The sequence below is a fragment of the Schistocerca gregaria genome, chromosome 3 (genome assembly GCF_023897955.1).
Source record: "Schistocerca gregaria isolate iqSchGreg1 chromosome 3, iqSchGreg1.2, whole genome shotgun sequence".
NCBI classification, from domain to species: Eukaryota; Metazoa; Arthropoda; class Insecta; order Orthoptera; family Acrididae; genus Schistocerca; species Schistocerca gregaria.
Genome location: NC_064922.1, coordinates 72,009,675 through 72,081,763, shown reverse-complemented (window position 1 = coordinate 72,081,763; position 72,089 = coordinate 72,009,675).

Here is a 72,089-nt window from a genome sequence, read left to right as displayed (position 1 = left end):
CCGATGCAATTTTTGTGTTTCAACAACACTCTGATAGTAAACACATTACAGAATGCCTCCAGATGTGCATCGGAAACTACTACTGGTATTCCAGGGAACGATCAAACCGTAGACTGTTTGAGACATTACTCCCATGGCGGAAAGTGGTCATGGTGACTGTTGTATTCAATCCCGCTGCAACTTCTGTGTTTCATTAGCACTCGGATAGTCAACAGATTAAAGAATGCCTCCAGATGTGCATCGGAAACTACTACTGGTCTTCCAGTGAACGATCAAAGCGATGACAGTTTGAGACATTAATCCAATCCAGAAATGTACGCATGGTGCCTGTTGTATTCGATCCCGATGAAATTTCAGTGTCTCAAAAACACTCTGATAGTCCACAGATTACAGAATGCTTCCAGATGTGCATCGGAAACTACTACTGGTCTTCGAGGAAACGATCAAAGCATAGACTGTTTGAGACATTACTCCCGTGGAAGAAAGTGCGCATGGTGATTTTTGTATTCAATCCCGATGCAATTGCTGTGTTCCTTTAACACTCAGTTAGTCCACAGATTACAGAATGCCTCCAGATGTGCATCGGAATCTACTACTGGCCTTCCAGCGAACGATCAAAGCGTAGACTCTTTAAGACATTACTCCCAAAGAGGAAAGTGCGCATGGTGACTGTTGTATTCAATCCCGATGCAATTTCTGTGTTTCATCAACACTTTGAAGGTCCACAGATTACAGAATGCCTCCATATGTGAATCGAAACTACTAATGGTCTTCCAGGGAACGATCAAATCGTAGACTGTTTAAGACATTACTCCCATGGAGGAAAGTGCGCATTATGACTGTTGAATTCAATTCCGATGCAATTTCGGTGTTTCATCAATACTCTGATAGTCCACATATTACAGAATGCTTCCAGTTGTGCATATGAAACTGCTACTGGTCTTCCAGGAAGCGATCAAAGCGTAGACTGTTTGAGACATTACTCCTACGTAGGAAAGTGCGGTGGTGACTGTTGTATTCAATCCCGATGCAATTTCTGTGTTTCATCAACACTCTGATTGTCCACAAATTACAGAATGCCTCCAGACGGGCATCGGAAACTACTACTGGTCTTCCAGGGAACGATTAAAGCGTAGACTTTTTGAGACATTACTCCCATGGATGAAAGTGAGCATGGTGACTGATGTATTCAATCCCGATGCAATTTCTGTGTTTCAACAACACTCTGATAGTAAACAGATAACAGAATGCCTCCAGATGTGCATCGAAAACTACTACTGGTCTTCCAGGGAACGATCAAAGCGTAGACTTTTGAGACATTACTCCCACGGAGGAAAGTGCGCATGGTGACTGTTGTATTTAATCCCGATGCAATTTCTGTGTTTCATGAACACTCTGAAGGTCCACAGATTACAGTCTGCCTCCAGATGTGTATCGGAATCATATACTGGTCTTCCAGGGAAAGATCAAAGCGTAGACTCTTTGAGACATTACTCCCATGGAGGAAAGTGCGCATGGTGACTGTTGTATTCAATCCCGTTGCAATTTCTGTGTTTCAACAACACTCTGATAGTGAACAGATTACAGAATGCCTCCAGATGTGCATCGGAATCTACTACTGGCCTTCCAGCGAACGATCAAAGCGTAGACTCTTTGAGACATTACTCCCAGGGAGGAAAGTGCGCATGGTGACTGTTGTATTCAATCCCGATGCAATTTCTGTGTTTCATCAACACTTTGAAGGTCCACAGATTACAGAATGCCTCCATATGTGAATCGAAACTACTACTGGTCTTCCAAGGAACGATCAGAGCGTAGACTGTTTAAGACATTACTCCCATGGAGTAAAGTGCGGATGGTGACTGTTGTATTCAATCCCGATGCAATTTCTGTGTTTCAACAACACTCTGATAGTCCACAGATTACAGAATGCCTCCAGATGTGCATCGGAATCTACTACTGGCCTTCCAGCGAACGATCAAAGCGTAGACTCTTTGAGACATTACTCCCAAGGAGGAAAGTGCGCATGGTGACTGTTGTATTCAATCCCGATGCAATATCTGTGTTTCATCAACACTCTGATAGTCCACTGGTTACAGAATGCCTCCAGATGTGCATCGGAAACTACTACTGGTCTCCCACGGAACAATCAAAGCGTAGACTGTTTGAGACGTTACCTCCATGGAGGAAAGTCCGCATGATGACTCTTGTATTCAATCCCGATGCAATTTCAGTGTTTCAACAACCCTCTGATAGTGAACAGATTACAGAATGCCTCCAGATGTGCATCGGAAACTACTACTGGTCTTCCAAGGAACGATCAAAGCTTAGACTGTTTGAGACATTACTCCCATGGAGGAAAGTGGTCATGGTGATGTTGTATTCAATCCCGATGCAATTTCTGTGTTTCATTAGCACTCGGATAGTCCACAGATTACAGAATGCCTCCAGATGTGCATCGGAAACCACTACTGGTCTTGAGGGAGCGATCAAGGCGATGACAGTTTGAGACATTACTCCAATATAGAAATGTACGCATGGTGCCTGTTGTATTCAATCCCGATGCAATTTCTGCGTTTCATCAATACTTTGAAGGTCCACTGATTACAGAATGCCTCCTGATGTGCATCGGAACCTACTACTGGTCTTCCAGGGAACGATCAAAGCGTAAACTGTTTGAGACATTACTCCCATGGAAGAAAGTGCACATGGTGACTGTTGTATTCAATCCCGATGCAATTAAAGTGTTTCAACAACACTCTGATAGTCCACAGATTACAGAATGCCCCCAGATGTGCATCGGAATCTACTACTGGCCTTCCAGCGAAAGATCAAAGCGTAGACTCTTCGAGACATTACTCCTAAGGAGGAAAGTGCGCATGGTGACTGTTGTATTCAATCCCGATGCAATTTCTGTGTTTCATCAACACTTTGAATGTCCACAGATTACAGAATGCCTCCATATGTGAATCGAAACTATTACAGGTCTTCCAGCGAACGATCAAAGCGTAGACGGTTTGAGACATTACTCCCATGGAGTAAAGTGCGGATGGTGACTGTTATATTCAATCCCGATGCAATGTCTGTGTTTCAACAACACTCTGATAGTCCACAGATTACAGAATGCCACCAGATGTGTATCGGAAACTACTACTGGTCTTCCAGGCAACGATCAAAGCGTAGCCTGTTTGAGACGTTACTCCCATGGAGGAAAGTCCGCATGATGACTGTTGTATTCAATCCCGATGCAATTTCTGTGTTTCATCAACACTCTGATAGTCCACAGATTACAGAATGCCTCCAGACGTGCATCGGAAACTACTACTGGTCTTCCAGGGAACGATAAAGGCGTAGACTGTTTGAGACATTACTCTCATGGAGGAAAGTGCCATTGTGACTGTTGTATTCAATCACGATGCAATTTCTGTGTTTCATCAACACTCTGATAGTCCACAGATTACAGATTGAATCCAGATGTGCATCGGAAACTACTACTGGTCTTCCTGGGAACGACCAAGCGTAGACTGTTTGAGGCATTACTCCCATGGAGGAAAATGCGCATGGTGACTGTTGTATTCAATCACGATGCAATTTCTGTTTTTCATCAACCCTTTGAAAGTCCACAGATTACAGAATGCCTCCAGATGTGCATCGGAAACTACTACTGGTCTTCGAGGAAACGATCAAAGTATAGACTGTTTGAGACATTACTCGCATGGAAGAAAGTGCGCATGGTGACTGTTGTATTCAATCCCGATGCAATTTCTGCGTTTCACCTACACTCAGATAGTCCACATATTACAGAATGCCTCCAGATGTGCATCGGAAACTACTACTTGCCTTCCAGGGAACGATAAAGGAGTAGACTGTTTGAGACATTACTCCCATGGAGGAAAGTGCCCATGGTGACTGTTGTATTCAATTACGACGTAATTTCTGTGTGTCATCAACACTTTGAAGAATCACAGTTTACCGAATGCCTCCAGATGTGAATCGAAACTACTACTGGTCTTCCTGGGAACGATCAAAGCGTAGACTGTTTGCGAGATTTCCCGCATGGAGGAAAGTGCGCATGGTGACTGTTGCATTCAATCCCGATGCAATTTCTATCTTTTATCAACACCCGGATAGACCACAGATTACAGTATACCTCCAGATGTGCATCGGAAACTACTTCTGGTCTTCCAGGGAACGATCAAAGCGTAGACTGTTTGAGACATTACTCCAATGGCGGAATGTGCGCATGGTGACTGTTGTATTCAAACCCGATGCAATTTCTGTGTTTCATCAACACTCTGATAGTCCACAGATTACAGAATTCCTCCAGATGTGCATCGGAAACTACTACTGGTCTTCCGGGGAACAATCAAAGCGTAGACTCTTTGAGACATTACTCCCATGGAGGAAAGTCCGCATGGTGACTGTTGTATTCAATCCCGATGCAATTTCTGTGTTTCATCAACACTTTGAAGGTCCACAGATTACAGAATGTCTCGCGATGTGCATCGGAAACTACTACTGGTTTTCCAGGGAACGATAAAAGCGTAGACTGTTTGAGATATTACTCCCATGTAGGAAAGTGCGCATGGTAACTGTTGTATCCAATCCCGATGCAATTTCTGTGTTTCAACACTACTCTGATAGTCCACAGCTTACAGAATGCCTCCGGATGTGAATCGAAACTACCACTGGTCATCTAAGGAACGATCAAAGCGTAGACTGTTTGAGACATTACTCCCATGGTTGAAAGTGGTCATGGTGACTGTTGTATTCAATCCCGCTGCAATTTCTGTGTTTCATTAGCACTCGGATAGTCCACAGATTAAAGAATGCCTCCAGATGTGCATCGGAAACTACTACTGGTCTTGAGGGAACGATCAAAGCGATGATAGTTTGACACATTACTCCCATGGAGGAAAGTCCGCATGGTGACTTTTGTATTTAATCCCGATGCAATTTTTGTGTTTCAACAACACTCTGATAGTAAACACATTACAGAATGCCTCCAGATGTGCATCGGAAACTACTACTGGTATTCCAGCGACCGATCAAACCGTAGACTGTTTGAGACATTACTCCCATGGCGGAAAGTGGTCATGGTGACTGTTGTATTCAATCCCGCTGCAATTTCTGTGTTTCACTAGCACTCTGATAGTCAACAGATAAAGGATGCCTCCAGATGTGCATCGGAAACTACTACTGGTCTTGAGGGAACGATCAAAGCGATGACAGTTTGAGACATTAATCCAAAGCAGAAATGTACGCATGGTGCGTGTTGTATTAAATCCAAATGAAATTTCAGTGTTTCAAAAACACTCTGGTAGTCCACAGATTACAGAATGCTTCCAGATGTGCATCGGAAACTACTACTGGTCTTCGAGGAAACGATCAAAGCATAGACTGTTTGAGACATTATTCCCGTGGAAGAAATTGCGGATGGTGACTGTTATATTCAATCCCAATGCAATTTCTGTGTTTCAACAACACTCTGATAGTGCACACATTACAGAATGCCACCAGATGTGCATAGGAAGCTACTACTGGTCTTCCAGGGAACGATCAAAGCGTAGACTGTTTGAGACGTTACTCCCATGGAGGAATGTCCGCATGATGACTGTTGTATTCAATCCCGATGCAATTTCTGTGTATCAACAACACTCTGATAGTGAACAGATTGCAGAATGCCTCCAGATGTGCATCGGAAACTACTGCTGGTCTTCCAAGGAACGATCAAAGCTTAGACCGTTTGAGACATTACTCCCATGGAGGAAAGTGGTCATGGTGATGTTGTATTCAATCCCGATGCAATTTCTGTGTTTCATTAGCACTCGGATAGTCCACAGATTGCAGAATGCCTCCAGATGTACATCGGAAACCACTACTGGTCTTGAGGGAGCGATCAATGCAATGACAGTTTGAGACATTACTCCAATGTAGACATGTACGCATGGTGCCTGTTGTATTGAATCCCGATGCAATTTCTGCGTTTCATCAATACTTTGAAGATCCACAGATTACAGAATGCCTCCAGATGTGCATCGGAATCAACAACTGGTCTTCCAGGGAACGATCAAAGCGTAGACTGTTTGAGACATTACTCCCATGGAGGAAAGTGCTCATGGTGTCTGTTGTATTCAATCCCGATGCAATTAAAGTGTTTCAACGACACTCTGATAGTCCACAGATTACAGTATGTCTCCAGATGGGCTTCGGAAACTACTACTGGTCTTCCAGGGAACGATCAAAGCGTAGACTGTTTGAGACATTACTCCCATGGAGGAAAGTGCCCATGGTGACTGTTGTATTCAGCCCCGGAGCAATTTCTGAGTTCATCAACACTCTGATAGTCCACAGATTACAGAATGCAACCAGATGTGCATCGGATTCTACTACTGGTCTTCCAGGGAGAGATCAAAGCGTAAACTGTTTCAGACATTACTCCCATGGAGTAAAGTGCGCATGGTAACTGTTGTATTCAATCCCGATGCAATTTCTGTGTTTCATCAACACTTTGAAGGTCCACAGATTACAGATTGCCTCCATATGTGAATCGAAAGTACTACTGGTCTTCCAGGGAACGATCAAAGCGTAGACTGTTTAAGACATTACTCCCATGGAGTAAAGTGCGGATGGTGACTGTTGTATTCAATCCCGATGCAATTTCTGTGTTTCAACAACACTCTGATAGTCCACAGATTACAGAATGCCTCCAGATGTGCATCGGAATCTACTACTGGCCTTCCAGCGAACGATCAAAGTGTAGACTGTTTGAGACGTTACTCCCATGGAGGAAATTCCGCATGATGACTGTTGTATTCAATCCCGATGCAATTTCTGTGTTTCAACAATACTCTGATAGTGAACAGATTACAGAATGCCTCCAGATGTGCATCGGAAACTACTACTGGTCTTCCAAGGGACGATCAAAGCTTAGACTGTTTGAGACATTACTCCCATGGAGGAAAGTGGTCATGGTGATGTTGTATTCAATCCCGATGCAATTTCTGCGTTTCATCAATACTTTGAAGGTCCACAGATTACAGAAGGCCTCCAGATGTGCATCGGAATCTACAACTGGTCTTCCAGGGAACGATCAAAGCGTAGACTGTTTGAGACATTACTCCCATTGAGGAAAGTGCGCATGGTGTCTGTTGTATTCAATCCCGATGCAATTAAAGTGTTTCAACGACACTCTGATAGTCCACAGATTACAGAATGCAGAATGGCTCCAGATGTGCATCGGAGACTACTACTGGTCTTCCAGGGAACGATGAAAGCGTAGACTGTTTGAAACTTTACTCCCATGGACAAAAGTCCGAATGGTGAGTGTTGTATTCAATCCCGAGGCAATTTCTGTGATTCAAAAACACTCTGATAGTAAACAGATAACAGAATGCCTCCAGATGTGCATCGGAAAGTACTACTGGTCTTCCAGGGAACGATCAAAGCGTAGACTGTTGAGACATTACTCCCACAGAGGAAAGTGCGCATGGTGACTGTTGTATTCAATCCCGATGCAATTTCTGTGTTTCATCAACACTCTGATAGTCCTCAGATTACAGAATGCCTCCAGATGTGCATAGGAAACTACTACTGGTCTTCCAGGGAGCGCTCAAAGCGTAGACTGTTTGAGGCATTACTCCCATTGGGGAAAGAGCGCAAGGTAACTGTTGTATTCAATCACAATGCAACTTCTGTGTTCATCAACACTCTCATAGTCCACAGTTTACAGAATGCCTCCTGATGTGCATCGGAAACTACTACTGGTATTCCAGGGAACGATCAAAGCGTAAACTGTTTGAGACATTACTCCCATGGAGGAATGTCCGCATGATATCTGTTGTATTCAATCCCGATGCAATTTCTGTGTTTCAACAACACTCTGATACTGAACAGATTACAGAATGCCTCCAGATGTGCATCGGAAACTACTACTGGTCTTCCAAGGAACGATCAAAGCTTAGACTGTTTGAGACATTACTCCCATTTAGGAAAGTGGTCATGGTGATGTTGTATTCAATCCCGATGCAATTTCTGTGTTTCATTAGCACTCGGATAGTCCACAGATTACAGAATGCCTCCAGATGTGCATCGGAAACCACTACAGGTCTTGAGGGAGCGATCAATGCGATGACAGTTTGAGACATTACTCCAATGAAGAAATGTACGAATGGTGCCTGTTGTATTGAATCCCGATGCAATTTCTGCGTTTCATCAATACTTTGAAGGTCCACAGATCACAGAATGCCTCCTGATGTGCATCGAAAACTACTACTGGTCTTCCAGGGAACGATCAAAGCGTAAACTGTTTGAGACATTACTCCAATGGAAGAAAGTGCACATGGTGACTGTTGTATTCAATCCCGATGCAATTAAAGTGTTTCAACAACACTCTGATAGTCCACAGATTACAGAATGCCTCCAGATGTGCATCGGAATCTACTACTGGCCTTCCAGCGAACGATCAAAGTGTAGACTCTTCGAGACATTACTCCCAAGGAGGAAAGTGCGCATGGTGACTGTTGTATTCAATCCCGATGCAATTTCTGTGTTTCATCAACACTTTGAATGTCCACAGATTACAGAATGCCTCCATATGTGAATCGAAACTACTACAGGTCTTCCAGCGAACGATCAAAACGTAGACGGTTTGAGACATTACTCCCATGGAGTAAAGTGCGGATGGTGACTGTTATATTCAATCCCGATGCAATTTCTGTGTTTCAACAACACTCTGATAGTCCACAGATTACAGAATGCCTCCAGATGTGCATCGGAAACTACTACTGGTCTTGAGGGAACGATCAATGCGATGACACTTTGAGACATTACTGAAATGGAGAAATGTACGCATTGTGCCTGTTGTATTTAATCCCGATGCAATTTCTGTGTTTCATCAACACTTTGAAGGTTCAAAGATTACAGAATGCCTTCAGATGTGCATCGGAAACTACTACTGGTCTTCCAGGGAACGATCAAAGCGTAGACTGTTTGAGACATTACTCCCATGGAGGAAAGTGCGCATGGTGACTGTTGTATTCAATCCCGATACAATTTCTGTGTTTCAAAAACACTCTGATAGTAAACAGATTACAGAATGCCTCCAGATGTGCATCGGAAACTACTACTGGTCTTCCAGGGAACGATCAAAGCGTAGACTGTTTGAGACATTACTCCCATGGCGAAAAGTGCGCATGGTGACTGTTGTATTCAATCCCGATGCAATTTCTGTGTGTCATCAACACTTTGAAGAACCACAGTTTACCGAATGCCTCCAGATATGAATCGAAATTACTACTGGTCTTCCAGGGAACGATCAAAGCGTAGACTGTTTGAGACATTACTCCCATGGAGGAAAGTGCGCATGGTGACTGTTGTATTCAATCCCGATGCAATTTCTGTCTTTTATCAACAACCGGATAGACCACAGGTTACAGTATACCTCCAGATGTGCATCGAAAACTACTACTGGTCTTCCAGGGAACGATCAAAGCGTAGACTGTTTGAGACATTACTCCCATGGCGAAAAGTGCGGATGGTGACTGTTGTATTCAATCCCGATGCAATTTTTGTGTTTCATCAACACTCTGATAGTCCACAGATTACAGAACTCCTCCACATGTCGCATCGGAAACTACTACTGGTCTTCCAGGGAACGATCAAAGCGTAGACTGTTGAGACATTACTCCCATGGGGGAATGTGCGCATGGTGACTGTTGTATTCAATCCCGATGCAATTTCTGTGTTTCATCAACACTCTGATAGTCCACAGATTACAGAATGCCTCCAGATGTGCATCGGAAACTACTACTGGTCTTCCAGGGAGCGATCAAAGCGTAGACTGTTTAAGGCATTACTCCCATTGGTGAAAGTGCGCATGGTAACTGTCGTATTCAATCCCGATGCAACTTCTGTGTTCATCAACACTCTCATAGTATACAGATTACAAAATGCCTCAAGATGTACATCGGAAACTACTACTGGTCTTCCAGTGAACGATCAAAGCGTAAACTGTTTGAGACATTACTCCCATGGAGGAAAGTGCGCATGGTGACTGTTGTATTCAATCACGATGCAATTTTTGTGTTTCATCAACACTCTGATAGTCCACACATTACAGAATGCTTCCAGATGTGCATCGGAAACTACTACTGGTCTTCCAGGGAACGATCAAAGCGTGAACTGTTTGAGACATTACGGCCATTGAGGAAAGTGCGCATGGTGACTGTTGTATTCAATCCCGATGCAATTTCAGTGTTTCAAAAACACTCTGATAGACCACAGATTACAGAATGCCTCCAGATGTGCATCGGAAACTACTACTGGTCTTCCAGGGAACGATCAAAGCGTAGACTGTTTGAGAAATTACTCCCATGGAGGAAAGTGCGCATGGTGACTCTTGTATTCAATCCCGATGCAATTTCTGTGTTTCAACAACACTCCGATAGTAAACAGATTACAGAATGCCTCCAGATGTCCATCGGAAACTACTATTGGCAGTCCAGGAAACGATCAAAGCGTAGACTGTTTAAGACATTACTCCCATGGGGGAAAGTGGTCATGGTGACTGTTGTATTCAATCCCGTTGCAATTTCTGTGTTTCATTAGGACTCGGATAGTCCACAGATTAAAGAATGCCTCCAGATGTGCATCGGAAACTACTACTGGTCTTGAGGGAACGATCAAAGCGATGACAGTTTGAGACATTACTCCCATGGAGGAAAGTCCGCATGGTGACTGTTGTATTGAATCCCTATGCAATTTCTGCGTTTCATCAACACTTTGAAGGTCCACAGACTACAGAGTGCCTCCAGATGTGCATCGGAATCTACTACTTGTCTTCCAGGGAACGATCAAAGCGTTGACTCTGTGAGACATTACTAGCATGGAGGAAAGTTCGCATGGTGACTGTTGTATTCAATCCCGATGCAATTAAAGTGTTTCAACAACACTCTGATAGTCCACAGATTACAGAATGCCTCCAGATGTGCATCGGAAACTACTACTGGTCCTCCAGGGAACGATGAAGCGTAGACTGTTTGAGGCATAACTCCCATTGGGGAAAGTGCGCATGGTAACTGTTGTATTCAATCCCGATGCAATTTCTGTGTTCATCAACACTCTCATAGTCCACAGATTACAGAATGCCTCCAGATGTGCATCGGAAACTACTACTGGTATTCCAGGGAACGATCAAAGCGTAAACTGTTTGAGATATTACTCCCATGGAGGAAAGTGCGCATGGTGACTGTTGTATTCAATCACGATGCAATTTCTGTGTTTCATCAACACTCTGATAGTCCACAGATTACAGAATGCATACCAGATGTTCATCGGAAACTACTACAGGTCTTCCAGGGAACGATCAAAGCGTAGACTGTTTGAGACATTACTCCAGTGAAGGAAAGTGCGCATGGTGATTGTTGTATTCAATCCCGATGTAATTTCTGTGTTTCATCAACACACTGATAGTCCACATATTACAGAATGCCTCCAGATGTGCATCGGAAACGACTACTGGTCTTCCAGGGAACGATCAAAGCGTATAGACTGTTTGAGACATTACTCCCATGGACGAAAGTGCGCATTGTGACTGTTGTATTCAATACCGATGCAATTTCTTTGTTTCATCAACACTCTGATAGTCCACAGATCACCGAATGCCTCCAGATGTGCATCGTAAACTACTACTGGTCTTCCAGGGATCGATCAAAGCGTAAACTGTTTGAGACATTACTCCCATGGAGGAAAGTGCGCATGGTGACTGTTGTATTCAATCCCGATGAGATTTCTGTGTTTCATTAATACTCTGATAGTCCACAGATTACAGAATGCCTCCAGATGTGCATCGGAAACCACTAGCGGTCTTCCAGGGAACGATCAAAGGGTAGACTGTTTAAGACATTACTCCAATGGAGAAAAGTGCGCAAGGTGACCGTTGTATTCAATCCCGAAGCAATTTCTGTGTTTCATCAACACTCCGATAGTCCACAGATTACAGATTGCCTCCAGATGTGCATCGGAAACTACTACTGGTCTTCCTGGGAACGATCAAAGCGTAGACTGTTTGAGACATTACTCCCATGGAGGAAAATGCGAATGATGACTGTTGTATTCAATCACGATGCAATTTCTGTATTTCATCAACACTTTGAAGGTCCACAGATTACAGAATGCCTCCAGATGTGCATCGGAAACTACTACTGGTCTTCGAGGTAACGATCAAAGCATAGACTGTTTGAGACATTACTCCCGTGGATAAAGTGCGCATGGTGACTGTTGTATTCAATCCCGATGCAATTTCTGTGTTTCATCAACACTCAGCTAGTCCACAGATTACAGAATGCCTCCAGATGTGCATCGGAAACTATTACTGGTCTTCCAGGGAACGATCAAAGCGTAGACTGTTTGAGACATTACTCCCATGGAGGAAAATGCGAATGATGACTGTTGTATTCAATCCCGATGCAATTTCTGTGTTTCATCAACACTCTGATAGTCCACAAATTGCAGAATGCCACCAGATGTGCATCGGAAACTACTACTGGTCTTACAGGAAACGATCAAAGCGTAGTGTGTTTGAGACATTACTCCAGTGGAGGAAAGTGCGCATGGTGACTGTTGTATTCAATCCCGATGCAATTTCTGTGTTTCATCAACACTCTGATAGTGCACAGATAACAGAATGATACCAGATGTGCATCGGAAATAACTACTGGTCTTCCAGGGAACGATCAAACACAGACTGTTTGAGACATTACTCCCGTGGAGGAAAGTCCGCATGGTGACTGTTGTATTCAATATCGATACAATTTCTGTGTTCATCAACACTCTGATAGTCCACAGATTACAGAATGCCTCCAGATGTGCATCGGAAACTACTACTGGTCTTCCAGGGAACGATCAAAGCGTGGAATGTTTCAGACATTACTCCCATGGAGGAAAGTGCGGATGGTGACTGTTGTATTCAATCCCGATGCAATTCCTTTGCTTCAACACTACTCTGAAAGTCCACAGCTTACAGAATGCCACCAGATGTGCATCGGAAACAACTACTGGTCTTCCAGGGAACGATCAAGACGTACACTGTTTGAGACATTACTCCCATTCACGAAAGTGCGCATGGTGACTGTTGTATTCAATCCCGATGCAATTTCTGTGTTTCAAAAACACTCTGATAGTCCACAGATTACAGAATGCCCCCAGATGTGCATCGGAAACTACTACTGGTCTTCCAGGGACAGATCAAAGCGTAGACTGTTTGAGACATTACTCCCATGGGGGAATGTGCGCATGGTGACTGTTGTATTCAATCCCGATGAAATTTCTGTGTTTCATCAACACTCCGATAGTCCACAGATTACAGATTGCCTCCAGATGTGCATCGGAAACTACTACTGGTCTTCCTGGTACCGATCAAAGCATAGACTGTTTGAGGCATTACTCCCATGGAGGAAAATGCGCATGGTGACTGTTGTATTCAATCACGATGCAATTTCTGTGTTTGATCAACACTTTGAAGGTCCACAGATTACAGAATGCCTCCAGATGTGCATCGGAAACTACTACTGGTCTTCGAGGAAACGATCAAATCATAGACTGTTTGAGACATTACTCCAGTGAAGGAAAGTGCGCATGGTGACTGTTGTATTCAATCACGATGCAATTTCTGTGTTTCATCAACACTCTGATAGTCCACAGATTACAGATTGCCTCCAGATGTGCATCGGAAACTACTACTGGTCTTCCAGGGAACGATCAAAGCATAGACTGTTTGAGGCATTACTCCCATGGAGGAAAATGCGCATGGTTACTGTTGTATTCAATCACGATGCAATTTCTGTGTTTCATCAACACTTTGAAGGTCCACAGATTACAGAATGCCTCCAGATGTGCATCGGAAACTACTACTGGTCTTCGAGGAAACGATCAAAGCATTGACTGTTTGAGACATTACTCCCGTGGAAGAAAGTGCGCATGGTGACTGTTGTATTCAATCCCGATGCAATTTATGTGTTTCATCAACACTCTGATAGTCCACAGATTACATAATGCCTCCAGATGTGCATCGGAAACTACTACTGGTCTTCCAGGGAACGATCAAAGCGTAGACTGTTTGAGACATTACTCCCATGGAGGAGAGTGCGCATTGTGACTCTTGTATTCAATACCGATGCAATTTCTTTGTTTCATCAACACTCTGATAGTCCACAGATCACAGAATGCCTCCAGATGTGCATCGGAAGCTGCTACTGGTCTTCCAGGGAACGATCAAAGCGTAAACAGTTTGAGACATTACTCCCATGGAGGAAAGTGCGCATGGTGACTGTTGTATTCAATCCCGATGCAATTTCTGTGTGTCATCAACACTCTGATAGTGCACAGATTACAGTATGATAACAGATGTGCATCGGAAATAACTACTGGACTTCCAGGGAACGATCAAAGCACAGACTGTTTGAGACATTACTCCCGTATAGGAAAGTGCGCATGGTGGCTGTTGTATTCAATCCCGATGCAATTTCTGTGTTTCATCAACACTCTGATAGTCCACAGATTACAGAATGCCTCCAGATGTGCATCGGAAACTACTACTGGTCTTCCAGGGAACGATCAAAGCGTAGACTGTTTCAGACATTTCTCCCATGGAGGAAAGTGCGGATGGTGACTGTTGTATTTAATCCCGATGCAAATTCTGTGTTTCATCAACACTCTGATAGTCCACAGATTACAGAATGCCACCAGATGTGCATCGGAAACTTCCTCTGGTCTTCCTGGGAACGATCAAAGCGTAGACTGTTTGAGTCATTACTCCCATGGAGGAAAGTGCGCTTGCTGACTGTTGTATTAAATCGCGATGCAATTTCTGTGGTTCAACAACACTCTGATAGTCAACAGATTACGGAATGCCTCCAGATGTGCATCGGAAACTACTACTGGTCTTCCTGGGAACGATCAAAGCGTAGTCTGTTTGAGGCATTACTCCCATGGAGGAAAATGCGCATGGTGTTTGTTGTATTCAATCCCGATGCAAATTCGGCGTTTCATCAACACTCAGTTAGTCCACAGATTACAGAATGCCTCCAGATGAGCAACGGAAACTACTACTGGTCTTCCAGTGAACGATCAAAGCGTAGACTGTTTGAGACATTACTCCCATGGAGGAAAATGCGAATGGTGACTGTTGTATTCAACCCCGATGCAATTTCTGTGTTTCATCAACACCCGGATAGAACACAAATTACAGAATGCCTCCAGATGTGCATCGGAAACTACTACTGGTCTTCAGGGAACGATCAACTAGATGACAGTTTGAGACGTTACTCTTATGGAGGAAAGTGCGCATGGATACTGTTGTATTCAATCCCGATGCAATTTCTGTGTTTCATCAACACTTTGAAGGTCAACAGATTACAGAATGCCTCGAGATGTGTATCGGAAACTACTACTGGTATTCCAGGGAACGATCAAAGAGTAGACTGTTTGAGATATTACTCCCATGGAGGAAAGTGCGCATGGTTACTGTTGTATTCAATCCCGATGCAATTTCTTTGTTTCAACATTACTCTGATAGTCCACAGCTTACAGAATGCCACCAGATGTGCATCGGAAACAACTACTGGTCTTCCAGGGAACGATCAAAGCGTAGACCGTTTGAGACATTACTCCCATATAGGAATGTGCGCATGGTGACTGTTGTATTCAATCCCGATGCAATTTCTTTTTTGCATCAACACTCTGATAGTCCACAGATCACAGAATGCCCCCAGATGTGCATCTGAAACTACTACTGGTCTTCCAGGGAACGATCAAAGCGTAGACTGTTTGAGACATTACTCCAATGGAGGAAAGTGCGCTTGGTGACTGTTGTATTCAATCGCGATGCAATTTCTGTGTTTGATCAACACTTTGATGGTAAACAGATTACAGAATGCCTCCAGATGTGCATCGGAAACTACTACTGGTCTTCGTGGAAACGATCAAAGCATAGACTGTTTGAGACATTACTCCCGTGGGGGAAAATGCGCATGCTGACTGTTGTATTCAATCCCGATGCAATGTCTGTGTTTCATCAACACACTGATAGTCCACAGATTACAGATTGCCTCCAGATGTGCATCGGAAACTACTACTGGTCTTCCAGGGAACGATGAAAGCATAGACTGTTTGAGGCATTACTACCATGGAGGAAAATGCGCATGGTTACTGTTGTATTCAATCACGATGCAATTTCTGTGTTTCATCAACACTTTGAACGTCCACAGATTACAGAATGCCTCAAGATGTGCTTCGGAAACTACTACTGGTCTTCGAGGAAACGATCAAAGCATAGACTGTTTGAGACATTACTCCCGTGGAAGAAAGTGCGCATGGTGACTGTTGTATTCAATCCCGATGCAATCTCTGTGTTTCATCAACACTCTGATAGTCCACAGATTACAGAATGCCCCCAGATGTGCATCGGAAACTACTACTGGTCTTACAGGGAACGATCAAAGCGTAGACTGTTTGAGACATTACTCCAGTGAAGGAAAGTGCGCATGGTGACTGTTGTATTCAATCCCGATGCAATTTCTGTGTTTCATCAACACTCTGATAGTGCACAGTTAACAGAATGATACCAGATGTGCATCGGAAATAACTACTGGTCTTCCAGGGAACGATCAAATCGCAGACTGTTTGAGACATTACTCCCGTGGAGGAAAGTGCGCATGGTGACTGTTGTATTCAATCCCGATGCAATTTCTGTGCTTCATCAATACCCGGATAGACCACAAATTACAGAATGCCTCCAGATGTGCATTTGAATCTACTACTGGTCTTCAGGGAACGATCAAATGGATGACAGTTTGAGACGTTACTCTTATGGAGGAAAGTGCGCATGGTTACTGTTGTATTCAATCCCGATGCAATTTCTGTGTTTCATCATCACTTTGATGGTCCACAGATTAGAGAATGCCTCGAGATGTGCATCGGAATCTACTACTGGTCTTCCAGGGAACGATCAAAGCGTAGACTCTTTGAGACATTACTCCCAAGGAGGAAAGTGCGCATGGTGACTGTTGTATTCAATCTCGATGTAATTTCTGTGTTTCATCAACACTTTGAAGGTCCACAGATTACAGAATGACTCCATATGTGAATCGAAACTACTACTGGTCTTCCAGGCAACGATCAAAGCTTAGACTGTTTGAGACATTACTCCCATGCAGGAAAGTGCGGATGGTGACTGTTGTATTGCATCCCTATGCAATTTCTGTGTTTCAACAACACTCTGATAGTCCACAGATTACAGAATGCCACTAGATGTGCATCGGAAACTACTACTGGTCTTCCAGGGAACGATCAAAGCGTAGACTGTTTGAGACATTACTCCCATGGAGGAAAGTGGTCATGGTGACTGTTGTATTCAATCCCGATGCAATTTCTGTGTTTCATTAGCACTCGGATAGTCCACAGATTACAGAAGGCCTCCAGATGTGCATCGGAAACTACTACTGGTCTTGAGGGAACGATCAATGCGATGACAGTTTGTGACATTACTCCAATGTAGAAATGTACGCATGGTGCCTGTTGTATTCAATCCCGATGCAATTTCTGCGTTTCATCAACACTTTGAAGGTCCACAGATTACGGAATGTCTCCAGATGTGCATCCGAATCTACTACTGGTCTTCCAGGGAACGATCAAAGCGTAGACTGTTTGAGACATTACTCCCATGGAGGAATGTGCGCATGGTGACTGTCGTATTAAATCCCGATGCAATTTATGTGTTTCATCAACACTTTGAAGGTCCACAGATTAGAGAATGCCTCCAGATGTGGATCGGAATCTTCTACTGGTCTTCCAGAGAAAGATCAAAGCGTAGACTGTTTGAGACATTACTCCCATTCAGGAAAGTGCGCATGGTGACTGTTGTATTCAATCCCGATGCAATTTCTGTGTTTCAACAACACTCTGAAAGTCCACAGATTACAGAATGCCTCCAGATGTGCATCGGAATCTACTACTGGTCTTCCAGGGAACGAACAAAGCGTAGACTGTTTGAGACATTACTCCTATGCAGGAAAGTGCGCATGGTGACTGTTGTATTCAATCCCGATGGAATTTCTCTGCTTCATCAACACTCTGATAGTCCAAAGATTACAGAATGCCTCCAGATGTGCATCGGAAACTACTACTGTTCTTCCAGGAACGATCAAAGCGTAGACTGTTTGAGACATTACTCCCATGGAGGAAAGTCCGCATAGTGACTGTTGTATTCAATCCCGAGGCAATTTCTGTGTTTCAACCACACTCTGATAGTAAACAGATAACAGAATGCCTCCAGATGTGCATCGGAAACTACTACTGGTCTTCATGGGAACGATCAAAGCGTAGACTGTTGAGACATTACTTCCACGGAGGAAAGTGCGCATGGTGACAGTTGTATTCAATCCCGATGCAATTTCTGTTTTTCATCAACACTTTGAAAGTCCACAGATTACAGAATGCCTCCATATGTGAATCGAAACTACTACTGGTCTTCCAGGGAACGATCAAAGCTTATACTGTTTGAGACATTACTCTCATGCAGGAAAGTGTGGATGGTGACTGTTGTATTACATCCCGATGCAATATCTGTGTTTCAACAACATTCTGATAGTCCACAGATTACAGAATGCCTCCAGATGTGCATCGGAACTACTACTGGACTTCCAGGGAACGATCAAAGCGTAACCAGTTTGAGACATTACTCCCATGGAGGAAAGTGCGCATGGTGACTGTTGTATTCAATCCCGATGCAATTTCTGTGTTTCATTAATACTCTGATAGTCCACAGATTACAGAATGCCTCCAGATGTGCATCGCAAACCACTAGTGGTCTTCCAGGGACCGATCAAAGCGTAGACTGTTTGAGACATTACTCCCATGGAGGAATGTGCGCATGGTGACTGTTGTATTCAATCCCGAAGCAATATCTGTGTTTCATCAACACTCTGATAGTCCACAGAATACAGAATGCCTCCAGATGTGCATCGGAAACTACTACTGGTCTAACAGGGAACGATCAAAGCGTGGAATGTTTGAGACATTACTCTCATGGGGGAAAGTGCGCATGGTGACTGTTGTATTCAATCCCGATGCAATTTCTTTGTTGCATAAACACTCTGATAGTCCACAGATCACAGAATGCCTCCAGATGTGCATCTGAAACTACTACTGGTCTTCCAGGGAACGATCAAAGCGTACTCAGTTTGAGACATTACTCCCATGGAGTAAAGTGCGCATGGTGACTGTTGTAATCAATCCCGATGGGATTTCGGTGTTTCATTAATACTCTGATAGTCCACAGATTGCAGAATGCCTCCAGATGTGCATCGGAAACCACTACTGGTCTTCCAGGGCACGATCAAAGCGTAGACTGTGTGAGACATTACTCCAATGGAGGAAAGTGCGCTTGGTGACTGTTGTATTCAATCCCGAAGCAATTTCTGTGTTTCATCAACACTCTGATGGTCCACAGATTACAGAATGCCACCAGATGTGCATCGGAAACTTCCTCTGGTCTTCCTGGGAACGATCAAAGCGTAGACTGTTTGAGTCATTACTCCCATGGAGGAAAGTGCGCTTGCTGACTGTTGTATTAAATCGCGATGCAATTTCTGTGTTTCAACAACACTCTGATAGTCAACAGATTACGGAATGCCTCCAGATGTGCATCGGAAACTACTACTGGTCTTCCTGGGAACGATCAAAGCGTAGTCTGTTTGAGGCATTACTCCCATGGAGGAAAATGCGCATGGTGTTTGTTGTATTCAATCCCGATGCAAATTCGGCGTTTCATCAACACTCAGTTAGTCCACAGATTACAGAATGCCTCCAGATGAGCAACGGAAACTACTACTGGTCTTCCAGTGAACGATCAAAGCGTAGACTGTTTGAGACATTACTCCCATGGAGGAAAATGCGAATGGTGACTGTTGTATTCAACCCCGATGCAATTTCTGTGTTTCATCAACACCCGGATAGAACACAAATTACAGAATGCCTCCAGATGTGCATCGGAAACTACTACTGGTCTTCAGGGAACGATCAACTAGATGACAGTTTGAGACGTTACTCTTATGGAGGAAAGTGCGCATGGATACTGTTGTATTCAATCCCGATGCAATTTCTGTGTTTCATCAACACTTTGAAGGTCAACAGATTACAGAATGCCTCGAGATGTGTATCGGAAACTACTACTGGTATTCCAGGGAACGATCAAAGAGTAGACTGTTTGAGATATTACTCCCATGGAGGAAAGTGCGCATGGTTACTGTTGTATTCAATCCCGATGCAATTTCTTTGTTTCAACATTACTCTGATAGTCCACAGCTTACAGAATGCCACCAGATGTGCATCGGAAACAACTACTGGTCTTCCAGGGAACGATCAAAGCGTAGACCGTTTGAGACATTACTCCCATATAGGAATGTGCGCATGGTGACTGTTGTATTCAATCCCGATGCAATTTCTTTTTTGCATCAACACTCTGATAGTCCACAGATCACAGAATGCCCCCAGATGTGCATCTGAAACTACTACTGGTCTTCCAGGGAACGATCAAAGCGTAGACTGTTTGAGACATTACTCCAATGGAGGAAAGTGCGCTTGGTGACTGTTGTATTCAATCGCGATGCAATTTCTGTGTTTGATCAACACTTTGATGGTAAACAGATTACAGAATGCCTCCAGATGTGCATCGGAAACTACTACTGGTCTTCGTGGAAACGATCAAAGCATAGACTGTTTGAGACATTACTCCCGTGGGGGAAAATGCGCATGCTGACTGTTGTATTCAATCCCGATGCAATGTCTGTGTTTCATCAACACACTGATAGTCCACAGATTACAGATTGCCTCCAGATGTGCATCGGAAACTACTACTGGTCTTCCAGGGAACGATGAAAGCATAGACTGTTTGAGGCATTACTACCATGGAGGAAAATGCGCATGGTTACTGTTGTATTCAATCACGATGCAATTTCTGTGTTTCATCAACACTTTGAACGTCCACAGATTACAGAATGCCTCAAGATGTGCTTCGGAAACTACTACTGGTCTTCGAGGAAACGATCAAAGCATAGACTGTTTGAGACATTACTCCCGTGGAAGAAAGTGCGCATGGTGACTGTTGTATTCAATCCCGATGCAATCTCTGTGTTTCATCAACACTCTGATAGTCCACAGATTACAGAATGCCCCCAGATGTGCATCGGAAACTACTACTGGTCTTACAGGGAACGATCAAAGCGTAGACTGTTTGAGACATTACTCCAGTGAAGGAAAGTGCGCATGGTGACTGTTGTATTCAATCCCGATGCAATTTCTGTGTTTCATCAACACTCTGATAGTGCACAGTTAACAGAATGATACCAGATGTGCATCGGAAATAACTACTGGTCTTCCAGGGAACGATCAAATCGCAGACTGTTTGAGACATTACTCCCGTGGAGGAAAGTGCGCATGGTGACTGTTGTATTCAATCCCGATGCAATTTCTGTGCTTCATCAATACCCGGATAGACCACAAATTACAGAATGCCTCCAGATGTGCATTTGAATCTACTACTGGTCTTCAGGGAACGATCAAATGGATGACAGTTTGAGACGTTACTCTTATGGAGGAAAGTGCGCATGGTTACTGTTGTATTCAATCCCGATGCAATTTCTGTGTTTCATCATCACTTTGATGGTCCACAGATTAGAGAATGCCTCGAGATGTGCATCGGAATCTACTACTGGTCTTCCAGGGAACGATCAAAGCGTAGACTCTTTGAGACATTACTCCCAAGGAGGAAAGTGCGCATGGTGACTGTTGTATTCAATCTCGATGTAATTTCTGTGTTTCATCAACACTTTGAAGGTCCACAGATTACAGAATGACTCCATATGTGAATCGAAACTACTACTGGTCTTCCAGGCAACGATCAAAGCTTAGACTGTTTGAGACATTACTCCCATGCAGGAAAGTGCGGATGGTGACTGTTGTATTGCATCCCTATGCAATTTCTGTGTTTCAACAACACTCTGATAGTCCACAGATTACAGAATGCCACTAGATGTGCATCGGAAACTACTACTGGTCTTCCAGGGAACGATCAAAGCGTAGACTGTTTGAGACATTACTCCCATGGAGGAAAGTGGTCATGGTGACTGTTGTATTCAATCCCGATGCAATTTCTGTGTTTCATTAGCACTCGGATAGTCCACAGATTACAGAAGGCCTCCAGATGTGCATCGGAAACTACTACTGGTCTTGAGGGAACGATCAATGCGATGACAGTTTGTGACATTACTCCAATGTAGAAATGTACGCATGGTGCCTGTTGTATTCAATCCCGATGCAATTTCTGCGTTTCATCAACACTTTGAAGGTCCACAGATTACGGAATGTCTCCAGATGTGCATCCGAATCTACTACTGGTCTTCCAGGGAACGATCAAAGCGTAGACTGTTTGAGACATTACTCCCATGGAGGAATGTGCGCATGGTGACTGTCGTATTAAATCCCGATGCAATTTATGTGTTTCATCAACACTTTGAAGGTCCACAGATTAGAGAATGCCTCCAGATGTGGATCGGAATCTTCTACTGGTCTTCCAGAGAAAGATCAAAGCGTAGACTGTTTGAGACATTACTCCCATTCAGGAAAGTGCGCATGGTGACTGTTGTATTCAATCCCGATGCAATTTCTGTGTTTCAACAACACTCTGAAAGTCCACAGATTACAGAATGCCTCCAGATGTGCATCGGAATCTACTACTGGTCTTCCAGGGAACGAACAAAGCGTAGACTGTTTGAGACATTACTCCTATGCAGGAAAGTGCGCATGGTGACTGTTGTATTCAATCCCGATGGAATTTCTCTGCTTCATCAACACTCTGATAGTCCAAAGATTACAGAATGCCTCCAGATGTGCATCGGAAACTACTACTGTTCTTCCAGGAACGATCAAAGCGTAGACTGTTTGAGACATTACTCCCATGGAGGAAAGTCCGCATAGTGACTGTTGTATTCAATCCCGAGGCAATTTCTGTGTTTCAACCACACTCTGATAGTAAACAGATAACAGAATGCCTCCAGATGTGCATCGGAAACTACTACTGGTCTTCATGGGAACGATCAAAGCGTAGACTGTTGAGACATTACTTCCACGGAGGAAAGTGCGCATGGTGACAGTTGTATTCAATCCCGATGCAATTTCTGTTTTTCATCAACACTTTGAAAGTCCACAGATTACAGAATGCCTCCATATGTGAATCGAAACTACTACTGGTCTTCCAGGGAACGATCAAAGCTTATACTGTTTGAGACATTACTCTCATGCAGGAAAGTGTGGATGGTGACTGTTGTATTACATCCCGATGCAATATCTGTGTTTCAACAACATTCTGATAGTCCACAGATTACAGAATGCCTCCAGATGTGCATCGGAACTACTACTGGACTTCCAGGGAACGATCAAAGCGTAACCAGTTTGAGACATTACTCCCATGGAGGAAAGTGCGCATGGTGACTGTTGTATTCAATCCCGATGCAATTTCTGTGTTTCATTAATACTCTGATAGTCCACAGATTACAGAATGCCTCCAGATGTGCATCGCAAACCACTAGTGGTCTTCCAGGGACCGATCAAAGCGTAGACTGTTTGAGACATTACTCCCATGGAGGAATGTGCGCATGGTGACTGTTGTATTCAATCCCGAAGCAATATCTGTGTTTCATCAACACTCTGATAGTCCACAGAATACAGAATGCCTCCAGATGTGCATCGGAAACTACTACTGGTCTAACAGGGAACGATCAAAGCGTGGAATGTTTGAGACATTACTCTCATGGGGGAAAGTGCGCATGGTGACTGTTGTATTCAATCCCGATGCAATTTCTTTGTTGCATAAACACTCTGATAGTCCACAGATCACAGAATGCCTCCAGATGTGCATCTGAAACTACTACTGGTCTTCCAGGGAACGATCAAAGCGTACTCAGTTTGAGACATTACTCCCATGGAGTAAAGTGCGCATGGTGACTGTTGTAATCAATCCCGATGGGATTTCGGTGTTTCATTAATACTCTGATAGTCCACAGATTGCAGAATGCCTCCAGATGTGCATCGGAAACCACTACTGGTCTTCCAGGGCACGATCAAAGCGTAGACTGTGTGAGACATTACTCCAATGGAGGAAAGTGCGCTTGGTGACTGTTGTATTCAATCCCGAAGCAATTTCTGTGTTTCATCAACACTCTGATGGTCCACAGATTACAGAATGCCTCCAGATGTGCATCGTTAACTACTTTTGGTCTAACAGGGAACGATCGAAGCGGGGAATGTTTGAGACATTACTCCAATGGAGGAAAGTGCGCTTGGTGACTGTTGTATTCAATCACGGTGCTATTTCTGTGTTTGATCTACACTTTGAAGGTCCACAGATTACAGAATGCCTCCCGATCTGCATCGGAAACTACCACGGGTCTTCGTGGAAACGATCAAAGCATAGACTGTTTGAGACATTACTCCCGTGGAAGAAAGTGCGCATGGTGACTGTTGTATTCAATCCCGATGCAATTTCTGTGTTTTATCAACACTCAGTTAGTCCACAGATTACAGAATGCCTCCAGATGTGCATCGGAAACTACTACTGGTCTTCCAGGGAACGATCAAAGCGTAGACTGTTTGAGACATTACTCCCATGGAGGAAAATGAGAATGGTGTCTGTTGTATTCAATCCCGATGCAATTTCTGTGTTTCATCAACACTCTGATAGTCCACAAATTACAGAATGCCACCAGATGTGCATCGGAAACTACTACTGGTCTTACAGGGAACGATCAAAGCGTAGACTGTTTGAGACATAACTCCTATGTAGGAAAGTGCGCATGGTGACTGTTGTATTCAATCCCGATGCAATTTCTGTGTTTCATCAACACTCTGATAGTGCACAGATAACAGAATGATACCAGATGTGCATCGGAAATAACTACTGGTCTTCCAGGGAACGATCAAATCGCAGACTGTTTGAGACATTACTCCCGTGGAGGAAAGTGCACATGGTGACTGTTGTATTCAATCCCGATGCAATTTCTGTGTTTCATCAACACTCAGTTAGTCCACAGATTACAGAATGCCTCCAGATGTGCATCGGAAACTTCTACTGGTCTTCCAGGGAACGATCAAAGCGTAGACTGTTTGAGACATTACTCCCATGGAGGAAAATGCGAATGGTGACTGTTAAATTCAATCCCGATGCAATTCTGTGCTTCATCAACACTCTGATAGTCCACAAATTACAGAATGCCACCAGATGTGCATCGGAAACTACTAATGGTCTTACAGGGAACGATCAAAGCGTAGACTGTTTGAGACATTACTCCAGTGAAGGAAAGTGCGCATGGTGACTGTTGTATTCAATCACGATGCAATTTCTGTGTTTCATCAACACTCTGATAGTGCACAGATAACAGAATGATACCAGATGTGCATCGGAAATAACTACTGGTCTTCCAGGGAACGATCAAATCGCAGACTGTTTGAGACATTACTCCCGTGGAGGAAAGTGCGCATGGTGACTGTTGTATTCAATCCCGATGCAATTTCTGTGTTTCATCAACACTCAGTTAGTCCACAGATTACAGAATGCCTCCAGATGTGCATCGGAAACAACTACTGGTCTTCCAGGGAACGATCAAATCGCAGACTGTTTGAGACATTACTCCCGTGGAGGAAAGTGCGCATGGTGACTGTTGTATTCAATCCCGATGCAATTTCTGTGTTTCATCAACACTCAGTTAGTCCACAGATTACAGAATGCCTCCAGATGTGCATCGGAAACAACTACTGGTCTTCCAGGGAACGATCAAACCTTGGCCTGTTTGAGACATTACTCTCATGCAGGAAAGTGTGGATGGTGACTGTTGTATTACATCCCGATGCAATATCTGTGTTTCAACAACATTCTGATAGTCCACAGATTACAGAATGCCTCCAGATGTGCATCGGAAACTACTACTGAACTTCCAGGGAACGATCAAAGCGTAACCAGTTTGAGACATTACTCCCATGGGGGAAAGTGCGCATGGTGACTGATGTATTCAATCCCGATGCAATTTCTGTGTTTCATTAATACTCTGATAGTCCACAGATTACAGAATGCCTCCAGATGTGCATCGCAAACCACTAGTGGTCTTCCAGGGACCGATCAAAGCGTAGACTGTTTGAGACATTACTCCCATGGAGGAATGTGCGCATGGTGACTGTTGTATTCAATCCCGAAGCAATATCTGTGTTTCATCAACACTCTGATAGTCCACAGATTACAGAATGCCTCCAGATGTGCATCGGAAACTACTACTGGTCTAACAGGGAACGATCAAAGCGTGGAATGTTTGAGACATTACTCTCATGGGGGAAAGTGCGCATGGTGACTGTTGTATTCAATCCCGAAGGAATTTCAGTGTTTCGTCAACACTCAGATAGTCCACAGATTACAGAATGCCTCCAGATGTTTATCGGAAACCACTACTGGTCTTCCAGGGAACGATCATGGCGTAGACTGTTTGAGAATTACTCCCATGGAGGAAAGTGGTCATGGTGACTGTTATATTCAATCCCGATGCAATTTCTATGTTTCCTCAACACTCTGAAGGTCCACAGATTACAGAATGCCTCCAGATGTGCGTCGGAAACCACTACTGGTCTTCCAGGGAACGATCAAAGCGTAGACCGTTTGAGACATTACTCCCATGGAGGAATGTGCGCATGGTGACTGTTGTATTCAATCCCGATGCAATTTCTTTGTTGCATAAACACTCTGATAGTCCACAGATCACAGAATGCCTCCAGATGTGCATCTGAAACTACTACTGGTCTTCCAGGGAACGATCAAAGCGTACTCTGTTTGAGACATTACTCCCATGGAGTAAAGGGCGCATGGTGACTGTTGTAATCAATCCCGATGGGATTTCTGTGTTTCATTAATACTCTGATAGTCCACAGATTGCAGAATGCCTCCAGATGTGCATCGGAAACCACTACTGGTCTTCCAGGGCACGATCAAAGCGTAGACTGTGTGAGACATTACTCCAATGGAGGAAAGTGCGCTTGGTGACTGTTGTATTCAATCCCGAAGCAATTTCTGTGTTTCATCAACACTCTGATGGTCCACAGTTTACAGAATGCCTCCAGATGTGCATCGTTAACTACTTTTGGTCTAACAGGGAACGATCGAAGCGGGGAATGTTTGAGACATTACTCCAATGGAGGAAAGTGCGCTTGGTGACTGTTGTATTCAATCACGATGCTATTTCTGTGTTTGATCAACACTTTGAAGGTCCACAGATTACAGAATGCCTCCCGATATGCATCGGAAACTACTACGGGTCTTCGTGGAAACGATCAAAGCATAGACTGTTTGAGACATTACTCCCGTGGGGGAAAATGCGCATGGTGACTGTTGTATTCAATCCCGATGCAATTTCTGTGTTTCATCAACACTCTGATAGTCCACAGATTACAGTTTGCCTCCAGATGTGTATCGGAATCTACTACTGGTCTTCCAGAAAACGATCAAAGCATAGACTGTTTGAGGCATTACTCCCATGGAGGAAAATGCGCATGGTCACTGTTGTACTCAATCACGATGCAATTTCTGTGTTTCATCAACACTTTGAAGGTCCACAGATTACAGAATGCCTCCAGATGTGCTTCGGAAACTACTACTGGTATTCGAGGAAACGATCAAAGCATAGACTGTTTGAGACATTACTCCCGTGGAAGAAAGTGCGCATGGTGACTGTTGTATTCAATCCCGATGCAATTTCTGTGTTTCATCAACACTCAGTTAGTCCACAGATTACAGAATGCCTCCAGATGTGCATCGGAAACTACTACTGGTCTTCCAGGGAACGATCAAAGCGTAGACTGTTTGAGACATTACTCCCATGGAGGAAAATGAGAATGGTGTCTGTTGTATTCAATCCCGATGCAATTTCTGTGTTTCATCAACACTCTGATAGTCCACAAATTACAGAATGATACCAGATGTGCATCGGAAACTACTACTGGTCTTACAGGGAACGATCAAAGCGTAGACTGTTTGAGACATAACTCCTATGTAGGAAAGTGTGCATGGTGACTGTTGTATTCAATCCCGATGCAATTTCTGTGTTTCATCAACACTCTGATAGTGCACAGATAACAGAATGATACCAGATGTGCATCGGAAATAACTACTGGTCTTCCAGGGAACGATCAAATCGCAGACTGTTTGAGACATTACTCCCGTGGAGGAAAGTGCACATGGTGACTGTTGTATTCAATCCCGATGCAATTTCTGTGTTTCATCAACACTCAGTTAGTCCACAGATTACAGAATGCCTCCAGATGTGCATCGGAAACTTCTAGTGGTCTTCCAGGGAACGATCAAAGCGTAGACTGTTTGAGGCATTACTCCCATGGAGGAAAATGCGAATGGTGACTGTTAAATTCAATCCCGATGCAATTTCTGTGCTTCATCAACACTCTGATAGTCCACAAATTACAGAATGCCACCAGATGTGCATCGGAAACTACTATTGGTCTTACAGGGAACGATCAAAGCGTAGACTGTTTGAGACATTACTCCAGTGAAGGAAAGTGCGCATGGTGACTGTTGTATTCAATCACGATGCAATTTCTGTGTTTCATCAACACTCTGATAGTGCACAGATAACAGAATGATACCAGATGTGCATCGGAAATAACTACTGGTCTTCCAGGGAACGATCAAATCGCAGACTGTTTGAGACATTACTCCCGTGGAGGAAAGTGCGCATGGTGACTGTTGTATTCAATCCCGATGCAATTCCTGTGTTTCATCAACACTCAGTTAGTCCACAGATTACAGAATGCCTCCAGATGTGCATCGGAAACAACTACTGGTCTTCCAGGGAACGATCAAAGCGTAGACTGTTTGAGACATTACTCCCGTGGAGGAAAGTGCGCATGGTTACTGTTGTATTCAATCCCGATGCAATTTCTGTGTTTCATCAACACTCCGATAGTCCACAGATGACGGAAAGCCTCCAGATGTGCATCGGAAACTACTACTGGTCTTCCAGGGAACGATCAAATCGTAGACTGTTTGAGACATTACTCCCATGGAGGAAAATGCGAATGGTGTCTGTTGTATTCAATCCCGATGCAATTTCTGTGTTTCATCATCACTTTGATGGTCCACAGATTACAGAATGCCTCAAGATGTGCATCGGAAACTACTACTGGTCTTCCAGGGAACGTCAAAGAGTAGACTGTTTGAGATATTACTCCCGTGGAGGAAAGTGCGCATGGTTACTGTTGTATTCAATCCCGATGCAATTTCTGTGTTTCAACACTACTCTGATAGTCCATTGCTTACAGAATGCCACCAGATGTGCATCGGAAACAACTACTGGTCTTCCAGGGAACGATCAAGGCATAGACTGTTTGAGACATTACTCCAATGGAGGAAAGTGCGCATGGTGACTGTCGTATTAAATCCCGATGCAATTTCTGTGTTTCATCAACTCTTTGAAGGTCCACAGATTACAGAATGCCTCCAGATGTGCTTCGGAAACTACTACTGGTCTTCGAGGAAACGATCAAATCATAGACTGTTTGAGACATTACTCCCGTGGAAGAAAGTGCGCATGGTGACTGTTGTATTCAATCCCGATGCAATTTCTGTGTTTCATCAACACTCAGTTAGTCCACAGATTACAGAATGCCTCCAGATGTGCATCGGAAACTACTACTGGTCTTCCAGGGAACGATCAAAGCGTACACTGTTTGAGACATAACTCCCATGGAGGAAAATGCGAATGGTGTCTGTTGTATTCAATCCCGATGCAATTTCTGTGTTTCATCAACACTCTGATAGTCCACAAATTACAGAATGCAACCAGATGTGCATCGGAAACTACTACTGGTCTTACAGGGAACGATCAAAGCGTAGACTGTTTGAGACATTACTCCCGTGGAAGAAAGTGCGCATGGTGGCTGTTGTATTCAATCCCGATGCAATTTCTGTGTTTCATCAACACTCTGATAGTGCACAGATAACAGAATGATACCAGATGTGCATCGGAAATAACTACTGGTCTTCCAGGGAACGATCAAATCGCAGACTGTTTGAGACATTACTCCCGTGGAGGAAAGTGCGCATGGTGACTGTTGTATTCAATCCCGATGCAATTTCTGTGTTTCATCAACACTCAGTTAGTCCACAGATTACAGAATGCCTCCAGATGTGCATCGGAAACTGCTACTGGTCTTCCAGGGAACGATCAAAGCGTAGACTGTTTGAGACATTACTCCCATGGAGGAAAATGCGAATGGTGACTGTTGTATTCAATCCCGATGCAATTTCTGTGTTTCATCAACACTCTGATAGTCCACAAATTACAGAATGCCACCAGATGTGCATCGGAAACTACTACTGGTCTTACAGGGAACGATCAAATCGTAGACTGTTTGAGACATTACTCCAGTGAAGGAAAGTGCGCATGGTGACTGTTGTATTCAATCCCGATGCAATTTCTGTGCTTCATCAACACCCGGATAGACCACAAATTACAGAATGCCTCCAGATGTGCATTGGAAACTACTACCGGTCTTCAGGGAACGATCAAATCGATGACAGTTTGAGACGTTACTCTTATGGAGGAAAGTGCGCATGGTTACTGTTGTATTCAATCCCGATGCAATTTCTGTGTTTCTTCATCACTTTGATGGTCCACCGATTACAGAATGCCTCGAGATGTGCATCGGAAACTACTACTGGTTTTCCAGGGAACGATCAAAGAGTAGACTGTTTGAGATATTACTCCCGTGGAGGAAAGTGCGCATGGTTACTGTTGTATTCAATCCCGAGCAATTTCTGTGTTTCAACACTACTCTGATAGTCCATAGCTTACAGAATGCCACCAGATGTGCATTGGAAACAACTACTGGTCTTCCAGGGCACGATCAAGGCATAGACTGTTTGAGACATTACTCCAATGGAGGAAAGTGCGCATGGTGACTGTCGTATTAAATCCCGATGCAATTTCTGTGTTTCATCAACACTTTGAAGGTCCACAGATTACAGAATGCCTCCATATGTGAATCGAAACTACTACAGGTCTTCCAGCGAACGATCAAAACGTAGACGGTTTGAGACATTACTCCCATGGAGTAAAGTGCGGATGGTGACTGTTATATTCAATCCCGATGCAATTTCTGTGTTTCAACAACACTCTGATAGTCCACTGATTACAGAATGCCTCCAGATGTGCATCGGAAACTACTACTGGTCTTACAGGGAACGATCAAAGCGTAGACAGTTTGAGGCGTTACTCCCATGGAGGAAAGTCCGCATGGTGACTGTTGTATTCAATCCCGGAGCAATTTCTGAGTTCATCAACACTCTGATAGTCCACAGATTACAGAATGCAACCAGATGTGCATCGGATTCTACAACTGGTCTTCCAGGGAGAGATCAAAGCGTAAACTGTTTCAGACATTACTCCCATGGAGGAAAGTGCGCATTTTGACTGTTGAATTCAATTCCGATGCAATTTCGGTGTTTCATCAATACTCTGATAGTCCACAGATTACAGTATGCTTCCAGATGTGCATCGGAAGCTACTAATGGTCTTCCAGGGAACGAACAAAGCGTAGACTGTTTGAGACATCACTCCTATGTAGGAAAGTGCGCATGGTGACTGTTGTATTCAATCCCGATGCAATTTCTGTGTTTCATCAACACTCTGATAGTCCACAGATTACAGAATGCCTCCAGATGTGCATCGGAAACTACTACTGGTCTTCCAGGAACGATCAAAGCGTAGACTGTTTGAGACATTACTCCCATGGAGGACAGTCCGCATAGTGACTGTTGTATTCAATCCCGAGGCATTTTCTGTGTTTCAACAACACTCTGATAGTAAACAGATAACAGAATGCCTCCAGATGTGCATCGGAAGCTACTACTGGTCTTCCAGGGAACGATCAAAGCGTAGACTGTTGAGACATTACTTTTACGGAGGAAAGTGCGCATGGTGACTGTTGTATTCAATCCCGATGCAATTTCTGTGTTTCATCAACACTTTGAAGGTCCACAGATTACAGAATGCCTCCATATGTGAATCGAAACTACTACTGGTCTTCCAGGGAACGATCAAAGCGTAGACTGTTTGAAACATTACTCCCATGGAGGAAAATGCGCATGGTGACTGTTGTATTCAATAACGATGCAATTTCTGTGTTTCATCAACACTCTGAAGGTCCACAGATTACAGATTGCATCCAGATGTGCATCGGAAACTACTACTGGTCTTCCAGGGAACGATCAAAGCGTAGACCGTTTGAGACATTACTCCCATGGAGGAAAGAGCGGATGGTGACTGTTGTATTCAATCACGATGCAATTTCTGTGTTTCAACAACACTCTGATAGTCCACAGATTACAGAATGCCTCCAGATGTGCATCGGAAACTACTACTGGTCTTCCAGGGAACGATCAAAGCGTAGACCGTTTGAGACATTACTCCCATGGAGGAATGTGCGCATGGTGACTGTTGTATTCAATCCCGAAGCAATTTCTGTGTTTCATCAACACTCTGATGGTCCACAGATTACAGAATGCCTCCAGATGTGCATCGTTAACTACTTTTGGTCTAACAGGGAACGATCGAAGCGTGGAATGTTTGAGACATTACTCCAATGGAGGAAAGTGCGCTTGGTGACTGTTGTATTCAATCACGATGCTATTTCTGTGTTTGATCAACACTTTGAAGGTCCACAGATAACAGAATGCCTCCCGATATGCATCGGAAACTACTACGGGTCTTCGTGGAAACGATCAAAGCATAGACTGTTTGAGACATTACTCCCGTGGGGGAAAATGCGCATGGTGACTGTTGTATTCAATCCCGATGCAATTTCTGTGTTTCATCAACACTCTGATAGTCCACAGATTACAGTTTGCCTCCAGATGTGCATCGGAATCTACTACTGGTCTTCCAGAAAACGATCAAAGCATAGACTGTTTGAGGCATTACTCCCATGGAGGAAAATGCGCATGGTCACTGTTGTATTCAATCACGATGCAATTTCTGTGTTTCATCAACACTTTGAAGGTCCACAGATTACAGAATGCCTCCAGATGTGCTTCGGAAACTACTACTGGTATTCGAGGAAACGATCAAAGCATAGACTGTTTGAGACATTACTCCCGTGGAAGAGAGTGCGCATGGTGACTGTTGTATTCAATCCCGATGCAATTTCTGTGTTTCATCAACACTCAGTTAGTCCACAGATTACAGAATGCCTCCAGATGTGCATCGGAAACTACTACTGGTCTTCCAGGGAACGATCAAAGCGTAGACTGTTTGAGACATTACTCCCATGGAGGAAAATGAGAATGGTGTCTGTTGTATTCAATCCCGATGCAATTTCTGTGTTTCATCAACACTCTGATAGTCCACAAATTACAGAATGCCACCAGATGTGCATCGGAAACTACTACTGGTCTTACAGGGAACGATCAAAGCGTAGACTGTTTGAGACATAACTCCCATGTAGGAAAGTGCGCATGGTGACTGTTGTATTCAATCCCGATGCAATTTCTGTGTTTCATCAACACTCTGATAGTGCACAGATAACAGAATGATACCAGATGTGCATCGGAAATAACTACTGGTCTTCCAGGGAACGATCAAATCGCAGACTGTTTGAGACATTACTCCCGTGGAGGAAAGTGCACATGGTGACTGTTGTATTCAATCCCGATGCAATTTCTGTGTTTCATCAACACTCAGTTAGTCCACAGATTACAGAATGCCTCCAGATGTGCATCGGAAACTTCTACTGGTCTTCCAGGGAACGATCAAAGCGTAGACTGTTTGAGACATTACTCCCATGGAGGAAAATGCGAATGGTGACTGTTAAATTCAATCCCGATGCAATTTCTGTGCTTCATCAACACTCTGATAGTCCACAAATTACAGAATGCCACCAGATGTGCATCGGAAACTACTATTGGTCTTACAGGGAAAGATCAAAGCGTAGACTGTTTGAGACATTACTCCACTGAAGGAAAGTGCGCATGTTGACTGTTGTATTCAATCACGATGCAGTTTCTGTGTTTCATCAACATTCTGATAGTGCACAGATAGCAGAATGATACCAGATGTGCATCGGAAATAACTACTGGTCTTCCAGGGAACGATCAAATCGCAGACTGTTTGAGACATTACTCCCGTGGAGGAAAGTGCGCATGGTGACTGTTGTATTCAATCCCGATGCAATTTCTGTGTTTCATCAACACTCAGTTAGTCCACAGATTACAGAATGCCTCCAGATGTGCATCGGACACAACTACTGGTCTTCCAGGGAACGATCAAAGCGTAGACTGTTTGAGACATTACTCCCATGGAGGAAAATGCGAATGGTGTCTGTTGTATTCAATCCCGATGCAATTCCTGTGTTTCATTAACACTCTGATAGTCCACAAATTACAGAATGCCACCAGATGTGCATCGGAAACTACTACTGGTCTTACAGGGAACGATCAAAGCGTAGACTGTTTGAGACATTACTCCAGTGAAGGAAAGTGCGCATGGTGACTGTTGTATTCAATCCCGATGCAATTTCTGTGTTTCATCAACACTCTGATAGTCCACAGATGACGGAAAGCCTCCAGATGTGCATCGGAAACTACTACTGGTCTTCCAGGGAACGATCAAATCGTAGACTGTTTGAGACATTACTCCCATGGAGGAAAATGCGAATGGTGTCTGTTGTATTCAATCCCGATGCAATTTCTGTGTTTCATCATCACTTTGATGGTCCACAGATTACAGAATGCCTCGAGATGTGCATCGGAAACTACTACTGGTTTTCCAGGGAACGTCAAAGCGTAGACTGTTTGAGACATCACTCCTATGAAGGAAAGTGCGCATGGTGACTGTTGTATTCAATCCCGATGCAATTTCTGTGTTTCATCAACACTCTGATAGTCCACAGATTACAGAATGCCTCCAGATGTGCATCGGAAGCTACTACTGGTCTTCCAGGGAACGATCAAAGCGTAGACTGTTGAGACATTACTTTCACGGAGGAAAGTGCGCATGGTGACTGTTGTATTCAATCCCGATGCAATTTCTGTGTTTCATTAGCACTCGGATAGTCCACAGATTAGAGAAGGCCTCCAGATGTGCATCGGAAACTACTACTGGTCTTGAGGGAACGATCAATGCGATGACAGTTTGAGACATTACTCCAATGTAGAAATGTACGCATGGTGCCTGTTGTATTCAATCCCGATGCAATTTCTGCGTTTCATCAACACTTTGAAGGTCCACAGATTACGGAATGCCTCCAGATGTGCATCCGAATCTACTACTGGTCTTCCAGGGAACGATCAAAGCGTAGACTGTTTGAGACATTACTCCCATGGAGGAGAGTGCGCATGGTGACTGTTGTATTCAATCCCGTTGCAAATAATGTGTTTCAACAACACTCTAATAGTCCACTGATTACAGAATGCCTCCAGATGTGCATCGGAAACTACTACTGGTCTTACAGGGAACGATCAAAGCGTAGACAGTTTGAGGCGTTACTCCCATGCAGGAAAGTGCGGATGGTGACTGTTGTATTCAATCACGATGTAATTTCTGTGTTTCAACAACACTCTGATAGTCCACAGATTACAGAATGCCTCCAGATGTGCATTGGAAACTACTACTGGTCTTCCAGGCAACGATCAAAGCGTAGACAGTTTGAGACATTACTCCTAAGTAGGAAAGTGCGCATGGTGATTGTTGTATTCAATCCCGATGTAATTTCTGTGTTTCATCATCACTCTGATAGACCACAGATTACAGAATGCCTCCAGATGTGCATCGGAAACTACTACTGGTCTTCCAGGGAACGATCAAAGCGTAGACCGTTTGAGACATTACTCCCATGGAGGAATGTGCGCATGGTGACTGTTGTATTCAATCCCGATGCAATTTCTTTGTTGCATCAACACTCTGATAGTCCACAGATCACAGAATGCCTCCTGATGTGCATCTGAAACTACTACTGGTTTCCAGGGAACGATCAAAGCGTACTCTGATTGAGACATCACTCCCATGGAGTAAAGTGCGCATGGTGACTGTTGTATTCAATCCCGAAGCAATTTCTGTGTTTCATCAACACTCTGATAGTCCACAGATTACAGAATGCCTCCGGATGTGCATCGGAAACTACTTTTGGTCTAACAGGGAACGATCGAAGCGTGGAATGTTTGAGACATTACTCCAATGGAGGAAAGTGCGCTTGGTGACTGTTGTATTCAATCACGATGCAATTTCTGTGTTTGATCAACACTTTGAAGGTCCACAGATTACAGAATGCCTCAGGATGTGCATCGGAAACGACTACTGGTCTTCGTGGAATCGATCAAAGCATAGACTGTTTGAGACATTACTCCCGTGGGGGAAAATGCGCATGGTGACTGTTGTATTCAATCCCGATGCAATTTCTGTGTTTCATCAACACTCTGATAGTCCACAGATTACATTTTGCCTCCAGATGTGCATCGGAAACTACTACTGGTCTTCCAGGGAACGATCAAAGCATAGACTGTTTGAGGCATTACTCCCATGGAGGAAAATGCGCATGGTTACTGTTGTATTCAATCACGATGCAATTTCTGTGTTTCATCAACACTCTGATAGTCCACAAATTACAGAATGCCTCCAGATGTGCATCGGAAACTACTACTGGACTTCCAGGGAACGATCGAAGCGTAAACAGTTTGAGACATTACTCCCATGGAGGAAAGTGCGCATGGTGACTGTTGTATTCAATCCCGATGCAATTTCTGTGTTTCATTAATACTCTGATAGTCCACAGATTACAGAATGTCTCCAGATGTGCATCGGAAACTACTACTGGTCTAACAGGGAACGATCAAAGCGTGGAATGTTGAGACATTACTCCCATGGGGGAAAGTGCGCATGGTGACTGTTGTATTCAAAACCAAAGGAATTTCTGTGTTTCGTCAACACTCAGATAGTCCACAGATTACAGAATGCCTCCAGATGTGCATCGGAAACCATTACTGGTCGTCTTGGGAACGATCAAAGCATAGACTGTTTGAGACATTACTCCCATGGAGGAAAGTGCGCATGGTGACTGTTGTATTCAATAACGATGCAATTTCTGTGTTTCATCAACACTTTGAAGGTCCACAGATTACAGAATGCCTCCAGATGTGCATCGGAAACTACTACTGGTCTTCGAGGAAACGATCAAAGCATAGACTGTTTGAGACATTACTCCCGTGGAAGAAAGTGCGCATGGTGACTGTTGTATTCAATCCCGATGCAATTTCTGTGTTTCATCAACACTCAGTTAGTCCACAGAATACAGAATGCCTCCAGATGTGCATCTGAAACTACTACTGGTCTTCCAGGGAACGATCAAAGCGTACTCTGATTGAGACATCACTCCCATGGAGTAAAGTGCGCATGGTGACTGTTGTATTCAATCCCGAAGCAATTTCTGTGTTTCATCAACACTCTGATAGTCCACAGATTACAGAATGCCTCCGGATGTGCATCGGAAACTACTACTGGTCTTCCAGGGAACGATCAAAGCGTAGACCGTTTGAGACATTACTCCCATGGAGGAAAGTGCGCATGGTGACTGTTGTATTCAATCCCGATGCAATTTCTGTGTTTCGTCAACACTCAGATAGTCCACAGATTACAGAATGATTCCAGATGTTTATCGGAAACCACTACTGGTCTTCCAGGGAACGATCAAGGCGTAGACTGTTTGAGAATTACTCCCATGGAGGAAAGTGGTCATGGTGACTGTTATATTCAATCCCGATGCAATTTCTATGTTTCATCAACACTTTGAAGGTCCACAGATTACAGAATGCCTCCAGATGTGCATCGGAAACCATTACTGGTCGTCCTGGGAACGATCAAAGCGTAGACAGTTTGAGGCGTTACTCCCATGCAGGAAAGTGCGGATGGTGACTGTTGTATTCAATCACGATGTAATTTCTGTGTTTCAACAACACTCTGATAGTCCACAGATTACAGAATGCCTCCAGATGTGCATTGGAAACTACTACTGGTCTTCCAGGCAACGATCAAAGCGTAGACTGTTTGAGACATTACTCCTAAGTAGGAAAGTGCGCATGGTGATTGTTGTATTCAATCCCGATGTAATTTCTGTGTTTCATCATCACTCTGATAGACCACAGATTACAGAATGCCTCCAGATGTGCATCGGAAACTACTACTGGTCTTCCAGGGAACGATCAAAGCGTAGACCGTTTGAGACATTACTCCCATGGAGGAATTTGCGCATGGTGACTGTTGTATTCAATCCCGATGCAATTTCTTTGTTGCATCAACACTCTGATAGTCCACAGATCACAGAATGCCTCCTGATGTGCATCTGAAACTACTACTGGTCTTCCAGGGAACGATCAAAGCGTACTCTGATTGAGACATCACTCCCATGGAGTAAAGTGCGCATGGTGACTGTTGTATTCAATCCCGAAGCAATTTCTGTGTTTCATCAACACTCTGATAGTCCACAGATTACAGAATGCCTCCGGATATGCATCGGAAACTACTTTTGGTCTAACAGGGAACGATCGAAGCGTGGAATGTTTGAGACATTACTCCAATGGAGGAAAGTGCGCTTGGTGACTGTTGTATTCAATCACGATGCAATTTCTGTGTTTGATCAACACTTTGAAGGTCCACAGATTACATTTGGCCTCCAGATGTGCATCGGAAACTACTACTGGTCTTCCAGGGAACGATCAAAGCATAGACTGTTTGAGGCATTACTCCCATGGAGGAAAATGCGCATGGTTACTGTTGTATTCAATCACGATGCAATTTCTGTGTTTCATCAACACTCTGATAGTCCACAAATTACAGAATGCCTCCAGATGTGCATCGGAAACTACTACTAGACTTCCAGGGAACGATCGAAGCGTAAACAGTTTGAGACATTACTCCCATGGAGGAAAGTGCGCATGGTGACTGTTGTATTCAATCCCGATGCAATTTCTGTGTTTCATTAATACTCTGATAGTCCACAGATTACAGAATGCCTCCAGATGTGCATCGGAAACTACTACTGGTCTAACAGGGAACGATCAAAGCGTGGAATGTTTGAGACATTACTCCCATGGGGGAAAGTGCGCATGGTGACTGTTGTATTCAATCCCAAAGGAATTTCTGTGTTTCGTCAACACTCAGATAGTCCACAGATTACAGAATGCCTCCAGATGTTTATCGGAAACCACTACTGGTCTTCCAGGGAACGATCAAGGCGTAGACTGTTTGAGAATTACTCCCATGGAGGAAAGTGGTCATGGTGACTGTTATATTCAATCCCGATGCAATTTCTATGTTTCATCAACACTTTGAAGGTCCACAGATTACAGAATGCCTCCAGATGTCCATCGGAAACCATTACTGGTCGTCCTGGGAACGATCAAAGCATAGACTGTTTGAGACATTACTCCCATGGAGGAAAGTGCGCATGGTGACTGTTGTATTCAATAACGATGCAATTTCTGTGTTTCATCAACACTTTGAAGGTCCACAGATTACAGAATGCCTCCAGATGTGCATCGGAAACTACTACTGGTCTTCGAGGAAACGATCAAAGCATGCGACTGTTTGAGACATTACTCCCGTGGAAGAAAGTGCGCATGGTGACTGTTGTATTCAATCCCGATGCAATTTCTGTGTTTCATCAACACTCAGTTAGTCCACAGAATACAGAATGCCTCCAGATGTGCATCGGAAACTACTACTGGTCTTCCAGGGAACGATCAAAACTTAGACTATTTGAGACATTACTCCCATGCAGGAAAGTGTAGATGGTGACTGTTGTATTCAATCACGATGCAATTTCTGTGTTTCAACAACACTCTGATAGTCCACAGATTACAGAATGCCTCCAGATGTTCATCGGAAACTACTACTGGTCTTCCAGGGAACGATCAAAGCGTAGACCGTTTGAGACATTACTCCCATGGAGGAATGTGCGCATGGTGACTGTTGTATTCAATCCCGATGCAATTTCTTTGTTGCATCAACACTCTGATAGTCCACAGAACACAGAATGCCTCCAGATGTGCATCTGAAACTACTACTGGTCTTCCAGGGAACGATCAAAGCGTACTCTGCTTGAGACATTACTCCCATGGAGTAAAGTGCGCATGGTGACTGTTGTAATCAATCCCGATGGGATTTCTGTGTTTCATTAATACTCTGATAGTCCACAGATTGCAGAATGCCTCCAGATGTGCATCGGAAACCACTAGTGGTCTTCCTGGGCACGATCAAAGCGTAGACTGTTTGAGACATTACTCCAATGGAGGAAAGTGCGCTTGGTGACTGTTGTATTCAATCCCGAAGCAATTTCTGTGTTTCATCAACACTCTGATAGTCCACAGATTACAGAATGCCTCCAGATGTGCATCGTTAACTACTTTTGGTCTAACAGGGAACGTTCGAAGCGTGGAATGTTTGAGACATTACTCCAATGGAGGAAAGTGCGCTTGGTGACTGTTGTATTCAATCACGATGCAATTTCTGTGTTTGATCAACACTTTGAAGGTCCACAGATTACAGAATGCCTCCCGATATGCATCGGAAACTACTACTGGTCTTCGTGGAAACGATCAAAGCATAGACTGTTTGAGACATTACTCCCGTGGGGGAAAATGCGCATGGTGACTGTTGTATTCAATCCCGATGCAATTTCTGTGTTTCATCAACACTCTGATAGTCCACACATTACAGTTTGCCTCCAGATGTGCATCGGAAACTACTACTGGTCTTCCAGGGAACGATCAATGCATAGACTCTTTGAGGCATTACTCCCATGGAGGAAAATACGCATGGTCACTGTTGTATTCAATCACGATGCAATTTCTGTGTTTCATCAACACTCTGATAGTCCACAGATTACAGAATGCCTCCAGATGTGCTTCGGAAACTACTACTGGTCTTCGAGGAAACGATCAAAGCATAGTCTATTTGAGACATTACTCCCGTGGAAGAAAGTGCGCATGGTGACTGTTGTATTCAATCCCGATGCAATTTCTGTGTTTCATCAACACTCAGTTAGTCCACAGATTACAGAATGCCTCCAGATGTGCATCGGAAACTACTACTGGTCTTCCAGGGAACGATCAAAGCGTAGACTGTTAGAGACATTACTCCCATGGAGGAAAATTCGAATGGTGACTGTTGTATTCAATCCCGATGCAATTTCTGTGTTTCATCAACACTCTGATAGTCCACAAATTACAGAATGCCACCAGCTGTGCATCGGAAACTACTACTGGTCTTACAGGGAACGATCAAAGCGTAGACTGTTTGAGACATTACTCCCGTGGAAGAAAGTGCGCATGGTGACTGTTGTATTCAATCCCGATGCAATTTCTGTGTTTCATCAACACTCAGTTAGTCCACAGATTACAGAATGCCTCCAGATGTGCATCGGAAACCACTACTGGTCTTCCAGGGAAAGATCAAAGCGTACTCTGTTTGAGACATTACTCCCATGGAGGAAAATGCGAATGGTGTCTGTTGTATTCAATCCCGATGCAATTTCTGTGTTTCATTAACACTCTGATAGTCCACAAACTACAGAATGCCACCAGATGTGCATCGGAAACTACTACTGGTCTTACAGGGAACGATCAAAGCGTAGACTGTTTGAGACATTACTCCAGTGAAGGAAAGTGCGCATGGTGACTGTTGTATTCAATCCCGATGCAATTTCTGTGCTTCATCAACACCCGGATAGACCACAAATTACAGAATGCCTCCAGATGTGCATTGGAAACTACTACCGGTCTTCAGGGAACGATCAAATCGATGACAGTTTGAGATGTTACTCTTATGGAGGAAAGTGCGCATGGTTACTGTTGTATTCAATCCCGATGCAATTTCTGTGTTTCATCATCACTTTGATGGTCCACAGATTACAGAATGCCTCGAGATGTGCATCGGAAACTACTACTGGTTTTCCAGGGAACGATCAAAGAGTAGACTGTTTGAGACATTACTCCCATGGAGGAAAGTGCGCATGGTGACTGTTGTATTCAATCCCGATGCAATTTCTGTGTTTCATTAGCACTCGGATAGTCCACAGATTACAGAAGGCCTCCAGATGTGCATCGGAAACTACTACTGGTCTTGAGGGAACGATCAATGCGATGACAGTTTGAGACATTACTCCAATGTAGAAATGTACGCATGGTGCCTGTTGTATTCAATCCCGATGCAATTTCTGCGTTTCATCAACACTTTGAAGGTCCACAGATTACGGACGCCTCCAGATGTGCATCCGAATCTACTACTGGTCTTCCAGGGAACGATCAAAGCGTAGACTGTTTGAGACATTACTCCCATGGAGGAAAGTGTGCATGGTGACTGTTGTATTCAATCCCGTTGCAAATAATGTGTTTCAACAACACTCTGATAGTCCACTGGTTACAGAATGCCTCCAGATGTGCATCGGAAACTACTACTGGTCTTACAGGGAACGATCAAAGCGTAGACAGTTTGAGGCGTTACTCCCATGCAGGAAAGTGCGGATGGTGACTGTTGTATTCAATCACGATGTAATTTCTGTGTTTCAACAACACTCTGATAGTCCACAGATTACAGAATGCCTCCAGATGTGCATTGGAAACTACTACTGGTCTTCCAGGCAACGATCAAAGCGTAGACTGTTTGAGACATTACTCCTAAGTAGGAAAGTGCGCATGGTGATTGTTGTATTCAATCCCGATGTAATTTCTGTGTTTCATCATCACTCTGATAGACCACAGATTACAGAATGCCTCCAGATGTGCATCGGAAACTACTACTGGTCTTCCAGGGAACGATCAAAGCGTAGACCGTTTGAGACATTACTCCCATGGAGAAATGTGCGCATGGTGACTGTTGTATTCAATCCCGATGCAATTTCTTCGTTGCATCAACACTCTGATAGTCCACAGATCACAAAATGCCTCCAGATGTGCATCTGAAACTACTACTGGTCTTCCAGGGAACGATCAAAGCGTACTCTGATTGAGACATCACTCCCAAGGAGTAAAGTGCGCATGGTGACTGTTGTATTCAATCCCGAAGCAATTTCTGTGTTTCATCAACACTCTGATAGTCCACAGATTACAGAACGCCTCCAGATGTGCATCGGAAACTACTTTTGGTCTAACAGGGAACGATCGAAGCGTGGAATGTTTGAGACATTACTCCAATGGAGGAAAGTGCGCTTGGTGACTGTTGTATTCAATCACGATGCAATTTCTGTGTTTGATCAACACTTTGATGGTCCACAGATTACAGAATGCCTCAGGATGTGCATCGGAAACGACTACTGGTCTTCGTGGAATCGATCAAAGCATAGACTGTTTGAGACATTACTCCCGTGGGGGAAAATGCGCATGGTGACTGTTGTATTCAATCCCGATGCAATTTCTGTGTTTCATCAACACTCTGATAGTCCACAGATTACATTTTGCCTCCGGATGTGCATCGGAAACTACTACTGGTCTTCCAGGGAACGATCAAAGCATAGACTGTTTGAGGCATTACTCCCATGGAGGAAAATGCGCATGGTTACTGTTGTATTCAATCACGATGCAATTTCTGTGTTTCATCAACACTTTGAAGGTCCACAGATTACAGAATGCCTCCAGATGTGCTTCGGAAACTACCACTGGTCTTCGAGGAAACGATCAAAGCATAGACTGTTTGAGACATTACTCCCGTGGAAGAAAGTGCACATGGTGACTGTGGTATTCAATCCCGATGCAATTTCTGTGTTTCATCAACACTCAGTTAGTCCACAGATTACAGATGCCTCCAGATGTGCATCGGAAACTACTACTGGTCTTCCAGGGAACGATCAAAGCGTAGACTGTTTGAGACATTACTCCCGTGGAAGAAAGTGCGCATGGTGACTGTTGTATTCAATCCCGATGCAATTTCTGTGTTTCATCAACACTCTGATAGTGCACAGATAACAGAATGATACCAGATGTGCATCGGAAATAACTACTGGTCTTCCAGGGAACGTTCAAATCGCAGACTGTTTGAGACATTACTCTTGTGGAGGAAAGTGCGCATGGTGACTGTTGTATTCAATCCCGATGCAATTTCTGTGCTTCATCAACACCCGGATAGACCACAAATTACAGAATGACTCCAGATGTGCATTGGAAACTACTACTGGTCTTCAGGGAACGATCAAACAGTAGACTTTGAGATACTACGCCCGTGGAGGAAAGTGCGCATGGTTACTGTTGTATTCAATCCCGATGCAATTTCTGTGTTTCATCATCACTTTGATGGTCCACAGATTACAGAATGCCTCGAGATGTGCATCGGAAACTACTACTGGTTTTCCAGGGAACGATCAAAGAGTAGACTTTGAGATACTACGCCCGTGGAGGAAAGTGCGCATGGTGACTGTCGTATTAAATCCCGATGCAATTTCTGTGTTTCATCAACACTTTGAAGCTCCACAGATAACAGAATGCCTCCATATGTGAATCGAAACTACTACTGGTCTTCCAGGGAACGATCAAAGTTTAGACTGTTTGAGACATTACTCTCATGCAGGAAAGTGTGGATGGTGACTGTTGTATTACATCCCGATGCAATTTCTGTGTTTCAACAACACTCTGATAGTCCACAGATTACTGAATGCCACCAGATGTGCATTGGAAACTACTACTGGTCTTCCAGGGAACGATCAAAGCGTAGACTGTTTGAGACATTACTCCCATGGAGGAAAGTGGTCATGGTGACTGTTGTATTCAATCCCGATGCAATTTATGTGTTTCATTAGCACTCGGATAGTCCACAGATTACAGTAGGCCTCCAGATGTGCATCGGAAACTACTACTGGTCTTGAGGGAACGATCAATGCGATGACAGTTTGAGACATTACTCCAATGTAGAAATGTACGCATGGTGCCTGTTGTATTCAATCCCGATGAAATTTCTGCGTTTCATAAAAACTTTGAAGGTCCACAGATCACGGAATGCCTCCAGATGTGCATCCGAATCTACTACTGGTCTTCCAGGGAACGATCAAATCGTAGACTGTATGAGACATTACTCCCATGGTGGAAAGTGCGCATGGTGACTGTTGTATTCAATCCCGGAGTAATGTCTGTGTTTCAACAACATTCGGATATCCCACAGATTACAGAATGCCTCCAGATGTGCATCGGAAACTACTACCGGTCTTCCAGGGAGCGATCAAAGCGTAGTGTGTTTGAGACATTACACCCATTGAGGAAAGTGCGCATGGTGACTGTTGTATTCAATCCCAATGCAATTTTGGTGTTTCATCAATACTCTGATAGTCCACAGATTACAGAATGCCTTCAGTTGTGCAAATGAAACTGCTACTGGTCTTCCAGGGAACGATGAAAGCGTAGACTGTTTGAGACATTACTCCCATGGAGGAAAGTCCGCATTGTGACTGTTGTATTCAATCCCGGAGCAATTTCTGAGTTCATCAACACTCTGATAGTCCACAGGTTACAGAATGCAACCAGATGTGCATCGGATTCTACTACTGGTCTTCCAGGGAGAGATCAAAGCGTAAACTGTTTCAGACATTACTCCCATGGAGGAAAGTGCGCATTATGACTGTTGAATTCAATTCCGATGCAATTACGGTGTTTCATCAATACTCTGATAGTCCACAGATTACAGTGTGCTTCCAGATGTGCATCGGAAACTACTAATGGTCTCCCAGGGAACGAACAAAGCGTAGAATGCTTGAGACATTACTCGTATGTGGGAAAGTGCGCATGGTGACTGTTGTATTCAATCCCGATGCAATTTCTGTGTTTCATCAACACTCTGATAGTCCACAGATTACAGAATGCCTCCAGATGTGCATCGGAAACTACTACTGGTCTTCCAGGAACGATCAAAGCGTAGACTGTTTGAGACATTACACCCATGGAGGAAAGTCCGCATGGTGACTGTTGTATTCAATCCCGAGGCAATTTCTGTGTTTCAACAACACTCTGATAGTAAACAGATAACAGAATGCCTCCAGATGTGCATCGGAAACTACTACTGGTCTTCCGGGGAACGATCAAAGCGTAGACTTTGAGACATTACTTCCACGGAGGAAAGAGCGCATGGTGACTGTTGTACTCAATCCCGATGCAATTTCTGTGTTTCATCAACACTCTGATAGTCCACAGATTACAGAATACCTCCAGAAGTGCATTGGAAACTACTACTGGTCTTCCAGGGAGCGATCAAAGCGTAGACTGTTTGAGGCATTACTCCCATTGGGGAAAGTGCGCATAGTAACTGTTGTATTCAACCCGATGCAATTTCTGTGTTCATCAACACTCTCATAGTCCAAAGATTACAGAATGCCTCCAGATGTGCATCGTAAACTACTACTGGTCTTCCAGGGAACGATCAAAGCGTAAACTGTTTGAGACATTACTCCCATGGAGGAAAGTGCGCATGGTGACTATTGTATTCAATCACGATGCAATTTATGTGTTTCATCAAGACTCTGATAGTCCACAGATTACAGAATGCTTCCAGATGTGCATCGGAAACTACTAATGGTCTTCCAGGGAACGAACAAAGCGTAGACTGCTTGAGACATTACTCCTATGTAGGAAAGTGCGCATGGTGACTGTTGTATTCAATCCCGATGCAATTTCTGTGTTTCATCAACACTCTGATAGTCCACAGATTACAGAATGCCTCCAGATCTGCATCGGAAACTACTACTGGACTTCCAGGGAACGATCAAAGCGTAAACAGTTTGAGACATTACTCCCATGGAGGAAAGTGCGCATGGTGACTGTTGTATTCAATCCCGATGCAATTTCTGTGTTTCATTAATACTCTGATAGTCCACAGCTTACAGAATGCCTCCAGATGTGCATCGCAAACCACTAGTGGTCTTCCAGGGACCGATCAAAGCGTAGACTGTTTGAGACATTACTCCCATGGAGGAGAGTGCGCATGTTGACTGTTGTATTCAATCCCGCAGCAATATCTGTGTTTCATCAACACTCTGATAGTCCACAGATTACAGAATGCCTCCAGATGTGCATCGGAAACTACTACTGGTCTACAGGGAACGATCAAAGCGTTGAATGTTTGAGACATTATTCCCATGGGGGAAAGTGCGCATGGTGACTGTTGTATTCAATCCCGAAGGAATTTCTGTGTTTCGTCAACACTCAGATAGTCCACAGATTACAGAATGCCTCCAGATGTGCATCGGAAACTCCTACTGGTCTTCCAGGGAGCGATCAAAGCGTAGACTGTTTGAGGCATTACTCCAATTGGGGAAAGTGCGCATGGTGACTGTTGTATTCAATCCCGATGCAATTTCTGTGTTTCACCAACACTCAGTTAGTCCACAGTTTACAGAATGCCTCCAGATGTGCATCGGAAACTACTACTGGTCTTACAGGGAACGATCAAACCGTAGACAGTATGAGACATTACTCCCAAGGAGGAAAGTGCACATGGTGACTGTTGCATTCAATCCCAATGCCATTTCTGTGTTTCATCAACACTTTGAAGGTCCACAGATTACAGAATGCCTCGAGATGTGCATCGGAAACTACTACTGGTTTTCCAGGGAGCGATCAAAGAGTAGACTGTTTAAGATATTCCTCCCATGGAGGAAAGTGCGCACGGTTACTGTTGTATTCAATCCCGATGCAATTTCTGTGTATCATCAACACTTTGAAGGTCCACAAATTACAAAATGCCTCCAGATGTGCATCGGAATCTTCTACTGGTCTTCCAGGGAACGATCAAAGCGTAGACTGTTTGAGACATTACTCCCATGGAGGAAAGTGCGCCTGGTGACTGTTGTATTCAATCCCGATTGTTATTTCTGTGTTTCAACAACACTCTGATAGTTCACAGATTACAGAATGCTTCCAGATGTGCATCGGAATCTACTACTGGTCTTCCAGGGAACGATCAAAGCGTAGACTCTTTGAGACATTACTCCCAAGGAGGAAAGTTCGCATGGTGACTGTTGTTTTCAATCTCGATGCAATTTCTGTGTTTCATCAACACTTTGAAGGTCCACAGATTACAGAATGCCTCCATATGTGAATCGAAACTACTACTGGTCTTCCACGGAACGATCAAAGCTTGGACTGTTTGAGACATTACTCCAATGGAGGAAAGGGCGCATTGTGACTGTTGTATTCAATCCCGATGCAATTTCAGTGTTTCAACAACACTCTGATAGTCCACAGATTACAGAATATCTCCAGATGTGCATCGGAAACTACTACTGGTTTTCCAGGTATCGATCAAAGCGTTGACTGTTTGAGACATTACTCCCATGGAGGGAAGTCCGCATGGTGACTGTTGTATTCAATCCCAGGGCAATTTCTGTGTTTCAACAACACTCTGATAGTAAACAGATAACAGAGTGCGTAAAGACGTGCATCGGAAACTACTACTTATCTTCCAGGGAACGATCAAAGCGTAGACTGTTGAGACATTACTCCTATGTAGGAAAGTGCGATGGTGACTGTTGTATTCCATCCCGATGCAATTTCTGTGTTTCATCAACACTCTGATAGTCCACAGCTTACAGAATGCCACCAGATGTTCATCGGAAACAACTACTGGTCTTCCAGGGAACGATGAGGGCGTAGACTGTTTGAGACATTACTCCAATGGAGGAAAGTGCGCATGGTGACTGTCGTATTAAATCCCGATGCAATTTCTGTGTTTCATCAACACTTTGAAGGTCCACAGATTACAAAATGCCTCCAGATGTGCTTCGGAATATTCTACTGGTCTTCCAGGGAACGATCAAAGCGTAGACTGTTTGAAACTTTACTCCCATGGAGGAAAGTGCGCATGGTGACTGTTGTATTCAATCCCGATTGCAATTTCTGTGTTTCAACAACACTCTGATAGTTCACAGATTACAGAATGCTGCCAGATGTGCATCGGAATCTACTACTGGTCTTCCAGGGAACGATCAAAGCGTAGACTCTTTGAGACATTACTCCCAAGGAGGAAAGTGCGCATTGTGACTGTTGTATTCAATCTCGATGCAATTTCTGTGTTTCATCAACACTTTGAAAGTCCACAGCTTACAGAATGCCTCCATATGTGAATCGAAACTACTACTGGTCTTCCAGGGAACGATCAAAGTTTAGACTGTTTGAGACATTACTCCCATGGAGGAAGGGGCGCATTGTGACTGTTGTATTCAATCCCGATGCAATTTCTGTGTTTCAACAACACTCTGATTGTCTACAGATTACAGAATGCCACTTGATGTGCATCGGAAACTACTAGTGGTCTGCCAGGGAACCATCAAATCTTAGACTGTTTGAGATGTTACTCCTATTGAGGAAAGTCCGCATGGTGACTGTTGTATTCAATCCCGATGCAATTTCTGTGTTTCAACAACACTCTGATAGTGAACAGATTACAGAATGCTTCCAGATGTGCATCGGAAACTACTACTGGTCTTCGAGGAAACGATCAAAGCATAGACTGTTTGAGACATTACTCCCATGGATGAAAGTGCGCATGGTGACTGTTGTATTCAATCCCGATGCAATTTCAGTGTTTCAACAACACTCTGATAGTCCATAGATTACAGAATATCTTCAGATGTGCATCGGAAACTACTACTATTCTTCCAGGTATCGATCAAAGCGTTGACTGTTTGAGACATTACTCCCATGGAGGGAAGTCCGCATGGTGACTGTTGTATTCAATCCCGAGGCAATTTCTGTGTTTCAAAAACACTCTGATAGTAAACAGATAACAGAATGCCTAAAGACGTGCATCGGAAACTACTACTGGTCCTCCAGGGAACGATCAAAACGTAGACTGTTTGAGACATTACTCCCATGGAGGAAAGTGCGCATGGTGACTGTTGTATTCAATCCCGAAGCAATTTCTGTGATTCATCAACACTCTGATAGCCCACAGATTACAGATTGCCTCCAGATATGCATCGGAAACTACTACTGGTCTTCCTTTGAACGATCAAAGAATAGACTGTTTGAGAAATTACTCCCATGGAGGAAAGTCCGCATGGTGACCGTTCTATTCAATCCCGATGCAATTTCTGTGTTTCATCAACACCCTGATAGTCCACAGATTACAGAACGCCACCAGATGTGCATCGGAAACAACTACTGGTCTTCCAGGGAACGATCAAACCGTAGACTCTTTGAGACATTACTCCCATGGAGGAAAAGGCGAATGGTGGCTCTTGTATTCAATCCCGATGCAATGTCTGTGTTTCATCAAAACTCTAATAGTCCACAGATTAGAGAATGCCACCAGATGTGCATCGGAAACCACTACTGGTCTTCCTGGGAACGATCAAAGTGTAGACTGTTTGAGGTATTACTCCCATGGAGGAAAATGCGCATGGTGACTGTTGTATTCAATAACGATGCAATTTCTGTGTTTCAGCAACACTTTGAAGGTCCACAGATTACAGAATGCCTCCAGATGTGCATCGGAAACTACTACTGGTCTTCGAGGAAACGATCAAAGCTTAGACTGTTTGAGACATTACTTCCGTGGAAGAAAGTGCGCATGGTGACTGTTGTATTCAATCCCGATGCCATTTCTGTGTTTTATCAACACCCGGATAGACCACAAATTACAGAATGCCTCCAGATGTGCATCGGAAACTACTACTTTTCTACCAGGGAACGATCAAGGCGTACACTGTTTGAGACATTACTCCCATGGAGGAAAGTTCGCATGGTGACTGTTGTATTCAATGCCGATGCAATTTCTGTGTTTCATCAACACCCGGATAGACCACAAATTACAGAATGCCTACAGATGTGCATTGGAAACTACTACTGGTCTTCAGGGAACGATCAAATCGATGACAGTTTGAGACGTTACTCCCATGGAGGAAAGTGCGCATGGTGACTGTTTATTCAATCCCGATGCATTTTCTGTGTTTCATCAACACTTTGAAGGTCCACAGATTACAGAATGCCTCGAGATGTGCATCGGAAACTACTACTGGTTTTCCAGGGAACGATCAAAGAGTTGACTGTTTAAGATATTACTCCCATGGAGGAAAGTGCGCACGGTTACTGTTGTATTCAATCCCGATGCAATTTCTGTGTTTCAAGACTACTCTGATAGTCCACAGCTTACAGAATGCCACCAGACGTGCATCGGAAACCACTACTGGTCTTCCAGGGAACGATAAAGGCGTAGAAAGTTTGAGACATTACTCCAATGGAGGAAAGTGCGCATGGTGACTGTCGTATTAAATCCCGATGCAATTTCTGTGTTTCATCAACACTTCGAAGGTCCACAGATTACAGAATGCCTCCATATGTGAATCGAAACTACTACTGGTCTTCCAGGGAACGATCAAAGCTTAGACTGTTTGAGACATTACTCCCATGGAGGAAAGTGCGCATGGTGAATATTGTATTCAATCCCGATGCAATTTCTGTGTTTCATTAGCACTCGGATAGTCCACAGATTACAGAAGGCCTCCAGATGTGCATCGGAAACTACTACTGGTCTTGAGGGAATGATCAATGCGATGACAGTTTGAGACATTACTCCAATGTAGAAATGTACGCATGGTGCATGCTGTATTCAATCCCGATGCAATTTCTGCGTTTCGTCAACACTTTGAAGGTCCACAGATTACAGAATGCCTCCAGATGTGCATCGGAAACTACTACGTTTCTACCAGGGAACGATCAAGGCGTACACTGTTTGAGACATTACTCCCATGGAGGAAAGTTCGCATGGTGACTGTTGTATTCAATGCCGATGCAATTTCTGTGTTTCATCAACACCCGGATAGACCACAAATTACAGAATGCCTCCAGATGTGCATTGGAAACTACTACTGCTCTTCAGGGAACGATCAAATCGATGACAGTTTGAGACGTTACTCCCATGGAGGAAAGTGCGCATGGTGACTGTTTATTCAATCCCGATGCATTTTCTGTGTTTCATCAACACTTTGAAGGTCCACAGATTACAGAATGCCTCGAGATGTGCATCGGAAACTACTACTGGTTTTTCAGGGAACGATCAAAGAGTAGACTGTTTAAGATATTACTCCCATGGAGGAAAGTGCTGCACGGTTACTGTTGTATTCAATCCCGATGCAATTTCTGTGTTTCAAGACTACTCTGATAGTCCACAGCTTACAGAATGCCACCAGACGTGCATCGGAAACCACTACTGGTCTTCCAGGGAACGATAAAGGCGTAGAAAGTTTGAGACATTACTCCAATGGAGGAAAGTGCGCATGGTTACTGTCGTATTAAATCCCGATGCAATTTCTGTGTTTCATCAACACTTCGAAGGTCCACAGATTACAGAATGACTCCATATGTGAATCGAAACTACTACTGGTCTTCAAGGGAACGATCAAAGCTTAGACTGTTTGAGACATTACTCCCATGGAGGAAAGTGCGCATGGTGACTATTGTATTCAATCCCGATGCAATTTCTGTGTTTCATTAGCACTCGGATAGTCCACAGATTACAGAAGGCCTCCAGATGTGCATCGGAAACTACTACTGGTCTTGAGGGAATGATCAATGCGATGACAGTTTGAGACATTACTCCAATGTAGAAATGTACGCATGGTGCATGCTGTATTCAATCCCGATGCAATTTCTGCATTTCGTCAACACTTTGAAGGTCCACAGATTACAGAATGCCTCCAGATGTGCATCGGAATCTACTACTGGTCTTCCAGTGAACGATCAAAGCGTAGACTGTTTGACACTTTACTCCCATGGAGGTATGTGCGCATGGTGACTGTTGTATTCAATCCCGATGCAATTTCTGTGTTTCATCAACACTCTGATAGTCCACAGATTACAGAATTCTTTCAGTTGTGCACCTGAACCTGCTACTGGTCTTCCAGGGCACGATCAAAGCGTAGACTGTTTGAGACATTACTCCTATGTAGGAAAGTGCGCATGGTGACTGTTGAATTCAATCACGATGCAATTTCTGTGTTTCATCAACATTCTGATAGTCCACAAATTAGAGAATGCCTCCAGATGTGCATCGGAAACTACTACTGGTCTGCCAGGGAACGATCAAAGCGTAGACTTCTTGAGACATTACTCCCATGGATGAAAGTGCGCATGGTGACTGTTGTATTCAATCCCGATGCAATTTCAGTGTTTCAACAACACTCTGATAGTCCACAGATTACAGAATGCCTCCAGATGTGTTCGGAAACTACTACTGGTCATCCAGGGATCCATCAAAGCGTTGACTTTTTGAGACATTACTCCCATGGAAGGAAGTCCGCATGGTGACTGTTGTATTAAATCCCGATGCAATTTCTGTGTTTCAACAACACTCTGATAGTAAACAGGTAACAGAATGCCTAAAGACGTGCATCGGAAACTACTACTGGTCTTCCAGGGAACGATCAAAGCGTAGACTGTTGAGTCATTACTCCTATGTAGGAAAGTGCGATGGTGACTGTTGTATGCAATCCCGATGCAATTTCTGTGTTTCATCAACACTCTGATTGTCCACAGATTACAGAATGCCTCCAGATGTGCATCGGAAACTACTACTGGTCTTCCAGGGAGCGATCAAAGCGTAGACTGTTTGAGGCATTACTCCCATTGGGGAAAGTGTGCATGGTAACTGTTGTATTCAATCCCGATGCAATTTCTGTGTTCATCAACACTCTTATAGTCCACAGATTACAAAATTCCTCCAGATGTGCATCGGAAACTACTACTGGTCTTCCATGGAACGATCAATGCGTAGACTGTTTGAGACATTACTCCCACGGAGAAAAGTGCGCATGGTGACTGTTGTATTCAATCCCGATGCAATTTCTTTGTTTCATCAACACTCTGATAGTCCACAGATTACAGAATGCCTCCAGATGTGCATCGGAAACTACTACTGGTCTTCCAGGGAACGATCAAAGCGTAAACTGTTTGAGACATTACTCCAATGGAGGAAAGTGCGCATGGTGTCTGTTGTATTCAATCCCGAAGCAATTTCTGTGATTCATCAACACTCAGATAGTCCACAGATTACAGAATGCCTCCAGAGGTGCATCGGAAACTACTACTGGTCTTCCATCGAACGATCAAGGCGTAGACTGTTTGAGATATACTCCCATGGAGGAAAGTGTGCATGGTGACTGTTGTATTCAATCCCGATGCAATTTCTGTGTTTCATCAACACTTTGAAGGTCCACAGATTACAGAATGCCTCCAGATGTGCATCGGAAACTACTACTGGTCTTCCTGGGAACGATCAAAGCATAGACTGTTTGAGACATAAATCCCATGTAGGAAAGTGGTCATGGTGACTGTTGTATTCAATCACGATGTAATTTCTGTGTTTCATCAACACTTTGAAGGACACAGATTACAGAATGCCTCCAGATGTGTATCGGAAACTACTACTATCCTACGAGGGAACGTTCAAAGCATAGACTGTTTGAGACATTACTCCTGTGGAGGAAAGTGCGCATGGTGACAGTTGTATTCAATCCCGATGCAATTTCTGTGTTCATCAACACTCTTATAGTCCAAAGATTACAAAATTCCTCCAGATGTGCATCGGAAACTACTACTGGTCTTCCATGGAACGATCAATGCGTAGACTGTATGAGACATTACTCCCACGGAGGAAAGTGCGCATGGTGACTGTTGTATTCAATCCCGATGCAATTTCTTTGTTTCATCAACACCCTGATAGTCCACAGATTACAGAATGCCTCCAGATGTGCATCGGAAACTACTACTGGTCTTCCAGGGAACGATCAAAGCGATGACAGTTTGAGACATTACTCCAATGGAGGACAGTGCGCATGGTGACTGTTGTATTCAATCCCGAAGCAATTTCTGTGATTCATCAACACTCAGATAGTCCACAGATTACAGAATACCTCCAGATGTGCATCGGAAACTACTACTGGTCTTCCATCGAACGATCAAGGCGTAGACTGCTTGAGACATAACTCCCATGTAGGAAAGTGACCATGGTGATTGTTGTATTCAATCACGATGTAATTTCTGTGTTTCATCAACACTTTGAAGGACACAGATTACAGAATGCCTCCAGATGTGTATCGGAAACTACTACTATCCTACGAGGGAACGTTCAAAGCATAGACTGTTTGAGACATTACTCCTGTGGAGGAAAGTGCGCATGGTGACAGTTGTATTCAATCCCGATGCAGTTTCTGTGTTTCATCAACACTCAGTTACTTCACAGATTATAGAATGCCTCCAGATGTGCATCGGAAACTACTATTGGTCTTCCTGGGAACCATCAAAGCGTAGATTGTTTGAGACATTAATCCCATGGAGGAAAGTGCGCATGGTGACTGTTGTATTCAATCCCGATGCAGTTTCTGTGTTTTGTCAACACTCTGATAGTCCACAGATTACAGAATGCCTCCAGATGTGCATCGGAAACTACTACTGGTCTTCCAGGGAACTATCAAAGCGTAAACTGTTTTGAGACATTACTCCCTTGGAGGAAAGTGCGCATGGTGACTGTTGTATTCAATCCCGATTCAATCTCTGTGTTTCCTTAACACTCTGATAGTAGACAAATAACAGAATGCTTAAAGACGTGCATCGGAAACTACTACTGGTACTCCAGGGAACGATCAAATCGTAGACTCTTTGAGTCATTACTCCCATGGAGGAAAGTACGCATATTGTGTGTTGTATTAAATCGCGATGTAATTTCTGTGTTTCATCAACACTCTGATAGTCCACAGATTACAGAATGCCTCCAGATGTGCATCGGAAACTACTACTGTTCTTCCAGGGAACGATCAAAGCGTAGACTGTTTGAGACATTACTCCCATGGGTTAAAGTGCGCATGGTGACTGTTGTATTCAATCCCGAGGCAAATTCTGTGTTTCATCAACACTTTGAAGGTCCACAGATTACAGAATGCCTCTAGATGTTCACCGGAAACTACTATTGGTCATCCAGGGAACGATCAAAGCGTAGACTGAGATATTACTCCCATGGAGGAAAGTGCGCATGGTTACTGTTGTATTCAATCCTGATGCAATTTCTGTGTTTCAACAACACTCTGATAGTCCACAGACTACAGAATGCCACCTGATATGCATCAGAAACAACTACTGGTCTTCCAGGGGACGATGAAACCGTAGACTGTTTGAGACATTACTCCCATGGAGGAAAGTGCGCATGGTGACTCTTGTATTCAATCCCGCTGCAATTTCTGTGTTTCAACAACACTCTGATAGTCCACAGATTACAGAATGCCTCCAGATGTGCATCGGAATCTACTACTGGTCTTCCAGGGAACGATAAAAGAGTAGACTGTTTGAGACATTACTCCCATGGAGGAAAGTACCCATGGTGACTGTTGTATTCAATCCCGATGCAATGTGTGTGTTTGATCAACACTTTGAAGAACCACAGATTACAGAATGCCTCCAGATGTGAATCGAAATTACTACTGGTCTTCCAGGGAACGATCAAAGCGTAGACTGTTTGAGACATTACTCCAATGGAGGAAAGGGCGCATTGTGACTGTTGTATTCAATCCCGATGCAATTTCTGTCTTTCATCAACACCCAGATAGACCACAGATTACAGAATACCTCCAGATGTGCATCGGAAACTACTACTGGTCTTCGAGGGAACGATCAAATCATAGACTGTTTCAGACATTACTCCCATGGAGGAAAGTGCGGATGGTGACTGATGTATTCAATCACGATGCAATTTCTGTGTTTCATCAACACATTGAAGGTCCACAGATTACAGAATGCCTCCAGATGTGCATCGAAAAATACTACTGGTCTTCGAGGGAACGATCAAATCATAGACTGTATGAGACATTACTCCCATGGGGGAAAGTGCGCATGGTAACTCTTGTATTCAATTACGATGCAATTTCTGTGTTTCATCGTCACTCTGACAGTCCACAGTTTACAGAATGCTTCCAGATGAGCATCGGAAACTACTACTGGTCCTCCAGGGAACGATCAAAGCGTAGACTGTTTGAGACATAACTCCTATGTAGGAAAGTGCGCATGGTGACTGTTGCATTCAATCCCGATGCAATTTCTTTGCTTCATCAACACTCTGATAGTCCACAGATTACAGAATGCCTCCAGATGTGCATCGGAAACTGCTACTGGTCTTCCAGGGAACGATCAAAGCGTAGACTGTTTGAGACATTACTCCCATGGATGAAAGTGCGAATGGTGACTGTTGTATTCAATCCCGATGCAATTTCTGTGTTTCATCAACACTCTGATAGTCCACAGATTACAGAATGCCTTCAGATGTGCATCGGAAACTACTACTGGTCATCGAGGAAACGATCAAAGCATAGACTGTTTGAGACATTACTCCCGTGGAAGAAAGTGCGCGTGGTGACTGTTGTATTCAATCCCGATGCAATTTCTATGTTTCATCAACACTCAGTTAGTCCACAGATTACAGAATGCCTCCAGATGTGCATCGGAAACTACTACTGGTCTTCCAGGGAACGATCAATGCGTAGACTGTGTGAGAATTACTCATATGGAGGAAAGTGGTCATGGTGACTGTTGTAATCAATCCCGATGCAATTTCTGTGTTTCATCAACACTTTGAAGGTCTACAGATTACAGAATGCCTCCAGTTGTGCATCGGAAACTACTACTGGTCTTCGAGGGAACGATCAAATCATAGACTGTTTCAGACATTCCTCCCATGGGGGAAAGTGCGCATGGTAACTGTTGTATTAAATCCCGATGCAATTTCTGTGTTTCAACAACACTCTGATAGTCCACAGACTACAGAATGCCTCCAGATGTGCATCGGAAACTACTACTGGTTTTCCAGGGAACGATCAAAGCGTAGACTGTTTGAGACATTACTCCCACGGAGGAAATTGCGAATGGTGACTGTTGTATTCAATCCCGATGCAATTTCTGAGTTTCATCAACACTCTGATAGCCCACAGATTACAGATTGCCTCCAGATGTGCATCGGAAACTACTACTGGTCTTCCAGGGAACGATAAAAGCGTAGACTGTTTGAGACATTACTCCCATGGAAGGAAGTGCGAATGGTAACTGTTGTATTCAATCCCGGTGCAATTTCTGTGTTTCATCAACACTCTGATACTCCACAGATTACAGAATGCCTCCAGATGTGCATCGAAAAATACTACTGGTCTTTTAGGGAACGATCAAATCATAGACTGTATGAGACAATACTCCTATGGGGGAAAGTGCGCATGGTAACTGTTGTATTCAATCGCGATGCAATTTCTGTGTTTCATCGACACTCTGATAGTCCACAGATTACACAATGCCTCCAGATGTGCATCGGAAACTACTACTGGTCTTCCAGGGTACGATCAAAGCGTAGACTGTTTGAGACATTTCTCCCATGGAGGAAAGTGCGCATGGTGACTGTTGTTTTCAATCCCGATGCAATTTCTTTGCTTCATCAACACTCTGATAGTCCACAGATTACAGAATGCCTCCAGATGTGCATCGGCAACTGCAACTGCTCTTCCAGGGAACGATCAAATCGTAGACAGTTTGAGACATTACTCCCATGGAAGGAAGTGCGAATGGTGACTGTTGTATTCAATCCCGGTGCAATTTCTGTGTTTCATCAACACTATGAAGGTCTACAGATTACAGCATGCCTCCAGATGTGCATCGGAAACTACTACTGGTCTTCGAGGGAACGATCAAATCATAGACTGTTTCAGACATTACTCCCATGGGGGAAAGTGCGCATGGTAACTGTTGTATTCATTCCCGATGCAATTTCTGTATTCATCAACACTCTCATAGTCCACAGATTACAGAATGCTTCCAGATGTGCATCGGAAACTGCTACTGGTCTTCCAGGGAACGACCAAACGTAGACTGTTTGAGACATTACTCCTATGTAGGAAAGTGCGCATGGTGACTGTTGTATACAATCCCGATGTAATTTCTGTTTTTCATCAACACTCTGATAGTCCACAGATTACAGAATGCCTCTAGATGTTCATCGGAAACTGCTATTGGTCTTCCAGGGAACGATCAAACCGTAGACTGTTTGAGACATTACTCCCATTGAGGAAAGTACGCATGGTGACTGTTGCATTCAATCCCAATGCTATTTCTGTGTTTCATCAACACTCAGATATTCATCAGATTACAGAATGCCTCCAGATGTGCATCGGAAACTACTACTGGTCTTCCAGGGAATGATCAAAGCGTAGACTGTTTGTGACATTACTCCCATGGAGGAAAGTGCCCATGGTGACTGTTGTATTCAATCCAGATGCAATCTCTGAGTTTCATCAACACTCAGATAGTCCACAGATTACAGAATGCCTCCAGATGTGCATCGGAAACTACTACTGGTCTTCCTGGGAACGATCAAAGCGTAGACTGTTTGTGACATTACTCCCACGGAGGAAAGTGCCCATGGTGACTGTTGTATTCAATCCAGATGCAATCTCTGAGTTTCATCAACACTCTGTTAGTCCACAGATTACAGATTGCCTCCAGATGTGCATCGGAAACTACTACTGGTCTTCCTGGGAACGATCAAAGCGTAGACTGTTTGAGACATTACTGCCACGGAGGAAAGTGCGCATGGTGACTGTTGTATTCAATCCCAATGCAATTTCTGTGTTTCATCAACACTCAGATATTCATCAGATTACAGAATGCCTCCAGATGTGCATCGGAAACTACTACTGGTCCTCCAGGGAACGATCAATGAGTAGACTGTTTGAGACATTACTCCAAGGAGGAAAGATCGCATTGGTGACTGTTGTATTCAATGCCGATACACTTTCTGGGTTTCATCAACACCCGGATAGACCACAGACTACAGAGTGCTTCCAGATGTGCATCTGAAACTACTACTGGTCTTCAGGGAACGATCAAATCATAGACTGTATGAGACAATACTCCTATGGGGGAAAGTGCGCATGGTAAATGTTGTATTCAATCACGATGCAATTTCTGTGTTTCATCAACACTCCGACAGTCCACAGTTTGCACAATGCTTCCAGATGTGCATCGGAAACTACTACTGGTCTTCCAGGGAACGGTAAAAGCGTAGACTGTTTGAGACATTACTCCCATGGAAGGAAGTGCGAATGGTGACTGTTGTATTCAATCCCGGTGCAATTTCTGTGTTTCATCAACACTCTGATACTCCACAGATTACAGAATGCCTCCAGATGTGCATCGAAAAATACTACTGGTCTTTTAGGGAACGAACAAATCATAGACTGTATGAGACAATACTCCTATGGGGGAAAGTGCGCATGGTAACTGTTGTATTCAATCACGATGCAATTTCTGTGTTTCATCGACACTCTGATAGTCCACAGATTACACAATGCCTCCAGATGTGCATCGGAAACTACTACTGGTCTTCCAGGGTACGATCAAAGCGTAGACTGTTAGAGACATTTCTCCCATGGAGGAAAGTGCGCATGGTGACTGTTGTTTTCAATCCCGATGCAATTTCTTTGCTTCATCAACACTCTGATAGTCCACAGATTACAGAATGCCTCCAGATGTGCATCGGCAACTGCAACTGGTCTTCCAGGGAACGATCAAATCGTAGACTGTTTGAGACATTACTCCCATGGAAGGAAGTGCGAATGGTGACTGTGGTATTCAATCCCGGTGCAATTTCTGTGTTTCATCAACACTATGAATGTCTACAGATTACAGCATGCCTCCAGATGTGCATCGGAAACTACTACTGGTCTTCGAGGGAACGATCAAATCATAGACTGTTTCAGACATTACTCCCATGGGGGAAAGTGCGCATGGTAACTGTTGTATTCATTCCCGATGCAATTTCTGTATTCATCAACACTCTCATAGTCCACAGATTACAGAATGCTTCCAGATGTGCATCGGAAACTACTACTGGTCTTCCAGGGAACGACCAAACGTAGACTGTTTGAGACATTACTCCTATGTAGGAAAGTGCGCATGGTGAATGTTGTATACAATCCCGATGTAATTTCTGTTTTTCATCAACACTCTGATAGTCCACAGATTACAGAATGCCTCTAGATATTCATCGGAAACTGCTATTGGTCTTCCAGGGAACGATCAAACCGTAGACTGTTTGAGACATTACTCCCATTGAGGAAAGTACGCATGGTGACTGTTGTATTCAATCCCAATGCTATTTCTGTGTTTCATCAACACTCAGATATTCATCAGATTACAGAATGCCTCCAGATGTGCATCGGAAACTACTACTGGTCTTCCAGGGAATGATCAAAGCGTAGACTGTTTGTGACATTACTCCCACGGAGGAAAGTGCCCATGGTGACTGTTGTATTCAATCCAGATGCAATCTCTGAGTTTCATCAACACTCAGATAGTCCACAGATTGCAGAATGCCTCCAGATGTGCATCGGAAACTACTACTGGTCTTCCTGGGAACGATCAAAGCGTAGACTGTTTGTGACATTACTCCCACGGAGGAAAGTGCCCATGGTGACTGTTGTATTCAATCCAGATGCAATCTCTGAATTTCATCAACACTCTGTTAGTCCACAGATTACAGATTGCCTCCAGATGTGCATCGGAAACTACTACTGGTCTTCCTGGGAACGATCAAAGCGTAGACTGTTTGAGACATTACTGCCACGGAGGAAAGTGCGCATGGTGACTGTTGTATTCAATCCCAATGCAATTTCTGTGTTTCATCAACACTCAGATATTCATCAGATTACAGAATGCCTCCAGATGTGCATCGGAAACTACTACTGGTCCTCCAGGGAACGATCAATGAGTAGACTGTTTGAGACATTACTCCAAGGAGGAAAGATCGCATTGGTGACTGTTGTATTCAATGCCGATACACTTTCTGGGTTTCATCAACACCCGGATAGACCACAGATTACAGAACGCTTCCAGATGTGCATCTGAAACTACTACTGGTCTTCAGGGAGCGATCAAATCATAGACTGTATGAGACAATACTCCTATGGGGGAAAGTGCGCATGGTAAATGTTGTATTCAATCACGATGCAATTTCTGTGTTTCATCAACACTCCGACAGTCCACAGTTTACACAATGCTTCCAGATGAGCATCGGAAACTACTACTGGTCTTCCAGGGAACGATCAAAGCGTAGACTGTTTGAGACATAACTCCTATGTAGGAAAGTGCGCATGGTGACTGTTGTATTCAATCCCGTTGTAATTTCTGTGTTTCATCAACACTCTGATAGTCCACAGATTACACAATGCCTCCAGATGTGCATCGGAAACTACTACTGGTCTTCCAGGGTACGATCAAAGCGTAGACTGTTTGAGACATTTCTCCCATGGAGGAAAGTGCGCATGGTGACTGTTGTTTTCAATCCCGACGCAATTTCTTTGCTTCATCAACACTCTGATAGTCCACAGATTACAGAATGCCTCCAGATGTGCATCGGAAACTGCTACTGGTCTTCCAGGGAACGATCAAAGCGTAGACTGTTTGAGACATTACTCCCATGGAAGGAAGTGCGAATGGTGACTGTTGTATTCAATCCCGGTGCAATTTCTGTGTTTCATCAACACTCTGATAGTCCACAGATTACAGAATGCCTCCAGATGTGCATTGGAAACTACTACTCGTCATCGAGGAAACGATCAAAGCATAGACTGTTTGAGACATTACTCCCATGGAAGAAAGTGCGCGTGGTGACTGTTGTATTCAATCCCGATGCAATTTCTATGTTTCATCAACACTCAGTTAGTCCACAGATTACAGAATGCCTCCAGATGTGCATCGGAAACTACTACCGGTTTTCCAGGAACGATCAAGACGTAGACTGTTTGAGAATTACTCCCATGGAGGAAAGTGGTCATGGTGACTGTTGTATTCAATCCCGATGCAATTTCTGTGTTTCATCAACACTTTGAAGGTCTACAGATTACAGCATGCCTCCAGATGTGCATCGGAAACTACTACTGGTCTTCGAGGGAACGATCAAATCATAGACTGTTTCAGACATTACTCCCATGGGGGAAAGTGCGCATGGTAACTGTTGTATTCAATCCCGATGCAATTTCTGTATTCATCAACACTCTCATAGTCCACAGATTACAGAATGCTTCCAGATGTGCATCGGAAACTACTACTGGTCTTCCAGGGAACGATCAAAGCGTAGACTGTTTGAGACATTACTCCAATGTAGGAAAGTGCGAATGGTGACTGTTGTATACAATCCCGATGTAATTTCTGTTTTTCATCAACACTCTGATAGTCCACAGAATACAGAATGCCTCTATATGTGCATCGGAAACTACTATTGATCTTCCAGGGAACGATCAAACCGTAGACTGTTTGAGACATTACTCCCATTGAGGAAAGTACGCATGGTGACTGTTGTATTCAATCCCAATGCTATTTCTGTGTTTCATCAACACTCAGATATTCATCAGATTACAGAATGCCTCCAGATGTGCATCGGAAACTACTGCTGTTCTTCCAGGCAACGATCAAAGCGTAGACTGTTTGAGACATTACTCCCGTGGAGGAAAGTGCGCATGGTGACTGTTGTATTCAATCCCGAGGCAAATTCTGTGTTTCATCAACACTTTGAAGGTCCGCAGATTACAGAATGCCTCAAGATGTTCATCGGAAACTACTAATGGTCTTCCAGGGAACGATCAAAGCGTAGATTGAGATATTACTCCCATGGAGGAAAGTGCACATGGTTACTGTTGTATTCAATCCTGATGCAATTTCTGTGTTTCAACAACACTCTGATAGTCCACAGACTATAGAATGCCACCTGATGTGCATCGGACACAACTACTGGTCTTCAGGGAACGATCAAATCGATGACAATAGAGACATTACTCCCATGGAGGAAAGGGCGCATGGTGACCGTTGTATTCAATCCCGATATAATTTCTGTGTTTCATCAACACTCTGATAGTCCACAGATTACAGAATGCCTCCAGATGTGCATCGGAAACTACTACTGTTCTTCCAGGCAACGATCAAAGCGTAGACTGTTTGAGACATTACTCCCGTGGAGGAAAGTGCGCATGGTGACTGTTGTATTCAATCCCGAAGCAAATTCTGTGTTTCATCAACACTTTGAAGGTCCACAGATTACAGAATGCCTCAAGATGTTCATCGGAAACTACTGTTGGTCTTCCAGGGAACGATCAAAGCGTAGACTGAGATATTACTCCCATGGAGGAAAGTGCGTATGGTTACTGTTGTATTCAATCCCAATGCAATTTCTGTGTTTCATCAACACCCGGATGGACCACAGATTGCAGTATGCATCCAGATGTGCATCGGAAACTACTACTGGTCTTCAGGGAACGATCAAACCGATGACAGTTTGAGACATTACTCCCATGGAGGATAGTGCGCATGGTGACCGTTGTATTAAATCCCGATGTAATTTCTGTGTTTCATCAACACTCTGATAGTCCACAGACTACAGAATGCCACCAGATGGGCATCGGAAACAACTACTGGTCTTCCAGGGACGATGAAACCGTAGACTGGTTGAGATAATACTCCCATGGAGGAAAGTGCGCATGGTGACTGTTGTATTCAATCCCAGTGCAATTTCTGTGTTTCATCAACACTCAGATATTCATCAGATTACAGAATGCCTCCAGATGTGCATCGGAAACAACTACTGGTCTTCCAGGGAACGATCAAAACGTAGACTGTTTGAGTCATTACTCCCATGGAGGAACGTGCACATGGTGTGTGTTGTATTAAATAGCGATTCAATTTCTGTGTTTCAACAACACTCTGATAGTCCACAGTTTACAGAATGGCTCCAGATGTGCATCGGAAACTGCTACTGGTCTTCCTGGGAACGATCAAACAATAGACTGTTTGAGACATTACTCCAATGGAGGGATGTGCGCAAGGTGACTTGTATTCAATCACGATGCAATATCTGTGTTTCATCAACACTTTGAAGGTCCACAGATTACAGAATGCCTCCATATGTGCATCGGAAACTACTACTGGTCTTCCTGGGAACGATCAAACATAGACTGTTTGAGGTATTACTCCCATGGAGGAAAGTGCGCATGGTGACTGTTGTATTCAATCCCGATGCAATTTCTGTGTTTCACCAACACTCAGTTAGTCCACAGATTACAGAATGACTCCAGATGTGCATCGGAAACTACTACTGGTCTTCCAGGGAACGATCAAAGCATAGACTGTTTGAGGTATTACTCCCATGGAGGGAAGTGCGCTTGGTGACTGTTGTATTAAATCGCGATGCAATTTCTGTGTTTCATCAACACTTTGAAGCTCCACAGATTACAGAATGCCTCCAGATGTGCATTGGAATCTTCTACTGGTCTTCCAGGGAACGATCAAGCCGTAGACTGTTTGAGATATTACTCCCATGGAGGAAAGTGCGCATGGTTACTGTTGTATTCAATCCCGATGCAATTTCTGTGTTTCATCAACACTCTGATAGTCCACAGATTACAGAATGCCTCCAGATGTGCATCGGAAACTAATACTGGTCTTCGAGGGAACGATCAAAGCATAGACTGTTTAAGACATTACTCCCGTGGAGGAAAGTGCGCATGGTGACTTTTGTATTCAATCCCGAGGCAATTTCTGTGTTTCGTCAACACTCATTTAGTCCACAGATTGCAGAATGCCTCCAGATGTGCATCGGAAACTACTACTGGTCTTCCAGGAAACGATAAAAGAGTAGACTGTTTGAGACATTACTCCCATGGAGGAAAGTGCGCATGGTGACTGTTGTATTCAATCCCGATGCAATTTCTGTGTTTCATCAACACTCAGTTAGTCCACAGATTACAGAATGACTCCAGATGTGCATCGGAAACTACTACTGGTCTTCCTGGGAACGATCAAAGCATAGACTGTTTGAGGTATTACTCCCATGGAGGGAAGTGCGCTTGGTGACTGTTGTATTAAACCGCCATGCAATTTCTGTGTTTCATCAACACTTTGAAGCTCCACAGATTACAGAACGCCTCCAGATGTGCATTGGAATCTTCTACTGGTCTTCCAGGGAACGATCAAGCCGTAGACTGTTTGAGATATTACTCCCATGGAGGAAAGTGCGCATGGTTACTGTTGTATTCAATCCCGATGCAATTTCTGTGTTTCATCAACACTCTGATAGTCCACAGATTACAGAATGCCTCCAGATGTACATCGGAAACTAATACTGGTCTTCGAGGGAACGATCAAAGCATAGACTGTTTAAGACATTACTCCCGTGGAGGAAAGTGCGCATGGTGACTTTTGTATTCAATCCCGAGGCAATTTCTGTGTTTCGTCAACACTCATTTAGTCCACAGATTACAGAATGCCTCCAGATGTGCATCGGAAACTACTACTGGTCTTCCAGGAAACGATCAAAGCGTAGACTGTTTGAGACATTACTCCCATGGAGGAAAGTGCGCATGGTGACTGTTGTATTCCATCCCGATGCAGTTTCTGGGTTACATCAACACTCTGATAGTCCACAGATTACACAATGCCTCCAGATGTGCATCGGAAACTTCTACTGGTCTTCCAGGGAACGATCAAAGCGTAAACTCTATGAGACATTACTCCCATGGAGGGAAGTGGGCATGGTGACTATTGTATTCATTCCCGATTCAATTTCCGTGTTATATCAACACTCTGATAGTCCACAGATAACAGAATGACTAAAGATGTGCATCGGAGACTACTACTGGTCTTCCAGGGAACGATCAAATCGTAGACTGTTTGAGACATTACTCCCATGGAGGGAAGTGCTCATGGTGACTGTTGTATTCAATCCCGATGCAATTTCTGTGTTTCATCAACACTCTGATAGTCCACAGTTTACAGAATGCCTCCAGATGTGCATCGGAACCTACAATTGGTCTAACAGGGAACGATCAAAGGGTAGAACGTTTCAGACAATAATCCCATGTGGGAAAGTGTGCATGGTGACTGTTGTTTTCAATCCCGATGCAATTTCTGTGTTTCATCAACACTCAGATAGTCCACAGATTACAGAATGCCTCCAGATGTGCATATGAAACTACTACTGGTCTTCCTCGGAACGATCAAAGAGTAGACTGTTGTGACATTACTCCCATGGAGGAAAGTGCGCATGGTGACTGTTGTATTCAATCCCGATGCAATTTCTGAGTTTCATCAACACTCTGATAGTCCATAGATTACAGATTGCCTCCAGATGTGCATCGGAAACTGCTACTGTTCTTCCTGGGAACGATCAAACAATAGACTGTTTGAGACATTACTCCCATGGAGGGAGGTGCGCATGGTGACTTGTATTCACTCACGATGCAATTTCTGTGTTTCATCAACACTTTGAAGGTCCACAGATTACAGAATGCCTCCAGATGTGCATCGGAAACTACTACTGGTCTTCCAGGGAACGATAAAAGAGTAGACTGTTTGAGACATTACTCCCATGGAGGAAAGTGCGCATGGTGACTGTTGTATTCAATCCCGATGCAATTTCTGTGTTTCATCAACACTCAGTTAGTCCACAGATTACAGAATGACTCCAGATGTGCATCGGAAACTACTACTGGTCTTCCTGGGAACGATCAAAGTATAGACTGTTTGAGGTATTACTCCCATGGAGGGAAGTGCGCTTGGTGACTGTTGTATTAAACCGCGATGCAATTTCTGTGTTTCATCAACACTTTGAAGCTCCACAGATTACAGAATGCCTCCAGATGTGCATTGGAATCTTCTACTGGTCTTCCAGGGAACAATGAAGCCGTAGACTGTTTGAGATATTACTCCCATGGAGGAAAGTGCGCATGGTTACTGTTGTATTCAATCCCGATGCAATTTCTGTGTTTCAACAACACTCTGATAGTCCACAGCTTACAGAATGCCACCAGATGTGCATCGGAAACAACTACTGGTCTTCTAGGGAACGATTAAAGCGAAGATTGTTTGACTCCCATGGAGTAAATTGCGCATGGTTACTGATGTATTAAATCCCGATGCAAATTCTGTGTTTCATCAACACTTTGAAGGTCCACGGATTACAGAATGCCTCGAGATGTGCATCGGAATCTTCTACTGGTCTTCCAGTGAACGATCAAAGCGTAGACTGTTTGAGACATTACTCCCATGGAGGAAAGTGCGCATGGTGGCAGTTATATTCAATCCCGATACAGTTTCTGTCTTTCATCAACACTCTGATAGTCCACACAGTACAGAATGCCTCCAGATGTGCATGGGAAACTACTACTATTCTTCCAGGGATCGATCAAGGCATAGACTGTTTGAGACATTACTCCCATGGAGGAAAGTGTGCATGGTGACTGTTGTATTCAATCACGATGCAATTTTTGTGTTTCATCAACACTTTGAAGGTCCACAGATTACAGAATGCCTCAAGATGTGCATCGGAAACTACTACTGGTCTTCGAGGAAACGATCAAGGCATAGACTGTTTGAGACACTACTCCCGTGGAAGAAAGTGCGCATGGTGACTGTTGTATTCAATCCCGATGCAATTTCTGTGTTTCATCAACACTCTGATATTGCACAGATTACAGAATGACACCAGATGTGCATGGGAAATAACTACTGGTCTTCCAGGGAACGATCAAATCGTAGACTGTTTGAGACATTACTCCCGTTGAGGAAAGTGCGCATGGTGACTGTTGTATTCAATCCCGATGCAATTTCTGTGTTTCATAAACACCCGGATAGAAAACAAATTACAGAATTCCTTTAGATGTGCATCGGAAACTACTACTGTTCTTCAGGGAACGATCAAAGCGTAGACTGTTTAAGATATTACTTCAGTGGAGGAAAGTGCACATGGTAACTGTTGTATTCAATCCCGATGCAATTTCTGTGTTTCATCAACACTCTGATATTGCACAGATTACAGAATGACACCAGATGTGCATCGGAAACTACTACTGGTATTCCAGGGAACGATGAAAGCGTAGACTGTTTGAGACATTACTCCCATGGACGAAAGTCCGTCATAGTGACTGTTGTATTCAATCCCGATGCAATTTCTGTGTTTCAACAACACTCTGATAGTAAACAGATTACAGAATGCCTCCAGATATGCATCGGAAACTACTACTGGCCTTCCAGGGAACGATCAAAGCGTAGACTGTTTGAAACATTACTCCCATAGAGGGAAGTGCGCATGGTGACTGTTGTATTCCATCGCGATGCAGTTTCTGTGTTTCATCAACACTCTGATAGTCCACAGATAACAGAATGACTAAAGATGTGCATCGGAAACTACTACTGGTCTTCCAGGGAACGATCAAAGCGTAGACTATTTGAGACATTACTCCCATGGAGGGACGTGCGCATGGTGACTGTTGTATTCCATCCCGATGCAGTTTCTGTGTTTCATCAACACTCTGATAGTCCACAGATTACACAATGCCTCCAGATGTGCATCGGAAACTTCTACTGGTCTTCCAGGGAACGATCAAAACGTAAACTCTTTGAGACATTACTCCCATGGAGGGAAGTGCGCATGGTGACTGTTGTATTCATCCCGATTCAATTTCCGTGTTTTATCAACACTCTGATAGTCCACAGATAACAGAATGACTAAAGATGTGCATCGGAAAGTACTACTGGTCTTCCAGGGAACGATCAAAGCGTAGAGTGTTTGAGACATTACTCCCATGGAGGGAAGTGCGCATGGTGACTGTTGTATTCAATCCCGAAGCAATTTCTGTGTTTCATTAACAATCTGATAGTCCACAGTTTACAGAATGCCTCCAGATGTGCATCGGAACCTACTACTGGTCTAACAGAGACGATCAAAGGGTAGAATGTTTCAGACAATACTCCCATGGGGGAAAGTGTGCATGGTGACTGTTTTTTTCAATCCCGATGCAATTTCTGTGTTTCATCAACACTCAGATAGCCCACAGATTACAGAATGCCTCCAGATGTGCATCTGAAACTACTACTGGTCTTCCTGGGAACAATCAAAGAGTAGACTGTTTGTGACATTACTCCCACGGAGGAAAGTGCGCATGGTGACTGTTGTATTCAATCCCGATGCAATTTCTGAGTTTCATCAACACTCTGATAGTCTACAGATTACAGATTGCCTCCAGATGTGCATCGGAAACTGCTACTGGTCTTCCTGGGAACGATCAAACAATAGACTCTTTGAGACGTTACTCCTATGGAGGAAAGTGCGCATGTTGACTGTTGTATTCAATCCCGATGCAATTTGTGTGTTTCATCAACACTCTGATAGTCCACAGATTACAGAATGCCTCCAGATGTGCATAGGAAACAACTACTGGTCTTCCAGGGAACGATCAAAGCGTAAACTGTTTGAGACATTACTTCCGTTGAGGAAAGTGGGCATGGTGACTGTTGTATTCAATCCCGATGCAATTTCTGCGTTTCATCAACACACTGATAGTCCACAGATTACAGAATGCCACCAGATGTGAATCGGAAACTACTACTGGTCTTCGAGGGAACGATCAAAGCATAGACTGTTTGAGACATTACTCCCTTGGAGGAAAGTGCGCATGGTGACTGTTGTATTCAATCCCGATGCAATATCTGTGTTTCATCAACACTCAGTTAGTCCACAGATTACGGAATGCCTCCAGATGTGCATCGGAAACTACTACTGGTCTTCCAGGAAACGATCAAAGCGTAGACTGTTTGAGACATTACTCCCATGGAGGAAAGTGCGCATGGTGACTGTTGTATTCCATCCCGATGCGGTTTCTGTGTTTCATCAACACTCTGATAGTCCACAGATTACACAATGCCTCCAGATGTGCATCGGAAACTACTACTGGTCTTCCTGGGGACGATCAAAGCGTAAACTGTTTGAGACATTACTCCCAAGGAGGAAAGTGCGCATGGTGACTTTTGTATTCAATCCCGATTCAATTTCCGTGTTTTATCAACACTGAGATAGTTCACAGATAACAGAATGACTAAAAATGCGCATTGGAATCTACTACTGGTCTTCCAGGGAACGATCAAATCGTAGACTGTTTGAGACATTACTCCCATGGAGGAAAGTGCGCATGGTGACTGTTGTTTTCAATCCCGATGCAATTTCTGTGTTTCATCAACACTCAGATACTCATCAGATTACAGAATGCCTCCAGATGTGAATCGGAAACTACTACTGGTCTTCCAGGGAACGATCAAAGCGTAGATTGTTTCAGTCATTACTCCCATGGAGAAAATTGCGCGTGGTGACTGTTGTATTAAGTCGCGATGCAATTTCTGTGTTTCAAGAACACTCTGCTAGTCCACAGACTGCAGAATGCCGCCAGATGTGCATCGGACGCTACTACTGGTCTTCCAGGGATCGATCAAAGCGTAGACTGTTTGAGACATTACTCCCATGGAGGAAAGTGCGCATGGTGACTGTTGAATTCAATCCCGATGCAATTTCGGTGTTTCATCAACACTCTGATAGTCCACAGGTTTCAGAATGCCTCCAGATGTGCATCGGAAACTACTACTGGTCTTCCAGGGAACGATCAAAGCGTAGACTGTTTGAGACATTACTCCCATGGAGGAAAGTGCGAATGGTGACTGTTGTATTCAATCCCGATGCAATTTCTGTGTTTCATCAACACTCTGATAGTCCACAGATTACAGAATGCCGCCAGATGTGCATCGGAAACTACTACTGGTCTTCCAGGGAACGATCAAAGCGTAGACTGTTTAAGATATTACTCCAGTGGAGGAAAGTGCGCATGGTGACTGTTGTATTCAATCCCGATGCAATTTCTGTGTTTCATCAACACTTTGAAGGTCTACAGATTACAGAGTGCCTCAAGATGTGCATCGGAAACAACTACTGGTCTTCCAGGGAACGATCAAAGCGTAGACTGTTTGAGATATTTCTCCCATGGAGAAAAGTGCGCATGGTTACTGTTGTATTCAATCCCGATGCAATTTCTGTGTTTCATCAACACTCTGATACTCCACAGATTACAGAATGCCT